Source organism: Bidens hawaiensis, unplaced genomic scaffold, assembly GCF_021521415.1.
Source record: "Bidens hawaiensis isolate Kalapana, Puna unplaced genomic scaffold, B.hawaiensis_p1.1 tig00000888_1, whole genome shotgun sequence".
NCBI classification, from domain to species: domain Eukaryota; kingdom Viridiplantae; phylum Streptophyta; class Magnoliopsida; order Asterales; family Asteraceae; genus Bidens; species Bidens hawaiensis.
The window spans coordinates 4,073,616-4,145,704 of record NW_027491051.1 but is presented as its reverse complement, the minus strand read 5'-3'; the positions used below and the strand labels follow the sequence as shown (position 1 = coordinate 4,145,704).

At 34.0% G+C, this 72,089-nt stretch overlaps 3 protein-coding genes and 1 pseudogene across 3 annotated transcripts; 3 read left to right on the top strand and 1 right to left on the bottom strand.

Annotated features, from left to right (window-relative positions):
- The first annotated feature begins 12,827 nt into the window (after nucleotides 1-12,827).
- On the top strand, nucleotides 12,828-13,412 carry LOC143543866 (secreted RxLR effector protein 161 pseudogene; annotated as a pseudogene).
- Nucleotides 13,413-41,362: 27,950 nt separating this feature from the next.
- LOC143544565 (protein PAM71-homolog, chloroplastic-like) lies at nucleotides 41,363-46,871 on the top strand. The gene is made up of 10 exons (XM_077036647.1): nucleotides 41,363-41,608; nucleotides 43,102-43,285; nucleotides 44,474-44,657; nucleotides 44,753-44,800; nucleotides 45,378-45,474; nucleotides 45,549-45,700; nucleotides 45,794-45,859; nucleotides 45,970-46,020; nucleotides 46,427-46,531; nucleotides 46,627-46,871. The coding sequence occupies exons 1-10, from the start codon at nucleotides 41,500-41,502 to the stop codon at nucleotides 46,690-46,692; spliced, it is 1,062 nt and encodes a 353-aa protein (XP_076892762.1). The 5' UTR covers nucleotides 41,363-41,499; the 3' UTR covers nucleotides 46,693-46,871.
- Nucleotides 46,872-50,821: 3,950 nt separating this feature from the next.
- Nucleotides 50,822-52,460, bottom strand: LOC143543856 (uncharacterized). Its single transcript, XM_077036087.1, has 3 exons — nucleotides 52,233-52,460; nucleotides 52,035-52,172; nucleotides 50,822-51,118 (listed from the first exon to the last, which is right to left on the bottom strand). The coding sequence occupies exons 1-3, from the start codon at nucleotides 52,458-52,460 to the stop codon at nucleotides 50,822-50,824; spliced, it is 663 nt and encodes a 220-aa protein (XP_076892202.1).
- Nucleotides 52,461-63,558: 11,098 nt separating this feature from the next.
- Nucleotides 63,559-66,779, top strand: LOC143544554 (NADH dehydrogenase [ubiquinone] 1 alpha subcomplex subunit 13-A-like). The gene is made up of 3 exons (XM_077036639.1): nucleotides 63,559-63,816; nucleotides 65,947-66,018; nucleotides 66,513-66,779. Exons 1-3 carry the CDS (start codon nucleotides 63,602-63,604, stop codon nucleotides 66,655-66,657), a joined length of 432 nt encoding a protein of 143 aa, XP_076892754.1. The 5' UTR covers nucleotides 63,559-63,601; the 3' UTR covers nucleotides 66,658-66,779.
- The last annotated feature ends 5,310 nt before the right edge of the window (nucleotides 66,780-72,089 follow it).

Below are 72,089 nucleotides of genomic sequence, written 5' to 3'. Positions count from 1 at the left end.
TTGTTTAGAAGTTTGGGTTAGTGGCTTGGGTTACCGGCTGGACTTGAATTTCCTCTACAGAAAACTTATGTCTTTTTCATAAAATTTATCAATATTAATAAAAAAAATAATTCTGTACATATGGCATTTTAAGGTTAACTTTCACTATTAAATTCCCGCTTATATCACTTCTCTTTTATTAACGGAAAAGAAAAAAAATATCTTGGTTATACATAACACTTATTATAAATTCAACACACCCGCATTAATTGGTCAATCTCCATTAAAAAAAAAATATCCTTAATTTTATTAATATTCAATGTTTTATAAGTATTAAAAATCATAGACAAATTTTCTATTTTTTATATTTAGTATAAGACTATTGCATTTTGCACTAATTTAGGCAATGTTTTATATATGAAACACAAGATTAATGCAATTTTATGTCCCAAATTATCTCGAGTTACAAAAAGAGATGCAATACAATCATTATTTTAAGTAATTAATAACTACATAATATAATAATTTTAAATTTTCGAATAAGATTCAAATTAATTTAAAATCCACACTAACCTTTTTACATAAACCGTTTTATAGGTATTTGCAACTCTTTTTATCTCATTGACAGTTGAACTAGGGGTGTTTACGGTTCGTTTTTTACATTTTTAATGTCAAACCACGAACCAAACCGTTAGTAACGGTTTTTGGTTTTTGCAAACCAAAACCAAATTGTAGAATTCTTAAACCGAACCAACCCAAATCAAACCGTTATTAACAGTTTGGTTCCGGTTTAGTTTCACGATTTGGGCTCGTTGGGATTTTATGCAAGATGTCCCAATAAAGTTCATGCATTTACGTAGAATTCAACCAGTAAAACACAAGTTGTTAAAAAATTAACTATGTTATGTAGAACAATCAAAACGCAAGTTGCCCATAATTGGAGAAAAACAAGCTGGAAGGCTAGAATTTTGAATAATGTTTTTAAGGTTTTAATTTAAAAAAGTTGCATATGGTTGAATTAAAATGTTGTGCGATTGAGTTTAGAATTTTATTATCAGTGCATAAATATATATTTCAATTATAGTTCATACATTTTTTAACTTAGTTATGTTTAGTAATATATATATATATATATATATATATATATAACATGTTTTAAAATTGAATATAATAAAATTATAAGGTCTGGTCCGGTTTTATACAGTTAGATTTTGGTGTAAACCGTAAACAAAACCGTTCACTACGGTTTGAAATTTAAAAACCGACCGACCGAAAGTTAAAGGAAAAAACAGCCGTGAACCAAGCCGATAACCGTGAACACCCCTAAGTTGAACAACAGTGTGTTTATTAGGACATCATGAAGCTGTTCAAAAAGGAATATCGGTAGGTTTTTTTTTGTCTATGACCGAGTATGTAGTGTAAAACATTTTTGTGGAAGACTTTAGCTACATCTTTCAGATATAAAGGCCTCATGTTTTAAATGTGGCTTCCAGTAACATTGCTTTATTATTGTATATCGATGGTAGAATAGCATATTCCCAATTTAAAATTCAAACACAGTTGATGATATAAAACACTTATGTTTGTAATACATTTTTTACATAATATAAAGAGACTTAATTATCCTTTTTATATTTGTATTAAATTATTAATTGTAATTTATATATTAACTTATCTCGTGTGATACACGAGTTTTTAAAGCTAGTATATTAATAATCTATATAACTAGGGACACATGTCACTTAAACATTTATTTTTAGCATAAATTTTCCACTCAAAATATTTTTTATTTTTAACAAAAACTTATTTATGCCGGTGTAATAAAAACATATTAATATGTCTTTAATCAAATAACTAATTACATACATTATATTGTTTAAAAATATACGATTTTTTATGTCAATATAATCAAAATATTTATGTACATTTTTGCGTGTATGAGATGAATGTGGTAAAACTTAATAAACGATATTTATAGGTTTAAGATGACAAAAACAAAAAGAAAATTATGAATGAATAACAATTTTATTTTCACATGGTTATTCAATCTCTATGGATCCATGGAGTTTTCATCCGTCTTTTTTGAAACTATAATACATAAGCCTGTTTTATTCATGTAAAATTTATATTTGATGTTCTTTTTATATTTATTTTCACTATTCTACTAAAAAAAATATAATTACAACTTATAAAATTACCAGGTGCGTCTATTTCTTGTTATGAAGTGTAACATCCCGAAATTTCTAGAATAATAATAAAATATATTATTCACGTGTAAGTATGAATGAAGCATGTAAGCATCTTATGCGCTAGAAGGACTTGTGCGTTGGAATGACTTATACGATGGACAATAACTTATACGCCAATAAGGACCTATACGTTAAAGATGATTTTCCTAATAAACGATAGATAAACGGTGTATAAGTACGTAAACAATAGACATGAACTTGTATGATATATGAACTAAAGATAAGTAAATTAATAAGGTAAGGTAACGTTTAAAACAGGAAATAACTTAGAAGTATAATATAATTAGGAGTAGTTAAGTGATGCTTGTTAACTGATACACAGTAAGCCATGCACAACTCAATAGGGGCATAACCGTAAATTCAGAAAGGAACCGTTTACAGCTGTGTGCATACTCGGTGTGATTAGTTAATACACTTACCTTAAATGGTAAGTGTATGCCTTATATGATTTATGTGGTAGTTATTGAAGTTATGAATGAATGTTTGTCGGCACGTGAACGATCTTCAGATATTGCATGTGTAACCAGGAAAAGACGATCGATAGAAAATGCGATTGTTTTATATATGTGTAACATCCTACTTTTGGTTATAATAATAAAAGAGAATTTCGTTTATGCAATAATGTGTCGTGTATCGGTTTCGATAATAAATTCTAAGAGGATGGGCTTGGACTTTAGAAGATGGAATGAGAAATGGAATAGGCCTTAGGTCCATGGGCTTAAGAGAGTATAAATACCCCTTAAACCCTAATCCCTTCTATTTTTATCCATCTCTACACCATAGCCTACACCTTAAAAAACACACACAAACACCATCCTATATCCCGAGCCAAGATCCGAAGGTGAAAACCAGAGCTTGTTGGTGCTGGAACGTTGTGACGAACCAAACCAACATCAATACTAGATCGTGTTCGTAGATCGACTCGTTGAAGGTACGTTTATAATTAGAAATCGTTCATTTAGGTTCGGATTCGTTTGGGAAATCTTAGATCTGTCTGAGTATGATAAAAACTAATCAAATGGGATGAATCCTACTGGAATTCGTTAACATATGTTAGGTTAATTAATCAACTAATGAACCATATGCATATATCGACCAATCGCACCCTTAAAACCCGATGTTTGAATGAATAGATGGTTAGGGTTTATAGGCCCTGTGATTATGAGCTTAATGATACCAGATTCGTGTTGATTCATCGTGATATGAGGATTTAATTGGAAACCTGATGCCTGTTGACTGTTATTGTTCTTGACGATTTTGACTTTGACCCCTGAGTCAATGTCTGGGTAAGCACTGCTGATAATTCGTTATGAATGATCATTCGTTACGCGGTTATAACGAATGAGACTCATTCGTGTGAGTTGATAACGAATGAACACATAAATCGTTACCTATCCATTCGTTAGATTAAGATAACGAATCAGGCAATTCGTTATATGCCCATTCGTAAGATTAAGATAACGAATCAGGTAATTCGTTATATGCTCATTCGTTATGATTACGATAATGAACGAGGTCATTCGTTACTCACCAATTCGTTATGATAAAGTAACGAACCAGATAACGAATCAAGGCATGATAAGATAACGAATCGACCCCAACTAGGGGATCTGCCCTCGGACCCCCGTTCGTTGAGGGTTATAATTAAACTAGAAATACGATATGGATAGTGATAGTAATTAATACGCGTAATTGCTATACAGTTAGCCGTGCACAACTAAAGAAAGGGATGGCCATTAACGGTGAACGTAACCATGCTCAGGTAAGTTTCTAGCCCCATTTCCTTGTTATGTTTTCGGGGCTGTGTGCATACTCGATGTGATAGTTAATACACTTACCTTAAATGGTAAGTGTATGCTATGTATGATTTATATGTTAATTATGAGTATCTTGAATATGAATGAAAGCTTGTCGGTACGTGAACGATCTTCAGATATTGCACGTGTTGACAAGGGAGGTATGCATATGAAAAATGAATGTGTATGATAGACATATATACAACATATGAGTATGTATATAAATGATTAAAGAAAGTATATGTATGTTACGGGTATGTAAAGACAATATGTACGAAGATGAAGAAGAAAGGGATCAGACCCTAATAATATCTGAGATAGAGAATTAAAAAGGGATCAGACCCTAATAATATCCGAGATAGACAAGAAAGAGATCAAACCCTAATAATATCTGAGATAGACAAGGAAAGAGGGACCAGACCCTAATAACATCTGAGATAGAATGGACAGTAATTATATAGTATGAAAGTAATAAAGTATGAACGAATGTATGAAATTATGTAATGAAAGTAAATTAGTAAAGTAATTATTATGTATCTTCGGATGCATGATTGAAGGTAAGTGTATGTATTGTATGATGCGTGATTAACTAGAACTCACTCAGCATATCTAACTGTTAGTATGCACGCAGGTGAGTAGGATGAGACAGCTGGCTTGAGCGGGGACACATGGCAGAAGAATAAGAGTCTCGCATCTGAAGACGCATGATGTTTTATATTTAATGTTTTAATTTTTAAAGACAAGAATGTTTTAAGACATTTTATGAATTATTATTGTATTGTTATGAAAGTTTTATATTCCGCATAAAGTTTTATTTAACTATGATGTTTAGAACTGTGTTTATGAGTAAATCCAACGTCCAAAGTAGGGCACCGGTAATGGGGCCTTACAATATGATGTTTGAATGATATATGTTTGTTATATGAAAGATTGAGAGTATGAATGAAAGTTATAAAAATAAATATAAAAGAAAGGTATGGTAAGGTTGTATGGAAGAGAGGGACCGAGCCCTAATAATACTCGAGGAAGAAGGGGCCGGACCCTACTAATATCCGAGGTAGAAAGGGACTGAGCACTAATAATACTCAAGGAAGAGGGGACCGAACCCTAATAATATCAGAGGAAAAAAAGGGGGTCGAGCCCCAATAATACTTGAGGAAGTATGGTGTAATGCTCTTTAAAACGTATAAGTATGTAAAGTAGTATTAAATATAAAAGTATGAAAAAAGTAAGAAAGAATGAAAGGAAGAAAGAAGGCATATACTTATGTATGTACGAAAGAAAGGTAAGCGTGTTATATAATATGTATCTTTGGATGCGTATGAAAAAGTATGTGAATGTATTGTATGTTACCTTATTAACTAGACTACACTTAGCGTAGCTGACTTTTAGCATGCACACATGTAAATAGATTGAAGCAGCTGGCTTGAGAGAGAGACACATGGCATCATTTGAAGGGACAAACATCCAAAGAAGATTTGTCATGATGTTTTGATAAACTACTTTATGTTATATTTTAAAGACAAGTGTTGAATGTTTGTAATGAATGGTTGACTTTTATTGTTTCCACGGAAGTTTCAGTTAACTCTGATATTTAGAATTGTGTTTATGAGTAAATCCAACGCCAATATAGGGCACCGGGAACCGGGCCTCACAAGTTTGTATTAAAGCATAAGTTCGAGAGAATTAAGCATCCTACATGCTTAGACTCGAACAGAGAATGAGACTTAAGTAAGAAAAGAAAGAAGATGCCAGTTCAAGAAAGCCATGTGTCACTCAAGCAAGCTAAGTAAAGGTAAAGTATATGATTAATTTCATGTGTAATGTAAGTATGTGTAAGGAAGCTAGCTTAATTGCTAGGGATAGGAGTTTATGATTATATGAACTATTTGATTGCCTAACTGTTTAGGAGTAGAATAAGCACAAATAGCCTCACAAGGGGAAGTGTATAGGACATGGAAAGTAACGTGATCAGCTAATCACAGTTGGACATTGTTATTATCTATTAGCCTTAGTATCCTTGTACTAAATAATTCCTTGAGTGATGACGTTTGTGTTTTCTTTAGAATACGAATGCTGGATCTTGGAAAGTTGCTGGACAAGGAGGTCATATGGAACGTCGTGGTAGGCCACGTACTGTCCGAGCACCTTCTAAAGTACCAATTATTAACTAAAGAGAGGAAAGGAGTGAAACTATGCGATGACCAAGCAACGATGAAGGGTATCAAATGGATCCTTCTGTTCAGGCCGCCATTGCTCAAGTTGTAGTTGCTGCAGTGAAGAATCTGCATCCTAGCAAGTCTACTGAAATCCATGCAAGGACCGCCGAGAGGATAGGAGAAAATGATAAGAAGGATGATGAGAGAGAGAAAAGTGACTTGAGTGAGGTTAGGTCAGTGAAAGCTGATGACAGAAAGAGAGGCCGAGGTGGGTGTAAATACAAGTCGTTCAAAGGTTGCGATCCACCAAAGCTGACTTGTCTAGGAGACACAATCTCTACTCTCCAGTGGATAACCATCATGGACAAGGTTATCCGAATCAGTGAGTGTCGTCCCGACCAAGTAGTGGGTTATGCCACTCAGTCGTTTGGCGATGAGGCTATGTACTGGTGGGAGACTGTGGAACAGAGGAAGACTCGAGAATAGATTAAGGCAATGAGTTGGGATGACCTAAAAGAGTTGGTGATGAAGCTATTATGTGTTGATGCTGAGGTTAAGAGAGCTGAGATGAAGTTTCTAAATGTGAAGGCGGGAAAGATGACACCCCGCGAATAACTAATGAATTCAACCGAATGTCGAGGTTGGTACCTGACATGGTGAACACCATAGCCAAACGAATCAAGTGTTACATCAAAGGACTTCCACATAATATCCGCACTTTAGTCAAGACAAGTAAACATGCTACCTTCGACTCTGTTGTTGAACTCGCAGAGATGGTTTACGATGATCTGGCAGTGGACAATGAGGTGTTGGAAGAGAAGAAAGAGAAGAAGTGGGTTGTTCATGCTAAACGACCCAGTACTCAATGTGTAACCCTAAAGATAAGAAGCCGAGGGTGTGGGAGAAGAAGTTATGTAAGATGTGTGGTAAGATACACGTTGGTGAGTGCAGATGGAGTAAGGGTACTGACGTTTGCTACAAGTGTGGCAAGAGTCATGGTGGAGAGTGCAAGCTTGGTTCGAATGCTTGCTACAAGTGTGGAAAAGTGGGGCACTATGCTAACGAATGCGTTGCAAAGCCCGCGTGTTACAAATGTGGTAAGACGGGTCACATGGCAAGGGAGTGCACTGATGGTGAAGTTGGTGGAAGCGGGAAAAAGGATGCCAACCATTCGAGGCCAAGAACCAGTGCCTACATGCTGACCCAAGAGCAGGCCAAACAAATCCCTGATGTCGTGATAGGTACGTTTCTAGTAAACGGTATTTCCGCTTCTGTGTTGTTTGTTTCGGGTGCAAATAGGAGTTTTGTAGCTACGACATTTAGCAAATTAGCCAAAATGAAATGTTGCCGAGTGCCTGAAACTTTTAAAGTAGATCGTGAGACCTCAGTTAGGATAATGAGAATGGTTAAGGAGTTAAAGATAGAGTTAGAGGGACGAGAGTTCCCTGTTACCCTATATGTCATGACCTTAGGAGGGTTCGATGTAGTTTTGGGGATGGACTGGCTATCTGAGTTTGAGGCTCAGATAGTGTGTAAGAGTAGGTTAATAAGATTAAAATCCTTGGATGGTAGTAATGTGACAATTTATGGTGATAAAGAGAGTTCAAAGCTTAATGTCATTGCGATGATAAAAGCTGAAGGATTGTTAAGGCGAGGGTGTGGTGTCTACATGGCGTATGTTAAGGCTACGACCGAGACAAAGAAAGTGAAAGATGTTCCTGTTGTGCGTGACGACCCAGAAGTCTTCCCTGAGGACCTTTCAGGGTTGCCACCGGAGCGAGAGATAGAATTTCAGATAGACTTAATACTAGGATCACAACCTGTCGCGAAAGCACCTTACTGCCTGGCACCGTCCGAGATGAAGGAATTGATGTCTCAACTGCAAGAACTCCTCCATAAAGGTTTTATAAGACCGAGTGTTTCCCCGTGGGGCACACAATTTTTGTTCGTTAAGAATAAGGATGGAAGTATGAGAATGTGTATAGACTATCGTGAGTTGAATAAACTTATGGTGATGTATAGATATCCGTTGCCACGGATTGATGATTTGTTTGACCAACTACAAGGTTCGAGTTGGTTCTCACAAATAAATCTTAGATCAGGCTATCATCAGCTGAAAGTAAAGGAGGCAGACATCCCTAAGACATCGTTTCGAACGCGGTATGGACACTACGAGTTCCTCGTGATGTCGTGAGGTCAAACGAATGCCCTAGCAACATTTTTGGACATGATGAATAGGGTATGTCTGCCGATGTTAGAACAATCAGTTATCGTGTTCATTGACGATATATTGATTTATTCGAAGAGCGAGTCTGACCACGTGGAGCATCTACGCGAAGTACTAGACATTCTAAAGAAACAAAAGTTGTATGCTATGTTTTTGAAATGCGCATTATGGTTGCGTGAAGTGCAGTTTCTAGGTCACGTAATCAATCCTGAAGGGATTACTGTGGACTCGGCTAAAATTGAGGCGATAACGAATTGGAAGACTCCGCAAAACCCTACTGATATACGCAGCTTCTTAGGGTTGGCTGGCTATTATAGGAGATTCATCGAATTTTTCTCTAAGATAGCCGTACCGTTGACCGGAATGACCCGGAAGTATGTAGTGTTCACATGGGGTAAGTTTCAAAAGGAGGCTTTTGAGGAATTAAAGAAAAGACTCACGCAAGCTCCAATCCTTGCCCTACTCGATGGTGACGAGGATTTGGTTGTTTGCACGGATGCTTCGCATCGTGGGTTAGGTTGCGTGTTAATGCAATAAGGAAAAGTGATAGCTAACGCATCCAGACAGTTGAAAGTTCAAGAAAGTACTTACCCGACGCATGATTTGGAGCTAGCAGCAATAGTGCATGCTCTCAAGATATGGAGACATTATCTGTATGGTACTAAATGTACTATTTACACATATCATAAGATATTAAAGTACTTCTTCGAGCAAAAAGAGCTAAACATGAGATAGAGGAGATGGTTAGAGTTGATAAAGCACAATGACTGTGATATCAAATACTATCTGGGAAAGGCTAATGTGGTTGCCGATGTGCTAAGCCGAAAGAATGAAGAAGCCATTGAAACAGTGAAGTCTTATAAGTTGATCATTAACTCGTATCTCTTCAGAGAAATCATCAAGGCGCAGACTGAGGCGCTTATGGATGAAGGGCTAATGAAAAAGGAAAGAATTCGGACAGCAAGACGAGCTGATGGATAACACTCATGGTGTTAAGACTTGGTTTGACCGTATGTGGATTCCATGCCATGGAAATTGTTAGTTGTATTGCATTAGGTTACAACCCATATATTATTATGTAGTAGGTTAAAGCCCATGGGACAAGATTTGGATGTGATTAGGGTTTCACACTTGTATATATATGTGTTCCTACCTTTGTATTATTCACTCATTTCAATAATCACATCTTTTTCACTATCAACTCTTTCTCTTTACATGGTATCAGAGCTACAGCTCTCGATCCAAACCCTAGCCGCATTCTGACCCGAACCTAAGTCTGACCAGCCGCCACTAGATCCAAAACGACCTCCAGTCTTGTTGTACCCTATGTTTTGTCACGAAATCATTTTTTGCGACGTCCCCTACCATCACCGTTGCTACCACTGTAACCAGAAAGTTTCGATTATCGTCACCAGAAAAATTGGCCACCGAACTCCTTCCTACACGCGCCACATGCCACAGTCAGTCCACCACTGTTTCCCACGCGCCGGCGCGTTTGGGCGCATCCCAAGCTTTCTGGCCACCGAAAAATTTCCAGATCTTCTATTTTTAACTTCCGGTCCTTCCTGTGCTGTTAATTTTTCGAACCAATACCTTTCTGTTTGCTGTCGTCTAACCCTACCGGCCTGCCGCTGCCGGAATCAGTTTTTCGGCCATTGCTTGCACTTGTTTTTCTGATCAAACAATTTTTTTCTCAAAGTTACTGTTCACGGGATGAAGATTTCTATTTTTTGGTTATGCGTATTACTATGGGCGACAATAAACACACACATACATTTACTAGGGAGGAGCCTGACCTTATTCAACGGTTTCTTGCCTCCCAACTGCCTCATCCTGAAACCAACTCGGCACATCCAGGTAAACCTTCTAGCCTCGACTTATCGTGGGTGATTAATTCTAGAGCCACACATCACATGTCTGGGAATCGAGGTATTTTTTCTAGCTTACAAAAGCTTTCCCATGCAGATCTTCATGTCATGTTCACGGCATAGGATCCATCGGTAACTCGAAAAACCTGAACCTGTCTTCTGTCCTATTTGTTCCTAAATTTTCTACCAGTCTTTGTTCTGTAAGTTAGATTACCAAACAAAACAAATGGTCTATAACCTTTTACCCAACCTATTGCGTTTTTCGTGAACTAGGAACAGGTCGGGTAATTGGTACCGGCTTTGAATCAGGAGGTCTCTATCGTATATCCCCGTTTTCGCACCCTATAGCAAATTTATGTAATTCCAATATTAGAGAGACTCATTGTCGGTTAGGCCATCCTTCTAAAGCGGTTGTGAGGCAACTAAGACCAGATATTTCTATCCCTAAAGATTTTCATTGTCAGTCATGTGAGCTTGGTAAACATAAACGGCGTTCTTACCCCCAAAAGTGTCGAAACGCACCGATTTCATATTTGAACTTGTACATTCTGATGTATGGGGTCCTTGTTGTGTTAAAACCACGCTGGGTTTTCAGTACCTCATCACTTTCATTGATGATTATTTTCGCGCTACTTGGGTTTATCTTTTGAAAACTCGTAGTGAAATTAATTCCATTTTTGAGAGTTTCATTTTTATGTCCAAAATCAGTTCAACACATCCATTAAAACCCTACACACTGATAATACAACATAATATTTCTCTAATGAATTTTCTACATACATTAAAACACGTGGCATTGTTCACGAGTCTTCTTGTCCGTACACATCTCAACAAAATGGCGTTGCTGAACGCAAAAATCGCGACTTATTGGATATCACACGCACACTCATGTTTCAGTCTCATGTCCATGATAGATTTTGGGGAGACGCTGTTCTTACTCCTTGTTATCCCATAAATCGTATGCCCTCATCTGTCCATGGCCAAACCCCGTTTTTTGTCTTGTTCCCTAAAGAGACTCATTTTCCACTCATGCCTAAAATTTTCGGGTGTGTTGCGTATGTGCATGATCATCGTCCGGGTCTTAGTAAACTTGCACCTCGAGCCATTCATTGTATCTTCCTTGGTTATTCTCGTGTCCAGAAAAGGGTATCGGTGTTACAGCCCTTCTCTTCAAAGATACTTTACGAGTTCTAACGTCACCTTTCATGAGTTATGTTCTTACTTTCTCGAGACTTCCACTTCAGTTTATGACTTGTTTCCGGAGACTGATATACCCGAGTCACATATTATCCCCACCTATCCTGTGTCAGTGCCCTCTACTCATCCGGTCTCTGAAGCCACAATTCCGGTTTTTGCTGAAATTGACCCACCGACAGAACCTCTGCCATTACTTTTCACATATGTTAGGCGGGGTAAGGGTCAAATTATAGAGACACCAGATTCACAACCAGGCCATAACTCCGGAATGTCCTCAGCTCATCCTTCTGCATCCGAGTAATCTACACTCCTAACTGATACATCATTACCCGATACTTCCTCCGATACACCTGCATATGACCCTCCTGGTGCACCACTGCCCAATATACCTATTGCTTTTCACAAAAAACCACCACATTGTACTCATTATCCGATTCAGGATTATGTTGCCTACTCTCACCTCTCTACTGAATCTCATGCCTATACCACTACCCTTGATTCCTACCCGATTCCCAGAAATGTGAGGCCAGCTCTTGCTCATTCAGGATGGAGGCAGGCTATGGAAGACGAAATTGGGGCTCTAAGATCCAATCATACATGGGATCTTGAAACACTTCCAGTGGGGAAACGGATTGTTGGTTGTCGTTGGGTGTTCACAGTCAAACTGCACCCATATGGCTCTTTACATCGCTTAAAAGCTCGGTTGGTCGCCAAAAAGTACTCTAAGACATATGGCATTGACTATGATGAAACATTCTCGACGGTTGCTAAAATGCCATATGTTCATATTTGCATTGCCCTTGATGCCATTAATCATTGGCCGCTCCACCAGCTTGATATCAAGAACGCCTTCCTTAAGGGTGTTCTTGAGGAGGAGGTGTATATGGAGCAGCCACCAGGGTTCATTGTCGAGGAGGAGGCCTCCAAATGTTTGCAGACTGTGTCGTTCTCTATATGGTGTTAAACAGTCTCCCAGGGTATGGCTTGGTTGATTCTCTAGTGTTATGGGACAGTTTGGGATGACTCGTAGTGCATACGATCACTCTGTCTTTTTTAGAGACTAAAATGGGAAAAGAATTATTGTAGTTGTTTATATGGATGAGATCATAATCACCGGTGATAATGAGGTCGGGATCACCGAACTCAAATAGTTTTTGCAATCTCAGGTCAGCGACTTAGGTCGATTGAGGTATTTCCTTTGCATAGAAGTACCTCTCTCTCCACAAGGAATACTTCTCTCTCAATGAAAGTATGTTTTTGATTTGTTGACTGAGTGTGGCTTGCTGGGTTGCAAACTAGTTGGTACCCCAACGCTTCCTTCAAAGAAGCTCCTCCCAAAGGGAGGGGATCCGATGAAGGATATTGAGCGATACAGACAGTTGGTTGGTAAAATCAATTATTTAACCGTTATGCGACAGGATATTTCCTTTACTGTTAGTGTTCTGAGCCAATTCATGGCTGAACCATACATCGGTCACTGGGATGCTGCTTTTCGAGTCATAAGATATCTCAAGACCAGACTTTGCCTTGGCATCCTGTATTCTGATCAGGGTCATTGCAGAGTGGGTGCTTTCATGGAAGAAGGAAATGGTCAGATATCGGGTTTCTCAAATGCAGATTGGGCAGGTTGTCCGATTTCACGACGATCTACCACTGGATATTGTGTGTTCGTTGGAGGAAATCTTGTATCATGGAAAAGTAAGAAACAACACACAGTATCTAGATCAATCACTGAATCGGAGTATAGAGCCATGTCAGATGTAACATCGGAGATGACATGGATTCGTCGTCTTCTCATAGAACTCGGGGATATTTCTATAGACTTGATGCGGTTATACTGTGATAATCAATTAGCTATCCATATAGCCAAGAATCAATATTCCATGAGAGGACGAAACACGTTGAGGTTGACTGCCACCTTATCAGAGACCTGGTAGTAGGCACACAAGCAGATCCTCCATCCATTCAACCAATTCATATTAAGGCAAACTTTCAACTTGCAGATATTCTCACTAAACCTCTCCGGAAAACTCCGATAGATTTTATTTGTAACAAGTTCGGCATGATTACATCTATGCTCCAACTTGAGGAGGAGTGTTAGTTGTATTGCATTGGGTTACATCCCATATAGTATTATGTAGTTGGTTAAAGCCCATGGGCCTAGATTCGTATGTAATTAGGGTTTCACACTTGTATATATAGGTATTCCTACATTTGTATTTTTCACTCATTTCAATAATAACATCTCTTTCACTATCAACTCTTTCTGTTTACAAAAATCTTAGAGGACGAATTTTAGATGAAGCTCACAAGTCAAGATACTCAATTCATCCGAGATCCACCAAGATGTATCAGGATCTGAAAAGAGACTACTGGTGGCCGAGTATGAAGAATGATGTAGTAGATTATCTCAGTAAGTGCTTAACTTGCTTGCAAGTTAAAGGTTGTGGCTAAACATGGAGTGTCGTTATCAATCGTGTATGATAGAGATACTCGCTTTACTTCAAGATTCTGGAAGAAGTTCCATGCAGCTATGGGAACAAGATTGAACATCAGTACGGCGTATCATCCTCAAATAAATGGGCAGTCTAAAAGAACTATCCAAACCCTTGAGGATATGCTACGTGCTTGTGTTTTCGACTTTGGAGGAAGTTGGGATGATCATATGCATCTGGCAGAGTTCTCCTATAACAACAACTACCATTCGAGTGTCGGTATGCCACCGTTTGAGATGTTGTATGGTAGACATTGTAGAACTCATGTCTGTTGGGGAAATATTGGTCAGAAAGAGATTGGGAGTCAAGAAGTTGTGCAAGAAATATCTTCAAGGTTTGATCAGATCAAGGCAAAAATGAAAGTCGCTCAAGACCGTCAGAAGTCGTATTCTAATAAGCGGCGACGACCAATCTAGTTTAACGTTGGTGACAATGTGATGCTCAATATCTCGCCTTGGAAGGGAATTATTTGTTTCAGAAAGAGAGAAAAGTTAAGTTCAAGTTACATTGGACCATTTAAGATCATCGATCGTGTTGGTGAAGTAGCTTACAAGCTGGAATTACCTGAAGAATAAGAAGGAACTTATTCTACTTTTCATGTTTCTCACATGAGGAGATGTCTAGCTGATGACACGTCCCATGTGCCATTAATAGATATTGAGGTTGATGAGCAGTTAAACTATAACAAGCTGCCTATTGGGGTAGTTGACCGTAAGGAAAAACAACTTTGTCATAAAGTTATTTCTTTAGTGAATGTGATTTGGAAGCATCATAAAGGATCAGATGCTACTTGGGAAGTAGAAGAGGAGATACGCAAGGTTTACACAGACCTTTTTAAGTAAGAGTTAGGTTTCGGGGACGAAAGTTCTTTTAAGGTGGGTAGATTTGGAATATCCCGAAATTTCTAGAATAATAATAAAATATATTATTCGCGTTAGAATAATTAAATTGAGTTAGTAGAATAATAATAATAATAATAATAATAATAATAATAATAATAATATAAAGATAACAGGATGGTGGGCTTTATATAAGGAATTAATTATGGACTTAAGATGGAATAGGCCTAATGTCCATGGGATTAGGGAGAATAAATACCCCCCTTAAGCCCTAATCCCTATCTCCATCATTCTACACCTTAGCTACACAATAAAAAACACACACTTAAGCCTAACACTCTCTAGCTACTCTATCCTATTCAACGATCCAAGATTAACCGAAGGTAAGAAATCATTTATCTTAGCTGACCCAACGCATAGAACCCGACACCGCAGCCCCGGGATGATGGATGACCCGTTTGAATCTAGATCTAACTTTATACAGGTGTTTAATCATCCAAAAACGAGCTTAAGGGCCACCTTAGCTCAGATCTGGACACCCGAAGCTACCTAGGTCATTAATGATCAAATCCCGATCAACCATGGTGCTTAACGGCGTCTAACGGCGCCATAATCGAGAAAAACTTTAAAAACGCGTAATTAGATAGCTGAACTGAAGTTACGACCGTATATGTTTAAGCAGCGCATAAGTATAAGCAACCCGAATAAGTATACACAAAATGTATATGTAGATGGCGTATATTTATATGTGATGCCGTGTATGTATGCCCGTATATGTATATGCGTATATGTAGATATAATGCCGTGTATGTATGCTCGTATATGTACGTAGCGTGTATGTATGCATGTAAGCCGTATATGTATAAGTGTAACGTATATGTATGCAGCGTGTAAGTATGAATGCAACATGTAAACATCTTATGCGCTAGAAGGACTTGTGCATTGGAACGGATTACACGCTGGACAATAACTTATATGCCAATAAGGACTTATACGTTAAAGACGATATTCCTAATAAATGAAAGATAAACGGCGTATACGTACGTAAACGATAGGCATGGACTTGTATGATATATGAACTAAAGATAAGTAAATTAATAAGGTAAGGTAACGGTTAAAACGGGAAATAACTTAGAAGTATAATATAATTAAGAGTAGTTAAGTGATGCTTGTTAATTGATACACAGTTAGCCGTGCATAGTTAAAGAGGGGCATAACCGTAAATTCAGAAAGGAACCGTTTACAGGTGAGTTTTTAGCCCCATTTTCTTGTTATGTTTTTGAGGCTATGTACATACTCGATGTGATTAGTTAATACACTTACCTTAAATGGTAAGTGTATGCCTTATATGATTTATGTGATAGTTATTGAAGTTATGAATGAATGCTTGTCGGTACATGACGATCTTCGGATATTGCACGTATCGCCAGGAAAAGATGATCGATAGAAGATGGGATTGTTTTATATATGATGTACGAATGATATACGTATGTTATATGAAAGATTGAGAGTATGTATGAAAGTTATAAAAATAAATATAAAAGAAAGGTATGGTAAGGTTGTACGGAAGAGAGGGACCGGGCCCTAATAATACTCGAGGAAGAAGGGACCGGACCCTACTAATATATGAGGTAGAAAGGGACCGAGACCTAATAATACTCAAGGAAGAGGGGACCGAACCCTAATAATATCCGATGAAGAAAAGGGGACCGAGCCCCAATAATACTCGAGGAAGTAGGGCGTAATTATCTTTACAACGTATAAGTATGTAAAGTAGCTAGGATTAAATATAAAAGTATGAAAGAAAGAAAGAAAGAATGAAAGGAAGAATGAAGACATATACTTATGTATGCACGGAAGAAAGGTAAGCAGGTTTTATAATATGTATCTTCGGATGTGTATGAAAAAGTATGTGAATGTATTGTATGTTATCTTATTAACTAGAATTCACTCAGCGTAGCTGACTTTTAGCATGCACACAGGTAAATATATTGAAGCAGCTGGCTTGAAAGAGAGACACATGACATCATTTGTAGGTACTGGCACCCAAAGAAGATTTGTCATGATGTTTTGATAAGCTACTTTATGTTATGTTTTTGAGATAAGTATTGAATGTTTGTATGTTATGGTTGACTCTGATATTTAGAACTGTGTTTATGAGTAAATTCAATGCCAATGTAGGGCACCGAGAACGGGGCCTTATATGAAGAAATTGCATGCGAATACACCACATATTTGTATAATATTCCATTAGAAAATATAATTTGAACTTATAAAACCATTTAATTTGACAAAATATATGTTTTTTTTTTTTAATTTAATCATTTAATTTCTATATCTTAGTTGTATTTCTTTTAAAAATCTCATGCATTACACGGGTTCTAAAGTTAGTGGTAATATATTTCTAAGTGTTAAGTAGATAAAATTCTTTTATGTGAAGTTTTTATTGATTCGTTTTCAAGGAAGTAACCAAAAGTTTCGAAATTTAAAAGAGATAACTGTAACGGTCAAACGTGGCTAGAGACTCTTCTATCAAATTTAGCCCACTTGAGTCCCAAAAAAGTAAGTTTGATGCAGTTTAAGCCTGACCATCAAGTCAACGTTTGTTGGACCGTTAGAAAAGAGTGAATCAGAGGCAAAGTCGTCTTTTCACACATAAATTATTACTATTACTATTATCACCTCGACACCACCACCGTCCACCTCCTTCACCCCACACCCCCCCCCCCCCCCCCAAAAACACAATTACCGCCACCATCAGCTTTCACCCCTATTTGATCAAATATCCCTAACCTAATCACTCCTTGTCGCCAATTGAATCGAACACCTATGAACCACCGTGTGAGAACCAATCGTCGTTCACCCATTGCTATTTCCTGCTTATCGGTGTTCGTGAAAATGTATTGATAACTACACTGTCCAACTTTAACCATCAGTTTCTTTGTTGATTTTAATTTTTTTCACCCAATCATGGTTCTAGAATCGTCGGAATCAGTTATCGAAGGATGCAGAGCTCATCATTTGGTCGTATTGACGGAATCACTTTATCTTAACATGTAGTTTATAGAGAGCTTGAGTCAAATTTGGTCTCATCGCTAGAATCTGTCACAACCCCCGATCCCTATACCCAGGGAGGGGAGCCGTGAACATTGAGTGGTGGTATCGGTGTTTATTAAAATAAATTTACAACGGAATAATTAATCAGGACCGTAGTTAGGAAAAATAATCAGAGTTATAAAAACACCATGATTTTTATTTCATTAATTGGGAATAAAACCCTTATTTATACAAACATAAGTTTTATAGGGATAAACCCTAATTTACAAAACATGTTTCTTTATTCTGATGACAAGCCACTTATTAAAGCTGGAAGCCCGCAAGCATCATTCATTTGTCTCTAACAAGTCACTTGAAACATGTTTATAAAATATTTGATCAGCCGAAAATACTGGTGAGAGCATTTACATGTAAATGACACATTTTACAGTTACAACGTTAAGATGTTTTCATATCTGTCTGCTTACAAATTAACAAAAGTTACTTGTCACTCGATCATATCTATGATTGTGGTCATATTACTTATTGGCTAACACATGTCCAATAAATAATGTGAAATAGTACAGTAGGCAATTATTTTATACAAAACCCCACAATACCAGTATTAACCATCTCATAAGTCCTCAGAGACTTAAATACTGTAATGTACTTTAAATCATTTTGAAAATACTTTGAAAGCATTTAGATTATTCGTCATGTGTTTAATAGGTTTAAAAATCATCATGACAGTATTGGAAAACCAGTTGTCTCACATAAATGTGACTTGTACAAAGAATCGAATGTCTCACCTTGTAAGTTTATAATAAATGAGTGCTTCTTGGTATTAAACACAATGTATCATATTTAAATTAGTATAAACCTAATAATTATAATGATAATTATGAGATTAGAAACTTTACACGATGGCACAATGTCTTACCTTGTACAGGCAGAGCTTTCGGATTCGTGTATAAAAGTTTCTACCGATCGGAGAGGATATCGTTACGACTACTCGGGGGGGGGGGGGGTATTATACCAACTTCTAAATATAAGAAAACGTGAGAGAGAATGAAGCTTTGGAACGAGAAAATGAAGTCTGGATCCAAACCTATTTATAGTTGAAACTGGTTCAGTTCTCATACTGTGAACCAAAACCTAATAAGCACTTCGCGTAGCCCTAGCTAAGCCACACGGCAGGAAACGTGTCACTGTTGCGTGACTACCACATCGAGCGTGAAGGATTACTTCGCCCGAGCCCGTGCTCGTCGGGTGCTTCGCGCCCTCCGCTAGGACCACTAGATGTGATTTGTCTTATAAGACCACATGCTATGGGCGCCCTTGGGTCTTTGATGCCCCCGCACACCGCAGAAGGGCGCCGAAGGGGGGAAAGAACGTTGGAATACCAGACGCCATTGGGGCATTGGGGAAAGATTATTGGTTGGGACTTCGATGCCGCCTGTGCTGACGTGGCACTGTGGAGGGCTTCGATGCCCCCCACCGTAAGAACATTATCATATAAACTAGCCTTCTTATAAAGAGCTTACTAGTTTTATAATCTAGCGATGTGAGACAAAAACTCACTTCCTTATTTATACCAAGGTGGAAGGGTGGTAAGATTCCATTTCCTTTCCTCCACCAATGTGGGATGAGATTTACTACTTTTTTTTCTTCACTTTTCCTTTTTGCTTATTTTATGGATTGTTATAGAATCGGTTACTGAAGGATACTTAGTAGGATTTGGACTTCCATTGACAAATCCATTGATGAAATTGAAAGAAATTAGGGTTTTGGGATGGATTAGGGTTTGATCATTGTTAATTTTTAGTTACGTTATATATTTAGAGTTGAGAATTAGTAAGGGGTGCAAATGTTTATAACATCAACCATAGGGACGTAAAGTGAAGGGATATCATGGTATTGTCGCAAAAAGTTAAAACACATTATTAACGGGTGGTAGACGGTTGGGCTAAAAGTGCATGAGACTTACCACATCGGGGATCAGGTGGGGTAAATTAAAAAAAAAGGTGGCAAGCTGCATTTGGTTGTTGATCACTGGTGTAACAACGTGAAAATTTCGAGTTCAAAGTATCAACTTTCCAAAGTCTAGGGACTAAAATTGCCAAATTCCAAACTTGAGGGTTAAAAATGAAAATTCTGATTTTCCTACCCATCGCGCTACGCGATGATCATCAGAGAGACCCATCGCGTACCGCGATGGGACGTCTGACAACGAGACACGTGGTATGCCACGTGTCCACACGTGGCACATCGGTCGCCACGTGTCCCGACATGTGGCCACACGTGGCGCAACATTCGCCACGTGTTAACACCACGTGGCAGACCTATGTTGTGACTCACCTGGGCTACATCGCGATACGTGATGGGTGCCCAGAAGCCCATCGCGTACCGCGATGGGATCCAAAATATTGCCTATAAATAGCGGCCATGGGATCTCATTCCTGGCATCCCAAACACAGCTCTCACATCTCTCTAACGTCTCTCTAGAATACCTCGTAAAACGTGCCACGATTTCCTCGATAAGCGTGCCTCGAATCTCTCATTCGTGTATCAACGTTTCCTTTAGAAGTTGTGCCACCCTCCACCCACCTACCAAGAAGGGGTTGTTGATATGGAAATAAATCTCGATAAGCGTGTCAACGAGTATTGAAGTTTGGTGTAATCGTTTGACGATCGAGAAGTTAAGCGGCGTCGGAGTGCTGCTCAAGCCCTAGAGTTTCCATACGCCACTAAGGTTAGGCGTAATATCGAATTCAATATAATTTAATATTATATTCAAGGTTTAAGCCTTAAGTCGAGGTTATACTCGATACCTCAATAAAAGAGAAAAGAAAACATAACAAAGAAACGAATGAAAGTTTGATTATTGAATATTGTTGAATACATATATATGTGTGTAAGTATATATGATGATATTTTTTGTTATGAAAATATTATTTAATGAATAAGAGTATTCTTAAATAATAAAAGAAAAGATTACGTTTCTTAGAGAAGAAGAAACGTCGGGTTTTTATATAAACTAAAGGTTTATAATTTACTTTTAAACAAGAGGTTTTCAAGTAAATAAGAATTGAACGAAAGGTTCAATCGAGGATTGAGATATATGACTAAAGGTCTTAAGCCGGATCGTGTATCCGACTAACAAATATTTATACTCGTAACTATAGGTTCGAGATAAAGATAGGGAAAGACCCTTGGACGGTGAGTGAAGCCGATCCTAAAGAGATAAGGTGAATACGCCCCCAAACTTTTAAACTTGTTTTCAAATGAGACAAACTTGTTATATGAAATTGTTTACAAGGAACTATGTGTTCCTAAAACCGTTATAACTATGGGTATGAACCTAGCCCTCAGGCTGTTGTATACATACGTCTGGATCCTTACATAGGTGGTACTATGTGATGTATGGGCATGATCGCACCACCCTTGATCGTAGGATGCTCTCCTGCAGGGAGTACGACCGGTGTGTATATTTACGGGTACTTAATTAAGTCGAACGCTGCGGTGTTCGTGAGGTGACCTAGTGTAGAGGATCTAGTTTATAATGTGTTGTTTGACTATGTTATTCCTAAGCCACGTTGGGCCGAGTTAGGCGTAGTCTCGAGGGGTAATAAAGCAAAAGATGTTATTTTGCGTCAACGTGTTCACCAACATTCGTTGCTGACGTATTTTTTTACATTTTACAGGTGAAAAAGTTTAGCGCTTGGAGTGTTAAAGCGCTATTGATATATCCGATGGCTCGGATTCTTTTTGTAAACTTAATCTGGTGGTTTGTAAATATAAACACATAAATGTTTTGTAACAACTTAAACGGGTGTTTTAATCCTGTCTTTTGTTATATGTAAATATTAACATTTTCGATCCTTAAAATTTATAAATCTTCCGCAAACTATCGAAACTCTGATTTATTTACAATTACGATACCAACTTATGGGTCATACTCCTAGGCCTTAGATGGGGGTGCTTCACAACGCGAACCGGTTTCTTAACTTCTTTCACGCGGACGGTTCTTTAGCTATGCTTACCATGGACTTCTCCAACGCCTTCAATATGATCGACCGCACAGCCCTTCTCCGGGAGGTTCATCATCATTGCCCGTCTATCTATCTATGGGTCCAATTCCTTTATGCGCAGCCGGCTAGGTTGTATGTTGGTGATGACTGTATAGGGGCTACTACTGGGGTTCAGCAGGGAGACCCCCTTGGGCCCCTCCTCTTTGCCTTAGCATTACACCCTCTTGTTCTCCGGGTACAAAATGACTGTAACCTCCCATTTCATGCTTGGTACTTGGATGATGGGACTATTATTGGTGGTGCCAACGAAGTCGCTAAAGCCCTAGACATTATCAGCTCGGAAGGGCCATCATTGGGGCTGCAACTTAATATTAAGAAAACCGAGGTTTTTTGGCCAGCGTGTAATGGGGTGAAAGTCAAAGATGGGCTCTTCCCTAGTGGGATTGGTAGACCAGAGAGAGGGGTAAAGCTCCTTGGAGGGGCTGTTAGTCGAGATCCCTACTTTATTAAGGAGTTGGCGAGGCGGAGAGCATCTCGTGCGGTTGATCTTATGAAACTCTTACCTTGCCTTAGGGATCCCCAGAGCGAACTCCTCCTGCTTAGGTCTTGCATGGGGGTTGCTAAGTTGCTTTTTGGTTTACGAACATGCCACCCCCATATGATGGATGATGCGGTATCCTGTTTTGATAAGGGGCTTTGAGAAGCCATCGAAGACATAGTTGTATGTGGAGGCCCGTTCTTTGGTGATCTTCAGTGGCGACTTGCATCTTTACCGTTGCGCTTAGGGGGTTTAGGCCTTCTTTCGGCTCATGATGTTGGGGTTTACGCTTTTGTAGCGTCGAGGTCTTAGTCTTGGAAGCTACAGAATCACATCTTAAGGAATAGCGGAGTTGTCGACCTGGACTCAGACTACGTGCAGGCCCTAGAACACCTAAATGGCGCTCTCCCAGACTTTGACATTGGCGGTTTCTCTAATATGGACACCGCCCCACCAAAGCCTCAAAAAACTTTGGCGAATGCCCTTTTTGGCAAAATCTCTCAGAGCCTGGGAGAAGTTTTTGGATTGTCCCCTCGACAGAAGGCGGTTATTGAATGCTTACAAGGTCCTCATGCCCAAGATTTTCTGACCGTTATCCCGATTGATGGCTTGGGCCAAAGCATGTCTGCGGTCGAGTATAGGGCCATTCTTAAGTACCGTTTGATGGTCCCAATGTACCCAGAAGATGAAACATGTCCGATCTGCCGTAAGGCTTGCCTGGATAAATTCGGAGAGCATGCGGTTCATTGCAAGGAGATGCTTGGGTTCAAATACCGACATGATTGGGTGCGGGACGTTCTTTGGGACATCTTAAGGCGAGCTGGGATATCAGCTAAAAAGGAAGCCCCCGTAAACTTCCTTACAGACCCCACGGAAGGGAGATCCACTCTACGACCGGCAGATTTGCTCGTCTTTGGTTGGGCCGGGGGAAAACACGCTTGTGTTGACCTCACAGGGGTATCTCCCTTAGCTGGTTTGAGGGATAATGGGTTTGTAGCTGGGCAAGCAATGAAAAGGGCTGAAACGAAGAAGGTGGAGAAACATGCTAAAGCCTGCGAAGAGAACCAACATGTTTTTGTCCCTCTGGCTTTTGATACCTTTGGCTCCTTGGCACCGGAAACTATCCGTTTCCTAACCAGGGTCCAACGGGTTCTGCATAGCAATGTGTCGACTCCAAAGGGGCAGGGGTATGTATTTAGCAGGTTAGGGTTTGCAATTCAGAAAGGGGTGGCGGCGCAGCTTGTTGCCCGCCTACGACTATGTTGATGTAATATCTATGTTTCTATATAATGAAATATTAACTTTCATTAAAAAAAAAACTTTTAAAAGCACAAAAAATGAAGAATATTTAGTTCTTATGTAAATGTTAATTGAAAATGTACTTTCTATATACCATCTCTAATGTTTTATGTAGCCTCATCTACTCTTTGATAAGTATGAAACTATACGAAAGATTGTTGTATTTATAATACTGGATAAAGAGACATCTTAATATTCACAATCAAGGTAATTAAACGTACAATTATTTGGTAAAATAATGAATAAAGAATAGGCCAATTGGATTTTAACTTTCATAATTTTGAAAATAGCTATCACCAGTCTCAAATTTCACATTATTTGTTTTCATTGGACATCCGTTAAAAAAAACTTAACGACGTCAAGTTTTTTCCAAATTTCAAATTAATGTTTTAGGACTTTTGATTGGAATGAGGATACCAATCGATTGATGTAAAACTTAACTCGAAACAACAACTTGATTTTTGTTAATTAAAAGTTTAAACACCGAAATTGAAGCATCATTTAGTCGTTTGGACCATTGTTTTGGGCTAAGTTTTATATCAATCTACTTGTATCTTCATTCAATCAAAAAAAAGCCCAATATGTTCTTCTCACTAATCTTTTATTTTTATCCTTTTGTCTTTGCATTCCTTCATATTATATAAGTTTACAAGTTAAAAAATTAAAGAAAATTTCTTTTATTTAATATTTTCTATTTTTAACACGTATAGTTATAGAGGGCTTTCCAATAGAGTATACGAGTGTTAAATTATTTACTTACGCCAAGTTTTTCGATAGATTAAGTATCTCCCACTGATATACTTTTTTCGTTGTGGGACTTGTGGTGGTGTCTATTTGTGAAAACTCTCTATTTTGTGGTGTACTATGTGGCACTGCCGAGCTCAACATGCGCAATGCTTAAGATTTGTAAAGGTTTTGTAGCCATGCCAAATGCTCTACAGCTCTAAAAACGCTTTCAAAAATATTAACGGTTTCTATTAATGTTATAGTTGTCATGTTTTAATCATTTTTTTAGGGTAGGTTAAACGTACCCCCTTCTGTACTTGTCATACACCCTCCCCTAAACTTTCATTTCCTTCAACAATTTTATTTGACATATTACTACCCTCTAATATTTTTAGTCATTTCAAGTCTTCCTTTAAAATATCAAATCAAATACTATAAAGTTTATTTTTTATTTTTTTAATTATCTCTCATTGTGTATATTGTTCTTTATAATAATAATAATATTTATTATCATTATAAAATGTATTAAAGAATAATGATATAACGCCTTTATAAAAACGATAAAACATTTTGTATATATTTATCTTATTATTTGTTTCACACCCGACAAAAAGATTATTTAAGTATTTTTTTTAATAAGTTCGAAAGCATGAAATTAATTAATGTCACATGAGAATAGAACCAACTTATTGATCAAGTCGTATGTTGTTTAATATGTTTTTTTGATGAAAAAAATGTGTTTCTTTTTTAAGGTAAGCTATCTCTAAAAAATATTTAAAAAGAAAAACACGCTCTAAAAGTATTAAAACACTTATGGAAAAAAAATGTTTTTACCCTTTTTTATATTAAAAACGTATTTTACATAAACAATTTTTTTGTTATTTAAAAAAACAAAAAAAAATGTTTTATAATATTAAAAAAAATAAAAAAGGAAAAGAAAAACTCTTTAAATAATAAAAAAAACTTTTTTAATTAATAATAATAATAATAAAATATGACAAAATGACAAAGAATGAACAAAAAGGTTTAAATTGTATCAATTTAAAAGTTGAGGGAGGGATACGTTTAGTAAAAATGAAGAAGATATGGATACGTTTAGCAACACCCCGTTTTTTAATGACATGTGTTTTAAATTCTAAATTTTGACTTTTTCTTCTTATCAGGGTGGGTTCTAAACTATTGTTTGAATATAACCGAAATCTATTAAACGTAAAGTATAGTGAGGAGTTTTATACCTAAAAGATTGTGAAATATGCCACAAAATCATCTATTTGACTTTATTTTTATTTTTTTTAATGACGGATAAAATCATCTATACGTCCGTTATCACAAACAACGTCGGGTAGTCAAAGCTCACCATCTTCTGTTCGGTGGAAAACCCGTCACTCGAAAGCCCACTACGACAAAACCGAGTTGGGACTTGACTCGAACTTGAAACCTTGTAGTCTCTAGCCCAAGTCTCACTTTTCCTTCATTGCCTATTGAGCTAAAGCTCATTTGCTTTGAAGTTATTTTATGGTTAATTTTTTATTTTAATTCAACGATAGACCAAAAAAAACATAATGTTAATTTATAGCATTCAATTGAGAACCATCAGGTGTTGGTACACAATCTCTTCTTAGTTGTACAAAACCCTAGCCAGTTTGACAACAACAAAACTGGTAAAGAGGAGGCATACAATTCCCAGATACAAAGCCCACTCTTTTACAAAATGCATCACAGTCGGGTATGTTTTCATACTTGTCTTGACACTCGTATCTCGCTTCTGCTCCACCTGCAAACCCCAAAATGGTTTTAAGTCAAATAATGATCATAAAAAATAAATAATAATATATATTTTGATAAATTTGTGGTTTGAAACATACAGATGAAAGAAAGTAGTAGAATAGCAAATGAAAGATTCATGACAATGAGGAAAAAATGAGAATGCTTCATTGCTCTTTACTGTGGTAACATGGTTAGAATTCCCGTGGTGTTTAAATAGAAAACACATTTAACTCTAGAATCCTCGGTTTCATACATTATTTACCAAAATAGTGTTAGTTTAAAAATATTTACCAAAGTAGTGTTTTAGTCACTTGTTGATTTCTCACTCTTAATCTTATTGGATTGCATTAATTAGTTAGATAATTATTGGCTTGATTAACCTTAACTACACTAATTATAATTTTCTAACCAGTTCAGTTATTTATTTTTTTCCAAAGGTAAAATAAAAATAATTGTTTATAATACAAATTTTATCAATCATAACATTAATAACTTTTACCTTACCATCGAAATTATTTTTATCATTTATTAATTATTTATCAAGAGATACAATAATATGCAAATAATTTAAAATATAATATTATTTTTTCTCAAATTTTGTTGGAAATAAAGAATAGATAGTTATTTTTAATTTATATACAAAGCTGCCAGAATATTACAAAGTAAAAAATTAAATATACTAACAATTTGTGTACTCATATAGATTTATGATACATTTATTTGAATACATTTATATAAATTTAATTTAATGTCTCTTGAATTAACGTGTGAAAAGAATCATATAATAAAAATATTATTGATTTTGAAAATGATATTGTTGTGTTCCGGGTTTAGCCGTTTAATATTATGAATTTTATAAATAAATAATAATCTGATTTACTTTCTCAATCTTAATAACAAACTTGGCTAAAAAATATAGTTAATAAGATGATTAGTCCAATAGTTATTTAATTAATTGAAGTCATCAAATAATATTAAGAGTGAAAATTATAATTAGTGTAGTTATAAGGATAATCAAGCCAATAATTATCTAATTAATTAATGCAATCCAATAAGATTAAGAGAAAAATCAATAAGTACTAAAACATTACTTTAGTAAATATTTTTAAACCAACACTATTTTGGTAAATACTTTTCTCATCAACACTATTTTGGGAAAAATTCGTTTTTATCAGATACTTTATTTATTATTTAATTTTTCTTATTGACTACTTTTTATTTTATTTCTCTCTTTTCTTTTTTCTTTTAAATTTTGAAACCCATTAGATTCGGCAATTCGTGTAACGAAGTTGCGTTTTGGCTCATGTTCTTATACATTTTTAAGTTCGATTCAGTTTCGACTCATAAATCCATAAGCATAACCTATTTAACACGAAATCATAAAGTGTTAATAAAACTTTTAACTACAGAACCATTAGACCACTATCATCTTTGATATCAGGCAGTACTTCTGAATATTTAGTTTATGATCAGTAGCAACTATCAATTACTTAAAAGACAAAATAATAGTAAATTCACATAGTATTTGATATATAAGAATGACATGCGTACTTTAATATCTAGTTTATGATCGATCAATACCAACCATCAACTATTTCAAAAAAAATATTCACATAGTATTTGACATGTAAGAATGACATGCCTAATGTGATACACTATTGTGAATTGCCGAAAAATAGGATGTTTGATTAGTCAATAAAATGAAATCCCTTATTACATAATCAATCACATTTCCATAAAACTCATTATTAAAACTATTTTTTTTGGAACTATAAACTTTTTATAAACACCAACACCCAAAAAACGATACACCAAAACACGCCTTGCCTTCACAAGCCGGAGCACAAAGCAACATAAAAAACCAAGTTACATGAATTTAAATTTACACCAATTCAATCACTCTATTGATCTATGTTTTGATCAATATTTAAACCAAAGAAATCCGAGTGATTTAATATATCCTATTATCTCTTCCACCTCGACATCTTTGTCTTCAAACCCCTTTTCATATCTTGCCTTCCTGATACTCCGACAAGTGATAATGAAGATCCCATGTAGCGACTCTTTGTCTATCTCCCCAATATTTATGGACTTGTGAATCTCCAATAGTTCTCTGATTGAAAACCCAAAAAGCAGGTGGTATTTTACACCATCGGCATGTGATCCCATATTTCCGTTGTTACAACCCAACCTACGGTGGAAATGCCGGGGCGTGAGCTGATTGCTCACAGCTTTTCAAAGGTTACTATCATGCAGCATTATTTAAATGACAATATCTATTAATTAAATAAGTTTTCAAATAAATAAAATAAAAACAAAAACATAATCCATAATCATACAACATTACAACTTATATCACAAATGATATTGATTAATTATTTTCTAACTTTAATTCTTCACCAAGTTTTCACCAACCTGCATTAAATTTCTATGATAACCTGCACATGCGTATAAAATAGAATTTTGTCAACAACACATGTTGAGTGAGCAACACACCAGTTTAAATGTACATATAGTATATATAAAAATAAGTAATTGCAACAAGTCATATGAGAATAACAAATTAACCAATTGAGCAAGTATAACTGAGATGTCGAGAAGCACAAAGGCTAACGGCTGGCGTATAATCATACCATTCTGAGATTATGCTGGACCTCTCCGAATGCGAAAGCATATAAAGCATGTAAGCACATAAACAAGTAAGGTATAAGTTGTTAACACATAAGACAATAATTGCAGTTTTGAGTATAAGTATATATATAAGAAATATAATTTACGTATATGTCCCCAAAATGTGGAAAAATAAGTAAAATGGGAGAATGTGGTACTCACCTCAATAGACGAACAATAGGCAATAGATAACAATAAAGATGACGATTTGCGGAAATCACGCGTGTTGACGATAAGGCCTAATAAGGAAAATAGAACGTGGATACGCTAAGTTAATAAACTAGATTGGATAAGCGAGTTCGCTAATTATAATTTTATTAAGTCGTATAATATTATTTTTACTCATAATTAATATAATATATTATTATATATAAAGATATTATATGAAAAAATATTAGTTTATTAAAGTAAAATATTATATAAGTAAAACACATCCTAAAAAATATTTATTTTTTTTATTAATCCGTTTAAAAGTATATTATAATATTTTATTATATACAAAAATTACATCTTTAAAATACTACTTTTAGTTTTATAAATATCTTAATATATAAATTTTTGATGTTAAGCTAATATATATACATATAGGGGATGGTTCAAAAGAGAAATGATATTATTGCAAGAAATGTGATAAATGAATATGAACCACTAGTTTTGTTTTAAGTTTTAAATGCTTAAAGCTAAATAAAGAAAATATTAATTATTCTCTTTCTTCAATTAATATAAATAATAAATCATAATACTTATCTATTTAATTAATATAACAAATTAAATATTATAATTAGAAAATATTAAGAACTAATTTATTTTTATAACTTACTTTTTGTTTCTTGAATTTTTATTCTACACAAGTATAATTTATTTATACATTCAAATTTCTTTATATCCAAAACTAAATTCTTCCAACTCAATATATTAATATCCATCAACACATACTTACATTATGATGAATAATACCAAAAAACTATTTTACATGTGTTTGCATTAGATATCAACAAAAAAAACATACAACCTACACAAAAATGTATAATCTACATTTGCTCTAAGAATAAGACAAATATAACCTACACACGAAAAACATTTAATCTACACACAAAATTTATCAGCAATAAAATATACACGCACACGAAAACATATAACCTACACACAAAAAATATATAACCTACACACTAAAATTTTATCTTACACAAATACAAATTATTCATACATTAATTTCTTTTCAAAACCAATTTCTTCAAACTCAACATATCAATATCCATCAACACGTAGCTACATTGTGATGAATAATACAAAAAACTATCTTACATATGTTTGCATTAAATGCCAATAAAAAATACACAACCTACATAAAAAATATAACCAACACTTGTTCTAAGAATAAGAAAACATATAACTTACATATGAAAAACATATGACGTACGCATGTGTAGGGTATGTGTATCTTTGTGTAGTTTATATAATTGTTGATGTCGAATTACATATGTAAGTTATATGTTTTTTGTATGTTGTACATTTTTATTGCTCAAAACAAGTGTAGGTTATATAACTTTGTGTAGGTTGTATATTTATTGTTTACATTTAATGGACATATTTTTCTGCACAAGTATAAAATACGTTGATATATGCTAATATATTGAGTTGAAATTATTTTTTTAATATAAATAAATAGTATTATATGAATAAATTGTATTTATGTTGAATAAAATGAAGAATGTATAAATAAAAAATAAAACTAAAGTGGTGTTTTTATCTTTTTAATTATTATAGTTAAATTAGTTTGATAAATTAATTAGAGAGAGATTTATTATGGTTATATTAGTTGTATTAATTGGAGAGAACAAGTGCATTTATTGTTGTATTTATATATTTTGTATTTATTTTTAAACATTTAAAGCATAAAAAAATACTAGTAGTCCATATTCATTTATCACATTTCTTGCAATAATATCATTTCTCTCTTGAACTTAAACCTATACATATATATATATATATAGGGGATGGATCTTGCGAGAAGTGATATTGCAACGAGAAGTGCGAGAAGTCGATTTGAACCATTGATGTTGTTAATCAATGGTCATTAACGAAAGTGGCATTTTTGTAATTAATAAGAGTTTATTATAAAGATTATTTTAATTAAAAAGGGTAATGTAGTAACTTGTGTAACACAATTAAAATATAATAAGAATGTAACTCCCACCATTCCTTCTTAAAAGCTTCAACATTTAATTTTCATTGACTGCTAATTAATTGAATTCAATTCATTTTATTTCTTTAATTTTCGCTTATTTCATCTATTATTACGATACTTTTTTTTTCTATTTTTTAGTGTATTTTTTAGAGTACATATTGCATATCGTTGATTTTTTTACACGTTTATTAAAAAGATTTATTTATAGGTTACAATTTTATGACAATGTAGTTTATTATTTCAGTTTAAAAATTTGTGATAAATATAAAATTTTGCGTTGGTTATGACAATTTATGTAGGACACGTAAATATTGTTTGTGATAAAACAGTTTATGTAGGATACATACTTGTTGTTTGTGTAGGATACGTAAATGTGTAGAATTAAATGAAATTATTTTGTTCACGATCTATTGAGTTTGCGTAGGATACATACATGTTATTTGTTTGTGATATTACATTTTGTGTATGATCAATAAAATATTGTGTAGGAATGAAAAATATGTTTTTTGTGTGTAATATACATTATTAGCGTGTAGTAATGAAAGATAATATTTTATTTGTGATATATATAGTGTAGGATACATACACGTACATTGTTTGTGATATAAAAATTTGTGTAGGATCCATATATATATTGTTGTTAATTGTAATAAAAAAATTATTTTATAATATGTAGTTTCATATATGTATTATATTATGTAGGTGGTATTTTAATTGTGTATGTCTAAATTTTATCGTGTGTAGGTTCATTTATATATTGTATATTGTGTAGGCTCGTATATGTAACGTGTATATGGTATTTCGAATTGTGTATGCATAACTTTTTAACATGTGTAGGTTCATTTTTGTGTTGTGTAGGTTCAAATATGTATTGTGTATGTGATATTTCAATTGTGTATGTGTAATTTTTATGGTGTGTAAGTTCATTTATAAGTTGCTATATGTTCGTATATATACTCTGTAGGTGATATTTCTAATTGCGTGTGTGCAATTTTATTCATATATAGGTTGTTTTATGTACTTTGTAGATGATATTTTTAATTGTTGTGTAGAGATTAATTATGAAAATGTGTATAACTTATCGTTCAATCAATTGTGGGGCTACAGAAGAAAGGAAACATATTTTCAAAGTATGTGATGTACTATGTTTTTCATTTCCAGATTTCCATCATTTGAAACGCGCCAATAAAAAAGAAAGTAACTCATTTTTTTATGATCAGATACATTAGTTGAATTGTAGATAAAGTTACATAATTAAATTGAATTATTTGTGGTTGATTGAATTTTGACCAAACGGATTGGTTAGAATTTTGATGCAGGTTATTCTTAGTTTAGAAAAAGTGATAAATACTAAACAAAAAATATATAATAAAAATAGTACGTAACTTTCCCCATACTATTGTTACTTTATCAAAAATATAACAATAATTGTTTTACCAATATGCCCTCAAAATAAAATAAATCATAAAGAAAAAGGTATATTGTGATTGGTTGGATTTATTTCCCGCACTTCTCGTTTTAAAAAACACTTCTGAAATGAACCTAATCCTATATATATATATATATATATATATATATATATATACATACATAGGTATTTGATCGTTTTAGAAGTTTTTTTACAGCGAGAAGTGCGAGAAATAAATCCAACCAATCACAATTTATTCTTTTCTTTATCATTTATTTTATTATAGGGGTGTATTAGCAAAACATGTTTTTTTTATATTTTTGGTAAGTAACAGTAAAAATACTTAGAAAGAGTTACATATTACTTTTTTTTAATTTGATTTATTACTTTTTCCAAATTATGTTTCAAAATTTGATAAGCCTACAGCCAAATTCTAACGAATCCTTTTTATCTAGATTTATTTCTTCAAAATTTATTATTTTATCTAGATTTATTTCTTCAAATTTTATTTTATATCTCAATCATCTTATATTGTTATCTACCTAATTCCATAAATTTTACTTCGCCATATTGATGAGCCAATATATGTATTTAGTTTCATTAAAAAACCTACATATTGTTAGCTTTATATGTTACACAATTTTTCAAGCGTGAAAGTGATGATTCGGTGGTCGCATAGAATGTGTATAATCGTTACCCTGTATATGAATTGAATGCATAGGAATGTTTCATGTTCTTGTTTGTCATGGTGTTCATTGTTATCTTTCGGTGTCTAGATTTTAGACTTTTGGTTCGGTTTTGATACTTGATTTCGTGAGAGAGAGAAAAAAAAACAATATTGATCAAAATGGATGTCTTTCAATAGGTTTTAAGTAAACATCGAGGCTCTAAATCCATGGAATTGAAAACGCAACTCCTCTAATGATCATTCTACTTTGAGTAAACACGCTATATGTATGGCAACGTTGATACATTTTTATACTAACATTTTTAATGAATATAGGCATGTAGGGTGTTAGTGCACCGTTTTGTTGTCCGTAGCATTCGAATAAGTCATACATAGTCTAGATTGGTTATTTATTGTAAAATGGTCATTCGCTATGGATTGTATAGCGAATGGGTCCATTCGTTAGTGATCTAGGCTAGTTCGTTAAGTTTATAAGCCCATTCGTTATGTAATATAACGAATGGAGGCTGGTTCTTTAAGTTATCATCATTCGTTATGGAATCATAACGAATGGAGTCTAATTCGTTATGAAGATATAACAAATTAGACTAAATTAACGAACTGGAGCATATTGGCTATAAATAGGCTAATCCATGCTCATAATTAAGTGAGATCACACACATGAGAATTGTGAGGTCCTTGATCTATTATTTATCCTCTCCATAACTTATTATGTAATTATTCATTATTTATCAATAAAACCGTATTTAAAGTATTCATGTTCGTATTGTATAATCGATGTATCGACACGGCTAGATCCTTGGTAGGTCTCCTCATAGGGTAATGCTCGAGATACAATAAAACAATCTAAAAGACAAATAACACCGACTGAGATATGAAGACCTTGTGGTTTCAAAGAGTGGTTATAGGTAGCTATCATTAGTAGGGCTCATAAGACACAGAGAAGTCTCGTGGATAGTGACATTTGGTGCAAAGGGACCATTGTAGGAACTAGAACGTCAATGTAGATGCCACTGTACATGCAACTAACAAAACGATGAATTTATATATATGTTGTTAGGATGTAACTCGTAGGGATGAGATCGGGACCGTACCGGTACCGACCGGTCCCGAAAATCCCGGTCCTGAAATTCGCGAATTCTTGGTATTGGTACCGGTACAGAAATATTCGGTTCGGTACCGGTACCGGTACGGGACCGGAACGGTACCGGGATTGAAGGTAAAAATTTGGGAAATACCGGTCTCGTCCCGTACCGTGCCGGTACCAGTCCCGTACCGGTACCGAAAATTAAAACTTTGGTACTGATTCGGTACCGACGGTACCAAATCGGTACCGGAACTGATTTCGCTCATCCCTTGTAACCAGTCATTCATTACAATTATAATAAGAAAAAGCATTGGCAGTATGTTTTATTCTCTCTATCTCAATCACTCCCTCTTACAAGCATTATATCCATAGCAAAAATGAGTGTATTAACTTGTTACTCCTTTCTCAATGGCTTTTTATTTTGATGTTTTATTAGTATGTTACCCAATTAGCCAAAACCAATAATACAAGTAAAAGTAAAATTTTTATGTGTATGATTCGAACCGGGTGTATGTTTTTGATAACCGGATCATATGTCATTAGTACTATACTCGACTTAGACCTGCAATTCTTTTTTTAATAATCCATACTCGTCCCATAAGACATCCATACATGTCATTCACTTTCCGATATGCTTGCCATCACTGACAGAATTTTTTAAGTATAAATTTTAATTAATTAAGGAACTCGAGTCAATAAGTTTAATTATGCAAGGCTTATGACCCGGATTTTAACTCTCGGTCAAAGCAATTCATGAACTGGATTGGTAATCAAAAAAATATAATCGAGTCAAGTTTAAATAAACTCAGGCCTCTATTAGCTCTTAGTCAAAGCTCTTGAAACATGCCAAATTTGAGCTTATTGGAGCTCATATGTGGCACGTAGCCGTATAGTATGTTTTGTGGTTGGAAACACGAGTTTTAATTTCAAGGAAAATTTAAATAAGGGTTAGCCATCATGGTTTTGTTACTTTTGAGCCCTTCTTGTTACTTCATTGGCGCTTGGGTGGCACATCTTCTACTTTGACGCCTCCGTTACTTCATGTGTACGGTGTTCCCCCCAACCCCCAAAATGGTGTGTTGTGAACAAGAATGTGACATATAATGATCTAAGTCACAATCACTGAATCATAACCGTACCAAAAGTCACCAAACCCGAGCCCATTTTGACAAATTTTGCAATGTTTAACCCACTTTCTTAAAAGTGTTATCAACCAGCTACTGATTTGCAATCAAAAACTTGTTTAGAAGATCAAAGTATCAAACACTTGCATTCTCTTTAGAAAAATGTAATCAATCACCTAGATTATAATATACCATCTTTTCTCTACTTTCTATAAGACATCATACACTCTTGTGTTTACAACATACAAACTTTTTTTTATTACAAATACTGCATAACATACAAACTTTGGTTGCACGAGTTTTTTTAACGAACTTACACGTTTGCAGATACCTTTTGTGTTTGGTAATTGTAATTCGCACGCAAGACAATATTTAATTCTGAAGAAGTGGGTTATGCACAAACATGTGTTGTTCCCCTATGCTATCACCAAGTCTTATGACTGATTAGTACTTCATTTTTGTACTAAAAAACTGTCAAATGGTAACTAAAAACTAATAAACTTACCACTATCAAGTACTAATTTTGGGGTAAGAGATCAGAGAGAGGACTATGATGGGATCCTAATTTTGGACGGGCGTTTGTTTTTGTTGCGACAAGAGTTTCACGCAAAGTTAGTTTGTGAATTATATGTGGATGTGGGAAATGGTCACAATTTATTTTTCAAGATATGACGTGAAGGTTAAGGTTGTGGGTTCATCTAGTTTTGTAATTGCTTTTCAACTCAACCGTTTTGTGGATGGGAATACCATAACAATATTCAATTTTCTAAAACCATATGTAGTGGGACGCTTTGAAGTATGTCTTTTTGTTCGGTTTAATGGTCTCATCACGAAACACGAGTCCTAAATGCTTTTGAAATTATTTGTTTATAGACATCATTAAACAAAAGGCTACAAATACACGAGTGTTTATTATTTGTTGTATGCCAAAATGGTTATGTTCTTTCTCTAAACAAAACAAACCAACTCTTCTCAGTCTAAACCACACTTAGGTGTTTGTTTTTCTGAAAAATGTATGTGCAGCATCTTTTGTGTGCGTCGCGCGGACATTGTCATTTGCATATTGTTTATTTTCTCGAAGACGTTTTACTAAAAAAAACGTCTGCGTAAGCTCTTCTTGGTGCAGATTTGGCTCATCCACTTCTGATCTTCTAAGGTCTGCAGAGGGTTAAAACACCACACCCAACCAACACCCACTGTCCACCACCACCCACCGTTCACCACCATCCACCACCCACCGTCCGCCGCCACCATCTACCCCCACCACCCACCCACCCACCGTCCGTCGTCCGCCACTACCATCGCCGACCACCCATCACCATCGTCCGCCACTACCACAATCTACCACCCCATCATCCGCCACCACCACCGTCTGCCGCCATCGTCCAACACCACCATTGTCCACCATCCATCATCGCCTTCTACCACCACCACGATCAACTACCACCACATTAACTCGTTCTCACAACCTCTCTCTCTTATTAAAAATAAAGAAATTTATGACGACAAAACTACAGCACGCTGGCGACCACCCGATATGCCCACCATTACTAACCAAGGTAACCACATGAACACCTATACACTTCATTAAAGTTAACAACAACATGCATGCTCTTCATGTTAAACTCATCAAAATCTTGAAACCATTTATGAGTTTGAATCTCCATTTTAAGGTTTAAAACTATGTGTCTATTTATTTTAATCTCTGTCTTTATTTGCTTTACGTGGTCTAACGTTTTGGTGTGGTGGAGTGCGGTGGCGTGATTTTGTTGTGATAATCTATACGATATATAATACATGAGAGGTGATCAAATTAAGACGATAAGAGTTTTACAACTTGTAGTGCTTAAGGTGTGTGTTTAAGTTGGGGATACGCTTGTCTTTTACACACATAAAACTGTCGTTCATTTGATATTTTATCAAAAATAATTACAAGTATATTACCTTAACTTTACTTAAATTTTGTTAATTTTTAATAAATAGTTACAATTTTGACCCTTCATGATTACCCACTTTTTAATCAACTTTATTTTTTTTTTTTTCTTCATATATGTTTTACAAAATGGATTACTCTATAAAATAATGACCAAATTTTGAAAATTTTCAATCAGCTCACTCATAAAATTATTTGTTTCAATCAGGTCACTAAAGTCCATTTGTGTTCTGATTCTAAATATTTTACCTGTATAACAGATTATATGAGGTTTTTTTTATTTTTAAATAGTTTGACGTTCAATTTTTTTTTCAAATTGATAAAATTAGTAAATATTGAGAGAAAAAATTTTAAATTGCGGAACAGTAAAAAAAGAAAAAAAATTTTGAAAATTTACAAAAAAGAAAAAAAAATCAATTTTTTGCAATTTTTCATATTTTTTTTCTTTGCAATTTTTTAGATTTCTTTTTTTTTGCAATTTTTGTGAAATTATTTTTCTCAATTTTTAAAAAAATATTTTCCAATGTAAACTTTTGTAACCTGATTAGAACAAAATATTTTATGAGTAACATAATTGAAACAATTTTCAAAACTTTGTTACTATTCTATAGAGTAAACGGGCTTATTTTTTTCTATGTTTCAATATATTTTTTTTTTCAAAACAGATGGGCTCAACTTGTTTTTTGTCGATGTTTCAATATAAATGTGGCAAGTATTTGTGTCACTTGTCTAATAAACGAGCCGATCCTAGGCCCAACCTGGCTCGGTTCACTTGTTTTATCTATACCCGGTGAAAGAGAAAGGGGGGGGGGGGTTCTAAGGAAAATCTTTACGCGCGTGTTAAAGCCATCAGAAGTGTGATTTCATAAATTTTAAATTTTATAATCAACTTACTTATAACAAATCATATTTTAATTGATATGACAAAGTGTATAATAATTTTAATACAATAATTGTATATGTTGATGTTACATGGCTATATATTTCTCCAAAATACAGTTGTTTAGGGCTATGAACCATCACTGTTATACAGTGTATAAAATTGTTAAAGTACAACATTACATGTCTGTAAATTGTGTTGTTACTCAACAATATAATACTAGAAAATCATGCTCCACGGGATAGTAAAGATGGGGCTCATATGATGCAGGTAGGGAATACCATATTTACGATAATAGTCTGCTATTTAATAATAGCCACTTCTTGATATATTTTATGACATGTCATAACATAAAGCTTTAATCTCATCTTTTGTGTAGGAAACAGAAAAGGAACGAGTCGGTCGTGTAACGAATGCCAACAAAAATGGAACATGTCGGTCTTGTAACGGGTATTGTAGGGTTGTTAGGATTTGTGGTTGACTTTCTAGTGATCGCAGATATTGGAGCCTTAAAAGTTCTGGTTATGTCGCTAAAAGGTTCGACCATTTTTCAATTAAATGAGTTAAAATTGCAACCTCTATAAACAATAATAAAAAGTAGAAAAAAGGGGGATACAAAACTTCTGACCCGATGTAACTTTGATACCGAAATGATGTAAATGAAATTCACCAATTTAAATATATAAAATTTTTAAGTTTTTAGACTTGACCTGTTAACATTTTATAACCCAAAACCGATATTTTTCATCCCAAAACTGAATCGAAATCATAACCTTTACAAACGTTGTGGCCCTGATTCAGTTTTGATGACTGGACAGTTTTTTGAATTGTTGATTATATCTAAAATGCCAAATGTACCCTATGCTGCAAATCTGTACTATACGAATTACAAAAACATTTATTTGTTGACACTTATTTCAACTAATGCAGATTAAAATGATTATAATTCTTTTGACTAGAAAACAAAGCAATTCCTAACTCAATTGACCCATATGAAACTTCATCAATCATGTTTTCTTGGATTTTCCATGTTTTCCAAAATATATAAATTTACATGAAACTTCATCAATCATGTAACGACTAACATGAATTTGATATTAAAAACGAGTTAAAAAGAAAGGAAATATTTAAATAAAAATAAGGATAATTTAGCACACATTAGGATAATATCCTAGGTAGCTAGATCAGAAGATATATATTGAAACATCACGGTAATACCTCAGGATAATATAACTTACGAAGAATTTAAATTTCTTGATATTTTGTGTTGGTGGAGAGGAAAGTAATCCCAATTTCTAATTCTAGCGGGTACGGATCGTGATCTGCTAACCACCCAAGCTTTACCAATAGCTTTGGAATCCGCCTTTTGTATTAGTGGCATGGTTATTTGTTTTTAAGACGAACAAAACCCACTCCCGAATTGATAGAAATGTGCATTTGTTTGAATGATCATTTGGACGCGACGGAACAAATACAACATGTTTCATTACTTGAAGGTAAAAATAGTGTTGAAGCAAAAATACACGAGGACGAGGTAGAGAACGAAATGCAAATCTTGCTTAGCGATGAAGAACTCACGTTAAATTTCATTTCAGCGATTAAGACGATGATTCACCAAACAACATTAAAGTTGTTTAAACCTTTGTAATTTTATTTCATTTTGTAAATTTAAAATTTATAGATAAATAATGAATATTTTAAGTATTTTATTTAAGTTCTTTTTACAAGATTAAAGCAAATTTAAATGTTTCGAAGGCAACAAGAATTTATATTTTTTCCCACACTATTCGATTGATGCCCCCACACTATCCGGTTACATAATTATTGTTGTTGTTGGTAATTATTGTTGTTGTTGGTTTTTTTACAGGTTATGTCTATATTTGGTTATTAAGTTTGTTACCACACGAAACTAGTCATGGCCAAACCTCGATTGTGTGCGCCTCTACCATCCCGATTATGTCTATACCTAGTTATTAAAACGTGATAATTTTTAAATGACATTGGTTAACTAGTTTGATTAATAACCTAATCGGTTAAACATATTACTAAACTAATACTTCCTTCCAAATCCAGTTAGGAACTGAAATATGTTATTGAATTTGCCAGTTTTAACCGTTTAATCATAAACCAGTTCAGTTGATAGAAAATTAGAAATTGGTTAATTGGTAATTTCACCTATACTCATAAAATCCTTCTTGAAGCAACCCATTAACTATATAAACTGGTTAATTGGTATTTTCACCTCTACTCATAAACGAAACCTTTTATAAGCTATCTGGTTGCTCATTATTTTCTCTTAAGTCATCAAATTGCTTTATTTGTAAATGAAAGTTTCTCATGCATTTGACCCGAATTCACGTGTATGAGTCTCACCAAACCTAGAAAACTTTTAAAAGGATAATAACATCTCATTATATTAAAAGTTAATTTAATCAAATATTTGATACGAAAATTCTATAAAATAGGGATATACTAAAAGTTAATATTCGATTTTTATATATAATTTTATCTTAGAAAAATAAGCCGGTTATGGATCTCATCAAACTCAAATAACTTTTTAACTGGGTTATAACATATTATAAACATCATCATCATCATCATCGTACTCAGTATATCCCACCAATAGCAAAGCTATGGTAGGGTCTGAGGAGGGTAAGATGTAGACAGCCTTACCTCTACCCCGTAGGATTAGAGAGACTGCTTCCGGTGAGACCCCCGGCTTGATAGTAGTTTTGCATCAAGCCTTGGACATAAGGCACATAGCAATCAATCATCTGGACACCGACTGATCGGTGCATGTACCCTTGTCTTTCGGCTATCAACGCCACCACATGATGCCTGATTAACCTTCCGTCACTTTTAACGTTATTTTCACGAGATTAGTAAAATAACGTCAAGGTTAGTACAATTTCACTTTTGCCCACCCGAGGGTTCACACATATATACATTATATACGCGCACCGCAAACAGGGCATCATTTAGAAGCATCTTTTGGTGTACATATTATAAACGAATAAGTAAAACAACTGCCAACATATTATATACGAATAAGTAAAACACCCACCGTAATTATAAGAAGAAACATGAAGAAACCAATTGGTGTACATGTGAGAACGACATCGTTTAGAAGCATCTTTTTATTTAAATGATTTAATTTTATCTCATCTTTCTTTCTTTCTGTTCTCTATCCACCCACACGCCTGCCAACATCTCCCAACTCTGACCAACATCAACGATTGATTCAACTGCACTTACTCAAAAGTCAAACCAATGGATCTGAATCATCTTTAAGTGAAAACCCAGTTGGACTCAAAGATGACAGGCTTAATTCTCCATCAAATTCCAGTATTAGTCTCATCAAGTTCAAGAAAACAGCTGCCTTTGTTGCCACCTGCTGATTCACCCACAAGAACCACTTGTTCATGTAAGCTATATATATGTTGTATATAAATTTAACATATTTTTGTTGGGAAGGTGAGCTATAAAGGGTAGGCTTAGTATTCATTCGACATTTTTTGATTAAAGTGGTTGGTGTGTATACGAAGTCAACAACAACAATAATAATAATAATAATAATAATAATAATAATAATAATAATAATAGGATAATAAGATAAAGGGCAAAAAGTGACTGTTATAACTGTTTGCAATTCTCAGTAATATTAGTGGAAAGTCTCGGTAAAACATGCTACTGCTCGCAGTTACCACTAAGCATAGTTGCCACTTGCTTAGTAGTAGTTTACCACTAATGACATAAGTATTGCCATGTGGCAGATGGACATTCACTAACTAGTATGTAATGGTTTAACTAAGTTATTTAATATTTTCTTGATTAATTAAACTATGAATAGGCGAGTGTGATTGGTTGAAAAAAATTGTGGTCCCACCCCCACCCTTCAGCCATTAGCACTTTCTCCCCCTCTAACGACCGCCATTGAAGTGGCGCCCCTCTCCGTAATGGTGTGTAGCACCTGAATTGGTGACGTGGCAGTGGGTTACTGCACATTGGTCTTAGCCATTTACCACTGACACATATTTGCTATTGATGATTAGTCACCACTGATCTCAGTTTTTCATGCAACGTTTCTTCAGGCAAAGTGACAATTTTCCACTCTGATCGGGCAGCATAACCCGACCAAGGGCTTTACCCCTTAGACTCTATCGGTGCGCCGCCCCGAACCCTGCGAGAGCGCTGCATCGGAACCCTTACCCTTGGAAGTTGGGACCCCCATGATTGATTGTCCTCCACACCTCCTAGCCAATGCTTATTTCACTTTCTAATTTGGTCTTAAGTAAATCTAAGTATGCGAAAATTATATATATGGATGACAATAAAAATAAAAAAAAATGTTGAAAAGAAAAGAAAGAACAATTATATCTGTCATGTCATTGTTAAGCATGATGTAGACGTATTCTGTTTAAGTGAAAAAAATTGTTGTAAATCTTTATATGTTGACTTGAAAGGAATGTTTAAAGATCTTGAATTTAACCAAAAAGATAGTATTTTTTTTACTGCGTTTATCAAAAGGCATTCTTGCAGGCTATTCTAATTTCCAATTGTGTACACTGTGAACCGGTCAAAGAATGTGTTTATCCTGATATCTACTTGATAATTAACTAGAGAAGGTGCCCATCACAACATTAGAATTTTATAAAGAATTATAGTAGTCAAGGGTTAGATTTCCTTAAAAGGTAGAGGTTTTTTTAAGAAGATTTGACAACCTGTCTTGTATCTTGGAATTCGTTGGATATCTGGTTAAGTTGGCCTTTCTAGTCTATAATTTCCAGGCGCATATATTGACATATGTTGTAAAAATTTACCTAGACATTGTTTGACATGATTAGGTGACTTTTTTAATGGTCTGAGGTATTGGTTGACTTTCTAATTCTTTGTGTGTATATGTATGTTGTTATGTAGCAAAAGATGTGACACTTTCTACAGTACAGCGTAGAGGCGTGTTGAAACCACATTCAGTAGGGACTGGTGTTAGAGTAAATGCATCAAACGTTGGTGTTGGATCAGGGGGCTATGCAGAGAGAGATGAAAATGACAACCAAAGTTTATCTTCTAGTGATCCCAAAAGTGATACTTCTTCACATATGTGAGTTATCTTTTGATCATCTTTCTAAAAACATGTGGTTTTATACTTTTACCTGCAAATTTGGAATGCAATCATGACAACTTGACCCGACATTGATTTCTCAAGTTTTTGTCAATTTAAAGGGAAGTGAACTCTTTTGGGCTTTGATGGTTGAATGAATTTTTTCTTGTAAATATTTTATCCTTTTGTTATTCTTGTTAATTTGGGCATGATTGTTATGTATCTATAAACCAACTTAAGTTAAGCAAAATTTAATCCTGATACCTGAGAGGTCTCATGTTTAAATCTTGCTTATAGAGTTATAGGGGTGTGCTTCGAGTCAGTTTGGTTCGGTTTTGGGTTTAAACCGAAAATTCAGGTTTTGGTTTTTTGAAAACTGTTCAGTTTCAAGGTGTGTTTTTTTTTCAGTTTTCGGTTTGGGTTCGGTTCATTTTATGTTTTTTTTTTTTTTTTAATTTTACTATTTGGGCGTGACATTTTTGGTCCAAAGAAAACCTGGCCCAAAATAATGAATCTGGGCCTAGATGTATTTGTTAATTAAAATTTTGGGTAACACTATTTGTTAAATTCTTGTAAATTACTTAAAATTCAAAACTAAAAACGAAAATTTATAAATTCAGTTAGGTTTTTCAGTTTTAACTACTTTCAAAACTGAAACCGAACCAAAAGTTTAGTTTTTAAGAAAACATAAATCAAAACCGTTGGTTTTTGTTTGTGTTCGGTTATTTTGGTCCTTTTTTTTTGGAAATTGCGGTTACAAATAGGATTTTTTGTTTCCATCCACACCCGTACTTGCTTCCACCAATATCCTACCATAACCTCTTGAAGGCCAGCTGCCTTGTGTAAGCTGCGATTTACCTGATCCCGTTGGTTAGTAGGGTATAGAGGTGCACAATAAACCGGTTTTTGAACCGGACCAGCAACCCGAACTGAAACCGAACTAGTACTCTTTAAAATCGGTTTGGAACCGATAGAAACCGTAGGTTCGGGATCGGTTTGTAATCCTCTTCATTGAAAATGGTTCAAACTGGTTAAACCGAACCAGCCAAAAACCGGTCAAAGAAACAATCATAAATGGTTACCAAACCGGTTTAAAGCTCAAACCGATTTGGACTTTTTGTTGACCAAACCGTTCCGTTTAGCAAACACTAAATTTGTTAGTATTTTTTTTTTGTTTGTGTTGGGCAGTAATAAGTTTCCTAATCAAATACCTTATCCGGTCTCAATAGCCCTCGTGCTATCCGGATGTGCTTTAGTATTTTCAATAATTGCCTTTGGAAAGGGCGCGCCTTCGACTCTTTTAGCAGCAATCGCAAAGTCAGGCTTCACTGCTGCTTTTACATTGATTTTTGTTTCAGAAATTGGAGATAAGGTAACTAAATATTAACCACATATTAGCAGCATCTTTATATAGAGTTATATTTCTCATTATGTAGCTACTAATATCCCCTTTCTTTACTTTATCAGACGTTTTTCATTGCAGCTTTATTGGCGATGCAATATGATAAAACATTGGTATGATCTCCACATTATCCCGATTAGACCCATTCATAAGTAAATGGGTCGAAATTTTAGGGGTGTTAAGCACGTCGTGTTTGTGGGTCTAGCCTGACACGGACCCGGAAATTTAACACAAAACTGAACCCGCAAATCGTGTTAGACACCTGAACACGAATACAACACGCATATTAGCGGGTTGACCTTAACACGACCTGTTTGACACTGAAACTTTTCTGTTTTATATTGTTTTCACATACTAATACTTTAAATTTACATTTTCACTACAAAAGGTACAAATTTGTATAAAAAACTTACCTTTCAATTATAAAATTTTATGTAACTTTTCGTTTTAGCATTAAATTTTGGCAAAACATACCCAAACCAATTTAATTTATTGCATAAAAACGTACTGGAAAATAAAAGTAAAAAATGAATCATTCCATAAACCCGCTGGGTTGACCTGAACACGACGCTAAACTGGTTTGCTGGTTCGACCCTAAACTGAAACCCAAATCCGCGAGTTTCGTGTTTGAAATTTACACCTAAACTATCAGTATCACATATGTTTTAGTGACTCGTAATTGATGATTAGGTTATCTTGGGATCCATGGGTGCTTTATCACTAATGACTGTTTTATCGGTCGTAATTGGACGGATATTTAACTCAGTACCCGCTCAGTTTCAAACAAGTAAGTCATTAATCTCCTTCCACTATCTATCCCCTAAAAAAATATTTCTAATTATTCTTGGTTCATCCAAACAGCATTGCCAATCGGAGAATATGCAGCAGTAACTCTTTTAATGTTCTTTGGCCTCAAAGCCATCAAAGATGCATGGGATTTACCATCAAAAAATGACAAAAATAGTATTGAACTTGATGAATTTGCAGAAGCTGAGGAACTTGTAAAAGAAAAGGTGATTAATAATCATCATTCTTTATTTCTGCTTATTTATTTTAATCTAAGTTAATAGTTTTGTGTTTTAATTTTAGTATTTGGTATAATTCAGGCATCTAAGCAGCTCAAGAACCCGTTTGAAATATTGTGGAAGTCGTTTAGTCTTGTATTTTTTGCGGTAACCCTCTTTTGTATATGGTTATAATTTATCACATTGATTTACAAGTGTCGATATTTTTGTTTTTTTTTGTGGGTATGAAATAAATTACATTATCATGTGATTTGTAGGAATGGGGTGACCGGTCAATGCTTGCAACCATCGCCCTCGGGGCAGCTCAGGTACATCACTACATCATCAATAATATATATGACTAGTTTTATCAAGTAATATATATTCATTACGTTAAATAAAAATTATTCTATTTATATAAATAGTAGACTCGTTTAGGCTTGCAAGCCTGGCCAACCTCAGTGTCTGAAGCTCATACTCGTTTATTAAACGACCTTATATGAGGCCCGAACTTGTTCAAATTTGCCTCGATTTGAGCTTTTAGCGAGCCAATCTCGAGTGACGATCAGCTTGCTTTGTTTAAAAACATTTACCTAAATGTTAATGGTTTAAGTTTTAATGCCTACAACCTCTTAAATAGTATTAGTAATATTCAATGATTAAGATTGTTAATACGTTATTATATAACTACCATGTTAATTAACTATAAAAATTGTAAAATATTACTTATGACAGTCTCCGTGGGGTGTGGCAAGTGGAGCCATCGCTGGTCACCTTCTAGCAACGTCTATAGCAGCAGTCGGGGGCGCGTTTCTTGCCAATTACATATCTGAGAAAATGGTACTTCTTTATGTTGACTCGGTCAAACTCATTTCAGATTCTTTTCATTGTTGTAACTTTTTCTTAAAATTTGGATATTACTTGGAATCTGTCAGGTCGGGTATATAGGCGGAGTCTTGTTCTTACTTTTCGCAGTCGCCACGTTTTTGGGGGTATTTTAAGGAAGTGAAACAACCGATGAGTAATGATAGAAGCAATCATGGGAATGGTGATTATTTATGGAATGTAAGTTAGATATTTAATTTGTTGTATGTTGAGTGTAAAACAAACATTTGGATGTTGTTAAATGAGAGGAGTAGAGCTAATAAAGAACCAAGGAGGTGAAATTTGTTATGCATTAGTTTGATTGTACAGCTTATGTTATTTTATTTTTTTCTTAAATATTTCTTTAGTTTAAACACTATAATACAATATCGTTATTGTTATTTAACTTAAGTAGATGGTTATTCTACTCTAAATATTTCCCTGTTGATATTCACTGTTTATCGTAATTATATATTTATAAGATTATAATACATGATCGGTGCCACAAAAGCGAAAATATATTTAACTTTTTCTCTTTCGGCTTTGAAAGCATGTCTTTACAGGCCTGCTAATTTTTTCTAAAGGTGATAACTTTTTTTTAAACATTCATCAAAGTTACATAATAAGTACATGCATGTGTAACTTCTTGATTTTGTTGTATGCAATTGTCCTAGTTAATTTGGTTACGTCCCCCCGTATACATATTATATCCCGATCTTTGTTTTTAAACCAATAATAATTATTTGCTTATTGTTCCATTATACTATATGCTATTACTTCCAATTAAAGAAATATTTGTTAATCTAAAATGTTTGTGTCCAAAGTAATAATTTAAAGTTTTGATTATGATTTTCCCGAAATAAATAATCACTACATAATATAAGCTGCAAGTTTGCATTAACCTGTTTATAGTTATAGAAAGTAATATCAAAATATTATTTATCAAATTCAAAATTTTGTAAGATTAAATGATGTTTAAAATTGGATGGACATGTGTTAAAACAAGTAACTTAACCAAATAAACATTATACCAAAAATCCAAAATACACATTGACTTTTCATTCTTCACTTATAAACTTATAAACATTGACAATTACACACATCAAAACTTGACATGTAATCTTTAGGACATACAGTGCCAAATCCGCCAACCGCATATCTCTAAAGTGAGCCACATAGGCATCTAAAAATGAGCCACAATAAAACGTCAAAGATGAATCGGCTGAACAACAACCAGAGATTTTAATGCGAATGTTAAAAGTCGGGAAAATCCTCAAAATAAGTGTTTTATGAATACGTTTTTCAGGTTTTAGGTGTCATTTTTAACAAATTGCTAAAATATGTATTATAAACTGGCAGTGGCGAATAGTTTATGATTACACACGAGTAGTTTATATAACCAATTAAAACTTGCCACGTGTCCATAAACTAACCGTAACGACAAGTTTCACTAATCATCTACACATAACGATTAAATAAGTTTCAAGCCTCGTAATCAACGTCTACGAGTAAATAAGAAACCCTTTAGTCGTGACTAGTAGATTTTAAAACTTTACGAGACACGAGTAGTTTATCAAACTAACCACGACGATGCGTTTGTTAACCAAACACATCGAACCGGTTAGTTTTACAAAATACTAACCGAAACGGTTAGTTTAATAGGTCAACTAGTCGTTACGAGTAGATCTTGGTCAACGACTAGTGAGTATTTTATTAGTAATTAACTCGTCTCGATAAGTTTACCTGGTTTACATTACGCATACGAGTAGTTTATATGTAGTTAACTCGTCGTGACTAGTTTACATTCTCGATATGAGTATTTTATCAGTAATTAACTCGTCCAGATAAGTTTACCTGATTTACATTACCAATACGAGTAGTTTATATGTAGTTAACTCGTCATGACTAGTTTACCTTGTTTACATTCCCGATACGAGTAGTTAATTAGTAACTAACTCGTCTTGGCTAGATTGACGTAACAATCTACTCGTAAAACCGGTATTCCAATTTATTTTATAAATTTTTTTGAAATTAGTTTTTACTAATTAAAATGAACGAAAAAACACTATTACACATTGTTTTACTAAATAAACGAAAAAACACTTATTTTGGGAATTTTCCCTTTATTTTACTGGTTTCAGTTAAACATATATATTTGGTAAATTACAATCAAAACAATAAGTAAAGCTGACAAAACACCATGATGCATGAACAAATGAAAAGAAATAACGAATAACAATTATCCAGCCAGCCACAGACTCAGGTTGATGATGAGTCAGACTCAGATCAAGGGTCAGGATCTAAGCTGCAAGAACCAACAACTTTGATCGTTCCTAGACTGTAGCAGCCAACAATGTAGGACTGTCACTCTTCCAACATACAGCACTAATGAAGTAAGATCCTGGATCGTCTAGATTAGGTGTACCGAATCTATGCCATGTCAGTGGCTTTTAAATTGCCTGAAATTTCATAAAAACATTCATCACCATTTTTTCACATTATTATTATTTTATGCATAAACATAATTGGTGTCTTTCTTAGCTTATGATGACTGTATACTTCGTTTGTTTCACTACCACACGCGAGGAAATCATTGTTTACGGAGAGACCAACAAAGTTCTTCTCGTTTGTGTGACCTCTAAATGTTCAAACCTGAAATAAATTGTACGTGAAGTGTCATAAAAAAATAAAGTTGAATAAGCCAAGTGGGAAGTAGCTCACATGTTTCACGTCCCATGAGCGTAAAGTGTTGTCTGTAGATGCAGATGCCAGCTGACGTCTTCAAGGACCTTTAAAGGAAGACTACAATCACAAAAATTAATAAGAGCGTACACAGAATGAATATACAAAATAAAAAGCAGACAATGTAACCTATGATTATCAAATTCTACAGCAGCCCCTTGCTAATTAAGCACATGAATGGTCCATTCAATATTTTCACAAAACTATAGGGAACGCATCATCATCCTCAAAATAATTAAGAAGCAACACATAATTTAGTATCAGCCTTAAAACACAGTTGGAACTGAACCGTTTGAGATTAAAAAAACACACACACAATCCGACCTGATTCGTTTGAGATAAAGCACAATCCGAGCTGACCCGTTTGAGATAAAATAAATAAAAAAATCTGAATGACTTGTTAGGCAAAAAAATGATATGACATGCTCTCGAAACAAAACTTATTACCTGCTCAGCAATTTGGCCTACAAATATACTCCTATAAAAGCCACCTGTCCAAGTTTTGTAGATGAATGTAATTATATGTATAATCAAAACTATTAGCTACCAAAATAAAGATTACTTGTGAATAACATTAAGTGTATAGGCCTCTACTTGGTCACGCTTTCTTCTACACGACGAAGCTGAAATAGAAGCGTAACTAAATTAAACAACAATTTAACAGTTATCAGCGCGCATCACAACTCATAATCAATGTTAGAATTTCACCAAGTCAGTATGTTACGGTTTACAAAACTCGTAATTAAAAGATTTACATCGATAGGCTATATGAACAGCTTGCATCATAACCCACATGTTGTACACGAACTTATCGAATATAAAATCAGATGTATTTAGGGTTTCAGAGTCAAGTTTATAAAATTACAAGAGACCTAATTGTAATGTAGATGCTTAAAAAAATAATAACCAAAGAACGCTTGAATGTAGGTTTTGGTTTGAGATCCTGTTCTTTGGAGAAGGCGAATGGATCGTATCCAGCTTCTTTATCTCGTAATTTTGCCTTTTTATTGCGAATCGTAGAGATGGAAATGCACATATCGTACCTAGAAATAGTAATGTAAACGTGCTAGCCATACGGACTAACAGACAGTTACAGCAGCTATGAACCAAAATGTTTTACACAGTTCATGTGATTTTAATTAGTAAAAGGTCCACTTATTTGTTTTTCCTTGATTTTAAAATCTTTACTGTAAGAGAAAATCATTTCACATAATAATAATACAAACATGGCCTTATAAGATTACACCAAATTTTCCACAAACTTGCTCAAAACTTCATCATGCAATAATGATCTTAATCTTTTTGATGGAGGCATCACATCTTATTTTTTATTACCAGAATACAAAAGCACCACACAAACTGTAAAACCTTTTTTCATAAAAGCAACAAATAAGTCACAAAAACCATACAAAAATTAGAAGCAAATGAAACATCATTGTCTCTACTAAGATAGAAAACACTATTGTTTATGGGGAAAAGAACTCCCATAATTCTTGGTACAGTCATCCTTTATATTAAAGTTCTTCAGAGTGACAATGACGCTAATCCGTTCACAAACAAGGGAAGTTCAACCGCAGCCATTATATCATCTATTTCTAATTTCACCACATGATTTATCTGGTTATACGAAGCCACCGCCTTAAGATTAGCTACAATCTGATCAGCACGAGACGCACCCATTACAATGGAGGTTACTTTTGCATCGCTTAAGCAATAACCGATGGCAAGTTCTGCCACCGTCATCATGTGCCTGCTAGCAATACTTATCAGCTTTTTCATGGCATACCGTGTGTTTGCTGTTAAGGGACTACCACGGGGAGTCTGCATAACAGTTTAACATAAGTTAGCTAAACAAACCAATAATTAATATAATTTTAACTAAATAAAAACTGAAACCATGTTCTTTCATAATTAACTTGAATATATATTTGTTAACAATAATAATAGTGTTTGAATGTGCTTATGTTGCTTTAGTTGTATTAACAGATAATAAGTTATCAAAGTATTTTAAAATCCTAATTATTTGGATAATTGATATATAAAAATAACCAAAAAGGCATACTTTTATATTCTTAAGAGTATAAATTTATGAATATGATTAAAACAAGAATCTTCGGACTGTTTTTTATGGTACATTACATTAGGTTTAGGGATTTGTTTATAATTCTGTTGCAATACTAGCGAGAAGCACAGGGGTATATTGGTAATTATACCTTCGGAAATAAAAAAGACCAAAAAGGAAGAAATATCACACATGCTTGATCATATTTATGTTATTTGGTTTTTTGTACAGAATAGATGCACAGTTTGTGGTATTGAGTGTATGTTTTGAAACTGTAATTCATAATCAGGTTAGAATCAAGCCGAGCTTTGGCCCGTTTAAGGTACTAAACAAGCTGGGGCCGAGAATAGGTTCGTTTAAGCTTTTTCTCAAAATAAATAAAAGTAATAAAAGAATGTGAATTAAATCTTAAATAGTAAACGAACCGAGCCCAAGCTTGAAAATCAACTCACGAGTCGAGCTCGAAACGCTTGAGCCTGAGCCCTCGTAAGTCAAAACGAGCCAAGCTCGTTTATCACAACATGTATTCTTTTTTCTAGTTTTACTAAAAGGGTATTTTATATTCTTTTGTTTTAGTTTTAGTTTTACTTTTTTTAGTGGTTTTTTTGTGCTTATTTAACTTTATTGACTACTATGATATTGCGACCATAACCATTATTAGTTAATTTGGATTACCGGATTCCGCAGGAAATAGCGGCTGTTGGCGGACGGGTAGGTCATGTATTTTGCACTCCACATGCCTCCGTTGAGCGGGCTATGTGTGATGACAGATAGCCCGAGCTCTTCACACTTTTGCGGGTAGGAGGACTCGATCTACAGTAGTGAAAATTATATTAATATATATGAGAAAAAAAAAGTTGTTAACAATTATACCCATGATCTACTAGAGATACTGTAAGGAACCGTTGCTAAAATAGGTTTTATGAGATTGAGTTTGTCGGCTACTACACATGCATCCATGATTTTGAATATATCCCACTCGAACACCCCCCAGTGTAACGCGTGTCCCTTGTTGATAACACTGTTCATCGCCCACACAATTTCTTCGACCGACATTACCACCAGTTCATCATTTATGTATTCGGGAAAATCACATATCATTATATCTACATATTCCAAACCAAGCCGTTTTACCGACTCTTCTGCAGTCTGAATGATAAACTTTTTAAGATGTAAATGGCTGATCAGGTTGCAGCAGGTTGAGATCGACGGATATCCTGGTTGTAATTATAAAATCAGAAGCGTTTCGGCTTCTTCGTGACATTGATTGGAACCAGTGTGCAGGAAATTGATCCCGCCTCGGCGGCATGCCCTGAGTAACTCTTTAGCTTTATCCTTACTTTGGACGAATCTCCAACCAAATGTTAATTCCGTACCATATGATACAACCGAAACCCTCAATCCGGTGGAACCCAACCATTTATATTCCATTGTTTGCGGTGGTGGCGAGAAAATCCGGCGAGGGTTGCGGTGATGAGAAATCTGGCGGATGTATAGAATATTATAATGTTTCTTATTTGGGATTAATCCTTTGAAATCTACATAGTTTACAATATGACCCCTCTATGTATTAAAATTGAAAAATAACTTATTATAGATATTATGTTTGAATTTGAATGATAATGTAAATTGAATATATTGTCTATATCTATATTACACTAGTTTGATCCTCCCGTGTTACGGGGTTTATTCGAGTTTTTGTTTTAATCGTTTTGCTATTTTATGATGATATATTTTATTTTTTAACATAGTTTTGTTTTAATTTAATACATATATATATATTAGTTTGTTATTATTTTTTTTAGCGTTTGAGTTTTTTCAATTGAGATGTTTAGGTTTTTTAGATCTTTAACGAACAAAAATAAACGGACACGAGCATGTTGATTTTTTTAAATGAACTAACATGAACACAAATATTTGTCCAATAAAAAAAGAGACGTTGATGTACTTGACAATGGTGGGTAGTATCAGAAGATAAGAAGATAACCGGCGATGGATATGATATATCAGTAACAGAGAATATGTAAAAGAGATAAATTAAATTAGGGTTTAATGATAAAAATGTTTACCAATAAATGAGATCTTATAACCCATTTGAGGGCTATAGGGTTGGTAAGACTCATAACCCGTGGAAATTATTCTTTGATGATTAAGGGGTTATTTCACAAATAAATGAGATGTTATAACCCGTTTAGGAGTTATACAGGTTTGGTGAGACCCATGACCCGCAAAAATTATTTTTTTATTATGAGAGAGTTTTATAAATAAATGAAATGTTATAACCCATTTAAAGACTATATGGGTTTGGTGAGACCCATACCCGCGAATTCGGTCAAATGCATGAGAAGCCTCCATTTAGGAATCAAGAAATCTAGTGGCTCTAGAGAATGGGGGAAACAACCTGAGAGCGACACGTAGGATTTTATGGTAAGCAATTATATAGATAGTTAGATTAATTATCAAGCATAAGTGTTGGACGAAAGAGTCATTTCATAATCACATGTTAAGGGCGAAAAGGACAATTCATAATTGGGTACAAAAAGTAATTTGTCAACACCTCAATTCATTGTTAAAGCTTTTGATACAACTTAACGAAGCTTATCTATTTGTGAAATTACTCTTCCATCCCTTGGTATACAAAAGGTTTATCTTTACATAATTCGTTCAATCAATTCATGTTAATGAATCATTTTCAGAGAACCTTTTTACTTGACTTGGGCGACTTCGTTGCTTCATTCAACTTCCATGCTACCTATTCAATTCTCATCAGTTACAATCTCACAAACACATCATTAAAGAAATCAGACGACTGATTTACCTATCATTGAAGACATATCTCATTAGTTATTCATCTTCGCCGGTATAAGTACATAGATTGAATTCGGTGTTCCATATCCCCCAATCCATTTCAATTGAATTCGATTTTAAGCCCCCTGATTGATAGATTCCGCTCGAATGCAAGACACTGAATTCAATGCTTTATCACATGGTATACTTACATCATATATATTATCTTGTTTTTTTGTTTTGAATGCTAATGTGTATTTTGGAATTTGTTTTAGGCTCAGGTGCCCAGACAACATCTCTATACCATTGAATTGTCATCTTCTTTTGAGCCTACTGATGCTATATTTATTGCACGACTTTCTTTTTTCTTTTTTCCTTTGTAGGGTTTTAAACAAGAGTTTTTTGCTTTAGATATGAGTATTTATATGGTATGTGAGACAACGTTTGTATTGACGTGTATGGGTGGAAAATTTGGGGCTTGTGCCTTCCTGATTTCATTTTTTGTTGCTATGGCTAATGTGCTTAGAGTCTAGAAGGCTTTGTGGAATTCCATGCTTTCATGTATCTTGTCGTGTACTACCGCTACAGGTGATTATTGAAACTTATATTTTGTGTTTTCTTCTAAGATTAAAACTTACACAGTATAATTGTATTGAAATTGCAGGCTCTCATGTTTCTATCGTTGTTGTTACATAAAACTAGGTGATGTGTCATCAAACCTAATTGTGCTTCCTTTTCATTTTATTAATTGATTTAACTTTATGGCAAGTTGTTTGATGGTGCAACATTTACGGTTAGAGACATAGAGGTGAACTGTATACAAGATGGCATGTATAGAAGCGGCTTCATTAACGCCTTGTTCTTGAGTTTTTTAACCAATGAAAGAAAAAGAAAGGAGAGGGAAGGATGAGAAAGAGAAGGGAATGGAAGGAATTTTTTTTAATTAAGTGTGTTCTTGAGTTGGAAGGAAATTAGAGGAAAGGAAAGGATAACTATGTTAAAAAATAGTTATCCTTAGTAATCATCCCATTTTTGGGAGATTAATTTAATCCTTCCTAACTCCTCCTATTCCTTTCCTTTCCATCCTAAAAAAAAACTCAGGAACACCCATTTTTTAACTATCCTTAGTTTCCTTTCCTTTCTCTCCTTTAAAAAAACTCAAGAACATGGCCTTAAGTCGTTTCGCCCAACCCTGAAAAGGCTCAATGGTGTCAATCTGTCATCACTTTAAATGTTTTATTTTAATATTCTTTCCTACTATGTAATAAGTTTGTGATGTTTATGTCTGGTTTTATAGGGTTTTTGATCTTTTAGCTCCATACCATATGTGGTGCCCATGTAAGAGTTTATTCTACCAAGGGCTTGTCAATTTTTTTTCTATAACCGTTGCTTACTATTGGTAGAACATTGCAGAAGGTTGATTCTTTGGATGATTTGAGTAAAATGCTACACAAAGATGAGTTTACCAGGAGCGTACCGGGAAGCCCAGGCTTGCTATTTTTTGGAAAGATGAATTGTAAGGATTATAATATCAGTATGTATGTATGTATGTATGTATGCATGCATGAATTTTATTGTTCGCTAAATATATAGCATTCTTGATATTAGATTCTCTCCTACATGAGGACAACATTAAGTTCAAATGGTTTGGTATTCGTGGCAATGTTGCTTAGTTTTGAGTTCAAGAATATAAAAAAGCTATATAAATATTATTTGTTTAGAGGCTATTACAGAGTATGATTTATTTTATGTGATTTTAATTTTGAGTAGTCAAATTTAGAATTACCTTTCAGTATGATGATATGTGAATCCACTAAAACTTGTGAGTTTCAAATTTATTTTGATTATTAATAATACATAGCTTAAGGCTTTCCTGAACACACAGATGAATTGGAACAAGAAACAAATTGATGATTGTCTTGGACTCGTGACAAGGCTGCTGAAAATATTGTTGCCGATCTTTACTCAATAATGCTAGTGGATTTTTGTAATGTTTTGGTATGTACAAACACAACCTTGAATCTTTATGAGCACTTAACAATTTAACATACTTTTTAGATGTATGCCGGCGTGACATCATTTACATAGCAACCAATATCAATGTGGTAATGATACATATGTCTAAACAGGACGTAAAGGTTTTAATTTAAGCTTTGAATATTATTGGGAAAGTTACTTTATATGTCTAAACAGGAAGGCGGCTGTTGCAGCAATGGCTCATGGATATATCCCGTCAAACCTTGTACAACATAAGACTAAACCAAAATAAAAAAAACCATCTTAGCACAATCTTATATGGATATTAAGCAACATTCAACAATCAAAAAAATCCAAATTATATCATATATATACAACAAAATAACTAACATCACACAATTGGATTTTTAGTCACTAACAAATCCTAAACAACACACATTGTACTGATTAGGTACCGAACCGAACATTTTTGATAGTGGTACCAAGTTTTTAGGAACTTCGGGACCGGTCTTGGTCGGTACCGGGCTCATCTCTAAAAGAAAGCGTAAGGGGTTAGTTGCTTATTACTAGGCCTGTAAACGAACCGAACGTTCGGTGAATTGTTCGTGAACTGTTCGGCGGGAAGTTCGTTTATGTTTGTTTATTTAATAAACGAACGAACATGAACACAAAATTTGTGTTCGTTTAATTAAATGAACGAACATGAACACGTGTTCCGTTCGTTCATTTATGTTCATGAACGTTCGTTTATGTTCGTTTATGTATTAGTAGAAAATAATTAAATATTATCTGGATATATCATCTACTTAAATGTTTTATATATGTTAATTTGTGTCGTTTATGTGTTTTCATTTAAGTTTATTTATGTTTTGTTTGTGTTCATTCACATTGGTTCATATATGTTTATTTTTGTTCATTTATCTTTATTTAGTTATGTTTGTTTAGATTTTAAACAAACGAACACAGATGTCCATTTTTAAATAAACCCACATGAACAGAAATATTTGTTCGATTAATTATAAAGTTAAATGAACGAACATGTATATGCCCTTGTTCGTGTTCATTCGATTCGTTTACGGGCTTTTAATATTCACATTGATGAGTACATCGATCTTATTAGCCTCTACCAATTTTATTTGTGTTTGTTTGTGTTCATGAACCGTTCGCGAACACATTAATTTCCTTAATGAACGAACACGAACATAAAATCTCGTTCGGTAAGTGTTCGTGAACCGTTCGTGAACACAATATTTTCTTAACGAACGAACATGAACAAGGCCTTGATCGTGTTCGATCGGTCCGTTTACAGCCCTACTTATTACTCATAGTTGTAGGTGTTAAGATGTGTGGCTTATTTGGGTTGTTAATGGTGGTTGATGATACCTAATCAGTACAAGAGTTCATATTCTAGTTAGTTAGATTCATATTTCTAATTTTACAACAAGCTAGATAAGTGGATATGAGAGCTTAGCTTACTTTTCTGAAACTCTATAACATGTCGTGTTAATAGCTAGTTGTAAATGGTGATGCTCAATAAGACACCACTGAAGGCTTGCTAGGCGTATCCTTATAAACCTCATGCTTGATGGTGAATCCGTCTATAAAATAAACTTGCAAAGTAACTATGTATCAGATTTATAACCATTGTTGTTTGTATATCAAACATTGCTTATAACAAAATATGACTTTTTAATAATACAAATATGCATTTCAAAATTAAAGAATATTGTAGCACCAGTTTGTTAAAGGCGATGACTTAGACAGCAACAAGAAAAGAGAAGTATGGTGGTGCCAAACTATATGACAAATGAGTTCTAAGTGATATGTGGTGTAAAACAATGAATTTATATAGACATAAGCGGCCTAAAGAAATGAAAAAAAAATTCATATTGTATTCCCTTGTACGGTTGAACTTTTAATGTTGGAAAACATTATTTCACCTTTTACCTAAAAAAAAAAGAATGTGTCTTATTTGCTATGTGATATATCATCTTTAATTGACTTACATATGGATATATTTTGTTTTTTTAGTTGTTGAAAGGATATTTAAGCCCTAAAGCCAAGTAGAAACCAATGATATAAAGAAACATGCATATGTTATATTTTTGGACTCGTTAATGTCAATTTGAACTTGCTTCGGTAACAAAACGGTCATCGGTTTGATATTATGACCGACTTCAATTAATTAAGTCGCAGTGAACAGTTTGGTTTGCGTTTCATATAAAAAATCAGACCATAAGACTTGATTATTATTTTTTTAAGTACTTTATGATAGATATATTTATTAATTTATTTTAGCTTTGTAACTATCTTTTTAAGTGTAATTATTTCAATATTAAGAACACGTTCCATAATTTAGTTGAAAACATAAGACCAAATTTATAATTTACTCTATGGAAAAAAACTAAATATTGGTCTTGGGATTCAAGTTACTTCTGTGATAAATAAAAAATAAAAAATTATGGGTTTCAGGTTGGGTTGGACGTTTTCTCACACATAATAGTTTTCTCAATGACTCTTGAGAGTTGAATAGATCATTAGAGGATTCAATAACACGTCAGTGATTTAAATAGTGTTATAAAAATAGCTATTTAATCATTTTTACATCAAAAAGTTGCTTTTTAACTACTTAATGTAAAATCCAGTTGTCAAACATTAAATCTTAGCCCCATCCCATTTGGTGTACCGCTAGAGCAGTAAGACTTGTCGTTTTCACCGCTAAAGCATGCATTTAACTGAGTTGTCATATATTAAAGTTTGTACCGCTAAAGCAGTAAGGCTTGTCGTTTTTTACTTTAAATTTGAATTAAGTGTACCGCTTTTGGTTTTTTACTTTAAATTTAAATCAAGTTGCGGTTCATGTTTGTACATGCATGTATTTAATTGTTTTTACTTTTTTTAACATTTTTTGTCTTAAGTGAGACTAAACACAAAATAACAAAGTCTTTTTGTATACTAAATATAGTTATTTTTTACCTTTTAATTTTTAAAGTATTTGAAATATTCAATAACTAAAAGGTAATTATAGTTTAAGATTCAATATTCAAGATAACTAAATAAACAAGCATATATAATTATATATAAAATAAATTAAAAATATTTAATTCGAATCAAACTAAACGGATCTTTGCTCGTTGCTTGGCTCGTTTAAACAAAGTTTATTCGGTCGTTAAACGTGGTTCTCGCAACGACGAGTCAACACGAATTTGGTAGGAACTAAACCCAAAAATAGTTCCATCAAGTTATCATATATATAACACTAGGTTAGCTACCCGCACGGGTTAGCATAAGTAAATTAGTTAAATAATAACACAACGTGAAATAAAAAAATATGTTCAAAAGAAATAAAGATATATTATATGATAGAATAAATTACGGATAACACAATATAGAAATAAAAAGTCGTTTAAAAATTCATAAATCTCTAAATATTTCTTTATACATAATATTTTTAGTTTTAGTTGTAATTTTACTTTCTATATCAAAACTTAGTATTTCCACATTTTTCTGTTTTTAACTCTAGATAATGCAACACATAACTGAGCATGAGTTAAAATAAATTGTCTCAAAAACAAAATAATCATCTATAATTATTGACCTTATCTTTTATTAATCTTCATTACAAAACAAAATTAAAGTGAAAATTTCATTCTTTGAAATTAATCATTTTATCTAAAGATATAGGATTTTTTTTAAGAATAAAAGTGGGAGTTCCAATATTACTTCCGGATATGATTACGGCTTCTATAACACAGTTATCATGCTGTACTTTCACATATAGTTTAGTTTCATTGAACATGCCAATTTGCTAGTTTAATTTTAAGCAATATCAGCTTTTAGGACCAACCTATAACTTGACAACCTTATATTTTGAGTTAATTTAAACATCAGGAAACTAATATTTTCTTGTAACGTATCATTTTATGGCTAATAGATACCATCTGAAGAATGGTAATATTTTTCATCTCCCAGAAACATGGATAGCAAACGTTTGCTGATTTTTAAGGTTGGCCTCATTTTTTGGTGCAAGTATAACTCGCTCAATAAGAAATATATATATATATTTGAAGTCTTCAATAATATAAGGATATACAAAGTCAATTTATCTATGATTAATAGTGTGTTAATGTCTAAAATTTGTATTCTAAATATAAAAAGTTGTCTTATCCACCTGAAAACCAAAACATGTAGTCCAGTGTTTATATTTTTGTGGATTTTTAAGATATTGAACTTAACATAAATGACATGTTGATTAAATAGTCAATTAAAAAAAGTTATAAATAGTTACTTTCTTAAACCAACCCGTGGAACGAAACTCATTAAAACCATAAATTGTTTTGACCCGAACCATATTTGATACTTTAACCGGTTAAAGAAACCCGCATGTTTAAGTTACACAAACACTAAGAATACATCAATAGAGAATTTGTCTTTCCAAGGTTGAAAGAAAAAGACTTGTAACTTAGTAAATAATCATATATATTTAATAAGTTAAATATTTATATAAAACAAAATAACAAATTTATGTTGGTATTAAAATTTTTAAATCAAGAAAGAATTATTAAAAAGAGAAAATGAAAGATTAAAAAGTAAAAAAAATGAAAAAAAAAATAGTGATAAGAAAGAGAAATGTCAAATGTATTTAATATGAGAGGTACATGAGGGAAATTTTTGTAAGAATCACTTTGATGATGACATGTGTCACTTAAAGAGTTTCATTTATTATATAGTATAGATTTATCACATTGATTTAGAATTGTTGATATTTTTGTTCTTTTTTTGTGGGTATGAAATAAATTACATTTGTAGGAATGGGGTGACCGGTCAATGCCCTCGGGGCAGCTCAGGTATATCACTACATCATCAAATAATATATTTGACTTGTTTTATCAAGTAATATATATTCATTACGTTAAATAAAAATTATACTATTTATATAAATAGTAGACTTGTTTAGGCTTGCAAGCCTAGCCAACCTCAGTGTATGAAGCTCATATTCGTTTATTAAACGAGCTTATATGAGGCCCGAGCTTGTTTAAATTTGCCACGATTTGAGCTTTTAGCGAGCCAATCTCGAGTAACTTATAAGTGACGATCAGCTTGCCTCATTTAAAAACATTTACCTAAAAGTTAATGGGTTAAGGCTTGACCAATGTGTGTTTTAATGCCTACAACCTCTTAAATAGTATTAGTAATATTCAATGATTAAGATTGTTAATACTTTATTATATAACTACCATGTTAATTAACTATAAAATTGTAAAATATTACTTATGGCAGTCTCCGTGGGGTATGGCAAGTGGAGCCATCGCGGGTCACCTTCTAGCAACGTCTATAGCAGCAGTCGGGGGCGCGTTTCTTGCCAATTACATATCTGAGAAACTGGTACTTCTTTATGTTGACTCGGTCAAACTCATTTCAGGATATTACTTGGAATCTGTCAGGTCGGGTATATAGGCGGAGTCTTGTTCTTACTTTTCGCAGTCGCCACGTTTTTGGGGGTATTTTAAGGTATGGTGATTATTTATGAAATGTAAGTTAGATATTTAATTTGTTGCATATTGAGTGTAAAATAAACATTTGAATGTTGTTAAATGTGAGAAGTGGAGCTAATGTAAAGAACCAAAGAGGTGAAATTTGTTATGCATTAGTTTGATTTTACAGCTTATGTTATTTTATTTTTTTCTTAAATATTTCTTTAGTTAAACACTATAATACAAAATCGCTATTATTATATAATTTAAGTAAATGGTTATTCTAATCTAATTATTTTCCTGTTGATATTTAATGTTTTATCGTTACGGGGTTGTTTTAAATTACTTTTTTTTTAATATTTATATATTTTTTTGGAGTTTAATTTTATTTATTGTAAGAAAATTTATAATACACTTAGAGTTTTTATAAAAGGGTTCACAAATAACTAAGATGTTATAACCTGGTTTAAAAGTTATCTAGGTTTGGTGAGACCCAAGACTCGTTTATTTTTTTTTACCATAAATTTAGTTATTAATTATAAATAATATCTTTTTAAAAAAAATCATATAATAATTTTTTGTATATCCTATTTTTATATGATTTTTCACATCAATAATTTGGTGAGAATAATTTTTAATTTAATAAGATGTTATAACCCATTTAAGGAATATATAGGTTTGGTAATACTCATACCCGTGAATTCGGGTTAAATGCATAAGAAGTCTACATTTAAAAATCAAGCAAATCTGGTGACTCTAAAAAAGGGAGAAGTGACCACATGACACATAAGATTTTTATATTTTCGTTTATATATATTATAGATAAGATTAAAATGCATGATCGGTGCCACAAAAGAGACCAATATATGTAACGTTTTCTCTTTTGGCTTTGAAAGCATGTGTTTTTCTTTTTTTAAAACCTTTACAGGCCCATTAATTTTTTCTAAAGGTGATAATTTTTTTTTCAAACGTTCATCAAATTTACATAGTAAGTACATGTATGTGAAGATTCTTGATTTTGTTGTATGCAACTGTCCTAATTGATTTGGTTTAGGTCCCCCTTATACATATTATCCCGATCTTTACTTTTTTGTTTTTAAACCAATAATAATTGTTCCATTATACTAAATTAATGTTTGTTTTCATTGGACCTAGTTAAATAAACAGTTTGAACTGGGGTCCAATGAAAAAAAAAATGATGTGAAAGTTAGAATCAGTGACAGTTATTTTCAAAACTGAGATTATTATCGGATAACTGCATTAAGTTGAGATTATTAAAACCCAAATTTTCTATTATTTATCAAATTCAAAATTCTGTAAGATTAAAGGATGTTAAAAATTGGATAGACATGTGTTAGAAAACTAACTTAACCAAATAAACATTATACCGAAAATTCAAAATACACATTGACTCTTCATTTTTCACTTATAAACCTTAACAATTACGCACATCAAAACTTGACATTATGTAATCTTTAGGACATAAAGTGCAAAATCCGCTGACCGCATATATCTAAAAGTGAGCCGCACAGACATCTAAAAATGAGCCATATTAAAATGTCAAAGATGAACCGTCCGAACAACCACCAACGATTTTCACACTCTAAAAAGAGAACTTCACCCATGCCTCTTATAATGCCCGCGCGTCTTAGTTATATCAGTTCTTTTCTGAATTTGTGCAACCGGTATTTTTCACACTCGGTGCTTATTCTTGATAGGTGTGAAGTTGCTAATGATTTATTCCGTGATGAATGGTCTTAAGTCGTAACTCATAAGTAAAAACCCAAAAAATCAATTTTTATTTATTTATATATTTGTTTTACAAATTTTCATTCTTTGTTAGAAAATGAAAATAAAAAAATGAATTGCATGCGCAGATTAGCGACTAGCATAAGCGCAGGTTAGACACAAGCACCAGTTTTGTCAAAACCTCAGCTATGTGCAACAAAATCTCCAACTGAAGTATTATTATTTCGGTGAAGAAGAAGAAGAAGAAGAAGAAGGATGACTGAGGCGGCGATAAGGAATAAGCCAGGGATGGCGAGCGTGAAAGACATGCCTCTCCTCCAAGACGGTCCTCCTCCCGGCGGTTTCGCTCCGGTTCGTTACGCACGACGGATCCCCTCCAAGGGCCCCAGCGCCGTCGCCATATTTCTTGCGGCTTTTGGCGCCTTCTCTTGGGGCATGTATCAGGTCGGCAAGGGCAATAAGATCCGTAGGTAACTAACCTTTCTTTCTACTAACCCTACCTACCCTAGGGTTTGTATTGTTATTATTATTATTATTAGTTAACTTATTTTTCGATTCAAGTTAGGGCTTATTTTATTTCATTGTTGAATTGGAAGCTTAGTTAGTTTGAAACGTAAATGTTTTGAGATCCAATCGGTTTAGAATTTTAGATCTTAGCTGGAGGCTATGATTGATCTTCATTATCTTATTTTGTTGATAATTTGTGTATTTGAATTTGCTAGTCTGGAAATTGTTATTTATTCTTTTCGTTTATGCACACTGTTATTTTGACATCTTTCTTGGAAACCTGACTGAAATGATAAACAGTCTCGATCGTCTATTTGGCTTTTGTTGCCAACTAGTAAAAGGGGTGCAGGTACCATGACTTTGCATAAATGTTTTTAACTTCGGTTTTGTATAACAAGTTATTAGTCAATTCAATTTGTGATTGAACTTAAGGTTTATTCGATTTCCGAAATTTTGTTTAAAGCGGAAATGTATGACATCTGCTAGAATTGTAGAAGTTGGAATCGGTTTGATTTGACAGTCCTGATTGATGTATTTGATCTAAAGTAGAGTAAATTTGAACTTTACTCTGCACATAATGTTTCTGCGTTTGCATTTGGTAGTCTATATAACAATGCAGTGATCACAGAGTTCACTTGATGAGTCTACTGTTATCATTGACATATTTCTTGGAAACCTGAAATGATAAACAGTCCCAATCGTCTAATCTTAGTTTTAAAAAGCGAGAATTGCACAAAAGAGACGGGCTCTAAAATCGAAGTGCAAAAGCGTACTGATTTCCGTACGTGAGGCGCAAGGTTTTTATATATTTAAAAAATTATCTCACAGTTTTTTAGCATCCCCTACCCAATATTTAGCTATAAATAAGCTTTATATAGGATTTTGTATATAAATTACCTACATGTACAACCTAAAAAGCATGCTGTAAAACAGTCTGAAGCATAAAAATGACTGCGTACAAAAAGCGTGTACCTCAGGTGCGCTTTTTTTGCCCAAAAATTGAGCCTCACTTGCGCTTTTTGTACTTTGGTCACCTTGTGTGGGACTGTAGGAAAAAGTGACAAGGTGATGTCGCTTTGCGTTTTTTTTGCGCTTGAAATTCGCTTTTAAAAGTCTGGCGATTAATTGGCTTATGATGGTAAGTAGTAGTTACAAAACGGGTGCAGATACCATGATAATATTAGGACTTTGCTTAATGCTTGGCTTTGTTGATAGGCATTGAACTTGTAACATATGTGTGTTGATCTGGATATTGCAGTCTAAAGAGTTACAGTTGACTTCATAACAGGGATAGTTATCACAAACACATAACTTGGTTCTTCATGAAATGGTCTGTTTCCGATATTGGCAAATAAATGGTTTCCACTTCATAGAAAACAAGACCTTGTAGTGTATATAGCAAAAACTTGAAAAAAAAATCAGTTCCATACTCACAAGCCTTTTGTTTCTCGTCTAGTTATTATTCTGTTAAATTAGAAGCACTTGGTGTTACGTTTGATTTTGTTTAGGTTAAAAATTTTGATCAGCTGTTAACCTGTAACAGTCCTCAAAATGATCTTAACTTTAGGGATAAGAATTTGGTCTATACTATGGAAACATGCCCATATTATTATTGTTTGCAACTGCAGCCAGGAAACGAGAATGTATCGTGATGGTTTAGTGTATCTTGAATATATGATACCAAAAGATGTAAAGTTTGCTTTTTTATGGACTAACTAACAATTACTAATTACATATTACAAAATGAAAAATGCGAGGTTTGAGTAAGTACTGAAATGTTACAAGACTGAACAAAGTTTACTTATGAACAATAGAACAACAATATTGATTTGAAACTATTATTAAGTTGTAGGAATGTTTTGTTTTAGGACCAGTTTTTTTGGGATGTAATAACTGGTCTTAAACACAACTGAAGGACCGGGCCAAATTTGACTCTTCAAATTTCAGTTCCAGCTGTCTTAGTTGTGATTCACTTTGGGCCCGGTTCTTTTGCCTTCTAGTTTACTACTGATTATCTATTCAGGTTTCTACATTTGACTAGTCTTCATGAACAATAGCTACAATCATTGTATAACACGACCTGTATTGTTTAGGGCAATAAAGGAGGAAAAGTATGTTGCGCGGAGGGCTATTTTGCCCATGCTTCAAGCTGAAGAGGATGAAAGGTAAGCACAGATATATTATTGGGTTAATATTTTAGTACCATAACCTTTTTTCAACCTAATGTTTAGGATAATGAAGTCCTTTCAACTTGTATTATAAAGTACACGAAAAGTAACCTTTTTTATTTTATATGTTAAGATTTATAAAACTTGTTTAAAATGTACATATTTGTGCTTTTTTAAACAATTACTTGTTAACTCTTAAAATGGTCAAAATTTGATAAATTGACGTGTTTTAAGTTCGACTGCTTTAAATTTACAAGTTATTATTTAAATTTTTAGAAGTACATGCATTTTGGAGTTTGGATAAGTTTAGGGACTTTAATATACAAAAAAGTTTAGTGATGTTTTCGTTTATATTTTGCAAGTTAAAGAACCTTAATATAACAAAACTAGGTTTAGGGACTTTTTTGTTCAATATAAAAAAGTATGTTGCTTTTATTATGGTATTAACCTTTCATTATTTGGCAAATAATTAGCTTCAATACTTGTTTTAGATTTGTGAAAGAATGGAAGAAATATTTGGAGGAAGAGGCTCGGATAATGAAAGATGTGCCTGGGTGGAAAGTCGGTGAAAGTGTTTATCATTCAGGAAGATGGATGCCTCCTGCAACAGGTGAGTTGCGACCCGAGGTTTGGTAAAACTATTGATGGATGACCCATGAGTGGTTAAGTTCATGTCACAAGGGAAAAGACTATTTGTAAAATAAATCCACAACAATATGTGGTATGATAATGTGTCAATCTTCTTGTTAAGACATTTTTTGCGTTTGTACTTTATCCTTGTTATATTTATAAAATCTTGATGCTACTCTCAAAGCAAGGAAGTAACCGCGAGTGTTAAAGGTGGTATATGGTGTGATAGGTCATCACCAAATAAATCACAAATGTACAAAAACCACCACTATAAACGAACACATGTTGTATGTTGTTAACTGAAGCGCCCTGTATATGTAGTACACAACGACCAAAAAGATCAAACACATCAAGTATGGGGGAATGCAGTATTGCACTACATATACTTCTGACGTGTTGACTACTCTTTTCTTCCTTAACAAGAATAATAACCCTTATCAATTGAGAATTATGGAATCCCTGTTGATGTTGATGTTCAAATGCTGATACAATGAGGAACAAGCTAAAGCGAAGTTGAGCATGGCATCATCTCTTGAAAAATTCAAAGTGAAGTTAGTTTAGGAATTAGCTAACATTCAAACACAAATTAAAAGCGATCAAAAATTTCAATAATCAAACGAAAGCTTTCTATGAGCCTGAAGAAAAAAAAATTACTCTTCATCCATGCAAGCCACATGGATCATGTAAACAATGGCAATCATGAAGAAACGTGTGTTACGACTAAGGCTAGATATAGCATGAGCATGAGTAGTTAATATCTTCAATTTCTAATGAATTTATTGTTTATTGTTTGTAATTTCTAATTTATGTAATGCTTGTTTTAGCAGTTGGGTTCTAGTTTAAGTAGCTTTTAATATGATTAATTTTAAGTTTTGAAATGTCTGAGTTTTAGAAAATTTAAATATAATATAAAATATTCTTTAATATTTTCTATTAATTTAAATAGCACAAAAATAAAATAAATTGGTCCGTATTATAAAAAGGATTTGATTATTAAAGATAAACTAGTGGGATTTCCTATGTATTGAGATGTGTATTCGGTCAGTATCGGTTCAGTTCGTTACTATGTTACTATGGTACAATACTGACACTATGTGCAACAACCAAAATAGATAAAACGATCGAAAACCATAAACACGAATATCGGTATCGGTACAGATTGTACAGATAGTGGTACCAATTTTATTCAGTCGGAAACGCTTTGGGTCGCCATGGCACTGGTAGGTACGTGGAGAAGACAATTAAAACAAATACAATTACTAATTTTGTTCGGTTTGTCATGGCCGGTGTCCAGACGATGAGCAGTAAGATGATGCTCTCTCTCTCTCTCACACACACACATAATGAGACGGTAAGGCTATGTGTAATGGGGCGTGAATTTGGGTGAAGAGGGGCGAGAACACCGCCCCCCCCCCCCCCCCCGGCGATATGTGGGTGAAAAGGGGCGGGGCGGGGTTATTTTGTCTCCGATGTGGTAAAATAATATTATTATTATAATATTTGACCGTAGTAACGGTAAAAAAATACTATATATATATATAGTTATATTATATATATATATATATATATATATATAAACATACACCTTCTCCATTTCATATCAATTTCATACACAATTTATACCCAAATTCTTCAAAAAATTTAGCAAAATGAATCCTACAAACAATCCGAACCAACCGACGCTCGTGGAAGTCGCCGCTACCATGAGAGAAATCATCAAAAAACAAAAAAGTGTGTCGAGTAACTCAACGATGTCATGAAAGAAACCAACAAACAACACGAAAAGATTGCCCAAATGTTGGAATTGCGGGAATTGAGTGAAAAATACGAATCCCTCAAAGCGGTCGGGTTACACGAAGAGGCCGCATTATTGCAACGACAACGAATTGAAAAAATGCGCGAATATTATGGATATTAGTATGTTATTTAGTTATGTTTTTTAATATTTTTAGTTATGTATTTTTTTTTAATTTTAATGCATTATTAGTTATGTTTTTTAATTTTTTAGTATTTTTTTTAATTTTAATGCATTTTTATTTAATTATTTAAATAAATTGGTTTTTATTTGTTTAGTTTAGTTATAAAAAGAAAATAATAAAAAAAGATATTGTAGGCCCAACTTATAGCCCATACACCATTACACCCCAAAAACAAATTCTCACCCTTTGCTGGCTGGGCGCCACGTGTCACAATTCGCCCCCATTTGTAGCTCTCCACTACACATAGTCTAAGGGGACTTTAATCATAACGAGGCTTTATAGATGAGGTTTTTAAAGCCCCGTTTTCTATGTGACAGTGAAGTGGAGGGGCGATAAAGACCTCCACAACACATAGTGATGCAGTTTTGGAAGCAATCAATGGCTCGAGAAACTCATGATTAACAAAGACGATAAAACCGGCCAAAGGTTCCAAAAACAAAGTTCTTATAATTCAAATTCAATATCAAAAACTAATGAAAACGTTTACAATCAGTCCTATTTATGAAAAGATAAATATAAAAATAATAAAAGATATTAAAAATCTAAATTTTAAATAATGAGATAATTCTACCATACTCCCTGTCTTCGAGAAAAAAACTTGTCCTCGAGTTTTTCCTTCCGACCAAAGCCACTGGATTAAATGGAACATCAATCCGACTTCTATATATTATTATAACCTTAATCAACCCAAACAATCCAGCTTCATGTGTCATTTTGCTCGGTTCTTGACTTTTACCACCTGGATCGAATTGATGAATTTTGTTAAGAGGTCTACCTGCTTCCATATTAGCATGGCTAAACCTGATGAATAGCACTTCCCGCATTGTGTTAACCTAAACCCAATATTATCTTGACCATTCAAACTAATAAGCCCATCACCACTTTGTTGTTCCACGTAGGTAATAGCATGTGGTACATCTTCTTTCAATCCACCATCTCCAATTTGATTATTAACCATATCAAAACTAGTTTTAAGAAAGAAAAAAAACCCTTTTCCACGTTTTTTTCTTCTTGAATATCCAAAAGGCCAACCATATTTGAAAAAAATAATATTCCTTTATTATAGTGAAATTTTAACTTCATTTTCTATATGAATTGCTAAATCTTTTTGCTTGATAAATTTGTGTAACGCGGAATTCGCCTTAAACAAACGAACTTCCAAACAACCATTGTGATTTCCATCGACAATGATTATACCTCTGATAGCCACTGAATAACCACCACCTTCAATACCTTCAACATTACGAACATTAGAAACCAATTTATTGCCATCTTTAACAAGCACATTTATGGGTTCTAATTTATCATCACCAACAATTATGTTTAATATGGAGTGCATGCCATCCTCACCTTCATTGGAAACTCCATCATCAGTAGCTCCATGGTCACCTCCATAGCTTACGATGGTGCTAAACTCAGTTTCGATGGGTGACCCGTTAAGAACATGTTTCACAACTAAACATTCATCTTCCTCGAAATCACTTCCGTCTTCATAAAATTTTGGACCATCTTCCGATACACACTCATGATAGATCGGTTCGTCTAACCGAGGTGGGTGATAGTAAAAAGGATGCTCATCTCCGTTGTTACTTTCGTCCCAGACGACGATGCTCAACTCGGTTTCCACCTTACGCATCTCCCGTTGTAACTCGAGACCACGAACTCGTTTTAGGAGCCGTTCAATCTCTTCAAGATCGCGGACTCGTTTTCGGAGTCGTTTAATCTTCATAAGATCTCGTGGGTCAGAACAGACTCTACTGCCTCGGTCGGCGACTCTGCGAGTAGGACGTCGATCTTTTCCATGAGCGCGTGAACAGAAAATACTCCTATCGTTGAAAGAACGACTCTACAATCAAGATAGTATTCACCACACTTTGGGCCATTTGAGAACCAAAAGCTCTGATACCAACTGATGCGGTTTCGGAGCATGTATATCTTTTATTTATTTAAAATTTGAATTTCATAATTTATCATATTTAGTTTCCAAGTTTATAATTTCTGATTTCTATATGTATTAGGAGGTAGAGTTATTTGTTAGGGAGTTTTTGATATTGAATTTGTGAAAGTGATGCAAAATTATCTCATTATTTAAAATTCTGATTTTTAATATATTTTATTATTTATGTTTCTTTTGCTTCCAAGTTATCTCTTTAATTGTTTAGTATAAGTAGGGTTATATTTGTTTATTTTAATAGTTTTTGATATTGAATTTGAATTATAAGAACTTTGTTTTTGGAACCTTTAATCGATTTTATCGTCTTTGTTAATTATGAGTTTCTCGAGCCATTGATCACTTCCGAAACTGCATCACATAGTCAAATTTATTTATATATAGTGTTATACAATATACAATTACACTTTTAATAAATTTATAGTATATTTTTCTCGTAGTCACACTTTGATAATTGTTGTATACAGATAATCAAAATTGGTGATTGATATGTAAATGTAAGGATTTGTAAAAAAAGTTTGTAGAATTTAACAGAAAGAGAGATTTTTCCTTCTTGTGTTTAGAGGTGTTTTTACTAGCTCTTTGCATATAATAGTCATAAACATTAAGAAAACCATAAAAGTAGTTATTTAGATTCCCATCATGAATATATAGGTAATCAAGAGGAGAAATTTAAGCGACTTTAGTATTTCATACCTCCTAAATTAAGTTTGGTATTAGTGCCCCCACAATGTATAATACGTGGTCGGGCCTAGAGGTGCACAAACCGATTTAAAACTCAAAACCGGTTTGGGTTTGAAATCGGTTCAGTTTGGTTAACAAAAGTCAAAACCGGTTTATGATCTGTTTCGAGCGATTTTTTGCCCGGTTTTGGCCGGTTTCGGTTCGGTTAACCGGTTTGGAACCGATTTTGGGGGGGGGGGAGAAAATTACAAACCGGTTCTAAACCGACGGTTTCAATCGGTTCCAAACCAGTTTCTACGTAAGCGGTTTCAAACCGGTTCAGTTTCAGTTTCGGGTCGGTTCGGTTAACCGGTTTATATAGCCACCTCTAAGTCGGGCCAGCCTTTTCCAAACATTCCCAATTCAGACAATGTGTTATGACCTTGGTTTAACATTGAAGTCCATAGCCCATTCGTAATCATGTACCCTGTGCGAACGAGATGGTAGGCCCTCCTCTCTCACATACAATAAAATATATTTATTAAATTTATTTTAATATTTTTAAGTGTGGTTTAGAACTATACTCTCGTAGTGGGAAAAAAATGGTGTTTTAAAGAACGTTTGAAATTGGATGTAACATATCTGGATGCTTTTAGAATGCACGTTATGGGTCTCTGGCCCTTACAGAAACTTCTGATGTGGCGTCGGATTTCGCGTGTGATGGTCAGCAAACACCACGCCGCTCTTACTCCTGTCGCGATGACAGGGTGATCCCTCAAGCAACTTATTTCCCTTTTTTTTTCTTTTTGATGGAATGGTTGAGACTTGGGAGGAAGAAGGCGCTG

Bases quoted from the DNA above. Each gene is read 5' to 3' on its own strand.
- LOC143544565 (XM_077036647.1), top strand. From the start codon at position 41,500: ATGACAGGCTTAATTCTCCATCAAATTCCAGTATTAGTCTCATCAAGT. The intron at 45,860-45,969 runs GTAACCCTCTTT...TGTGATTTGTAG, and splicing joins TTAGTCTTGTATTTTTTGCG to GAATGGGGTGACCGGTCAAT. The intron at 46,021-46,426 runs GTACATCACTAC...TACTTATGACAG, and splicing joins TCGCCCTCGGGGCAGCTCAG to TCTCCGTGGGGTGTGGCAAG.
- LOC143543856 (XM_077036087.1), bottom strand. From the start codon at position 52,460: ATGATATGTGATTTTCCCGAATACATAAATGATGAACTGGTGGTAATG. The intron at 52,173-52,232 runs GTATAATTGTTA...TCACTACTGTAG, and splicing joins GTATCTCTAGTAGATCATGG to ATCGAGTCCTCCTACCCGCA. The intron at 51,119-52,034 runs GTAATCCAAATT...ACTGTTATGCAG, and splicing joins GCTATTTCCTGCGGAATCCG to ACTCCCCGTGGTAGTCCCTT.
- LOC143544554 (XM_077036639.1), top strand. From the start codon at position 63,602: ATGACTGAGGCGGCGATAAGGAATAAGCCAGGGATGGCGAGCGTGAAA. The intron at 63,817-65,946 runs GTAACTAACCTT...TGTATTGTTTAG, and splicing joins AAGGGCAATAAGATCCGTAG to GGCAATAAAGGAGGAAAAGT. The intron at 66,019-66,512 runs GTAAGCACAGAT...TACTTGTTTTAG, and splicing joins CAAGCTGAAGAGGATGAAAG to ATTTGTGAAAGAATGGAAGA.